This window comes from Lytechinus variegatus, chromosome 2, assembly GCF_018143015.1.
Source record: "Lytechinus variegatus isolate NC3 chromosome 2, Lvar_3.0, whole genome shotgun sequence".
Taxonomy (NCBI): Eukaryota; Metazoa; Echinodermata; class Echinoidea; order Temnopleuroida; family Toxopneustidae; genus Lytechinus; species Lytechinus variegatus.
The window spans coordinates 77869406-77941494 of NC_054741.1; the positions used below are offsets into that span (position 1 = coordinate 77869406).

Sequence of the window (72089 nt, forward strand, 5' to 3'; positions counted from 1 at the left end):
TATTGTATATTACATTTTTAAAAAATTTCATAACTTAATAAAACATAATTTGCTCGGGGCCTATATGTCTTCATTATTCCTGGTGCTCGTATTGTCTGTTTAACTAGATAAATAATAGATCAAATAATTTTCGGAATACTATACTTTTCAAGTATATTTGAGAGATGTGACGTTGTCAAATCAAGTCAATATACACCAAATATTTTTCCTCGCAATTCGAGTTATTATCGTTTCATGTAGTGTCATGTGCTTCTTTTTTTAGGACTACATAAAGTGACTGCCCTCATGTTAAGGTCTTAATATAAAACATTTCCTGTCCGTGCTTCCGTTCGCACTAGTGGATTTGTGAGATATGTCTGCTCTTCATGAATTCCTAAAATCAGTCCTTAAAATGTCCCTTTTTCTGATCTGAATATAACAAAATTTCAGCTTGCGCTTCGCGCTCGCATCATCTGGACAGTGAAATACGTATGATCTTAGTGAATTCTTACAACAAGCCTTAGAATGCCGCTCTTCAGGTCTGAATTTCCTGAACTTTCATCCCGCACTTCGCAACATTATTTGATTAGTGAGATGGGTATGTTAATCAAGATAACAAGTGCTTCATGTGTTAAGAAATAATTCTAACAAAATCAGCAAGCGCTTAATTGGCACTCGCATTAGATGACTATGGTAAAAATGTCCCTTGTTTGGGGTCAATATATACAAAAAATTCAGCTCGCGCTTTGCGCTCGCATTGTTTGTTTAGCGAAACAGGTACGTATTATGATTACAAAAAAATCCATAGAATGTCCTTTTTCAGGTTTAAATATAAAAAAAAATTCAGCTCGCGCTACGCACTCGCGTTAATTTTGATCAGTGATATTCATATCCGTTTAATGGCAATGTCCTTAAAATGTCTCGATTAGGTCAGTATATATATCTGGCGACTGAGCGCGCTTCGCGCGCTCACTTAGTGGCTCAAAAATTTTCTGGTGCCCCCCAAAATGCCATAACCCTCGGGACGCCACTGTATTAAGGTACATGGCCCTGTAGAGTTGGTTGAAATTTAACCAGCACGAGGGTAAATGTGCAACCAATTTTGGGCAATATTTTACCCAATGTGGGAAGCATGTTGTCCAGTAAGGTTAGAAAATAAGCAGCAATTAATTTACAATGGGCGAAATTTTCATCACACTGGATAAATAACAATGTCCAATATTGGTTGGACACATAATTACCCTCATGGAGCATCTTTAGGCCTACCCAATATATACTGGAGGCACAGCCCCATGCACCATAATGATAAGTACATGTGACTGAAGAAAAAAAAAGCATAATTAAAACAGACTGTAATTTATCATTTTATGGACTGAAAACACACTAAGCCAATACTTTATTTATACTGCAATAATCTGAATATTATAGATCAAAGATCGTGTGTCAGTTCCATCAATATTTCGATGCTCCTCTCCGGAAAAAAAAATCACTTTGCCACATTCCTATTCTAGGGGGTGGGGAGGATAAGTGGGTAGGTTTTGTTTTATTATTATTATGGTTGTTATTTTGTCTTTTTTGTGTAACTAACCTGTGTTTATGTGATTTGCAATCACCTAATAATCATTTGTAAATTTTGTGATTTATTTTGATTTGCAATAATAAAAACAGAAAAAAAATCAACATACATGTAATAATTTCAGAAGTTCCTCGCATCTACACAATACAACAGAAGCATCTTAATTACGATACGAAAAAAGTGGCTCTTAAAGGGGAAGTTCACCCTGACAAAAAGTTAGTCGTAAATATAGCAGAATAACATTGGTGAACACTGTAAAAAATGAAGTGCTTGTATAGTGACTGCACTACGAGTTTTGATTTTTAGTTTAAATTTGAACTAGAAAATCAGCACTCGTAGTGCAGTCACTATACAAGCACTGTAAGTGCTAAATGGGCATTTCATTTTTTACATTGAAAATCCATCAATGAGAGGACGTTATTACAACTTAAATTGATTTGTGACTCACTGTCATGTTACTTTTGTTGCGTTAACAGAGGTTATATTATTCAAATAAGGGAAAATTACAATGTTTCGGGAAAGTAAAAGCAGCAGTTGACAAGGGCAAAATGCAGAACGACTAAATAGAGGATGGTACCGGTATATTTAAAAAAAAAATTGTAGGACACCGTAAAATTGATTGCGCAATCAGTATCGTGTGCCTTGGGTGGTCGGCCAACAAAAAATTTACTAGTATTTTTTTGGATTGACGAGGATTTTATCATTATTTATCATCAATAGTGTGACGATGCAGGGTAAACAAATCCAACGGTATGTATTATACGTGAGAAAAGCTCATTAGACGTAGAGAAAATTATCTAAAGTCATTTATTAATTTCGACATGTTATTACGAAGTCCCAGACGTACTATTTCGTGTTTGTCACTTTGTGAAGGCTTCACTGTTCGCGCAGGCTCCACTCACTACCGCTACACTACGCTCCACCTACCCGAACTTCGAGACCGTGAACTCGATCTGATATTCCGAGTGACAAAGGTGGGATTTCATGGTGGGTGGGAAAGAAAATTCGGCATTATCGTGATATTGGGAACCACCGTTCACTTCATACAGCAGCGCTTTATTCAGTCACACGCACGGTTCCCCATTTCCACCTCCATTCACTTTGTACACAAATCTACGAGTGGTTCCCAAAACCACGATTTGGCCTAAAATTCATGCAACATCACTATCTTTAAAAACAGAACTAATATTCTTAGGTTACAATACACATGACATGATAGTTTCACTTCTTTTCCTACGAATCCTAGACCAAAAGCTTAAGTTCAGTCTCTGTATTTTAGTTGTTCCGCTGAACTGCATTGGCTCACTCGCCAATACATAGACTGAAGAGCTTGAAGGCCCCGTACGTACAGACAACGTATTAGCAGTAACGTTAAATCTAACATTCGGCGGAAACCCGATTTTCCGATTGTTTTTTGTGCATAAAATGTCACATTAAAAAGAAATCACATCCATATTTAAGAAAAAATGTTTCAGATTCAGAAATATCGTATCTTAGACCGCAGTTACCGCTAATTCCTTTCAAATGATGATCGAAACATCGTCATCTTCGATCCTTTCGTTGGTCAACGTAAGTTGCCATTTTAGATGATATCATCCTAACAGACATACGTATTTACCAGTCGCTATATATCACGATTTGTGCTGCTGCTTTGCGCTTGTACATGTGGATGTGCGTGCGTTCGAAACTTGTCGCTCGCATTGATTGGCCAAGATATCGAAAATTTAATCGGAAAGCCTTGATAAAAGCACAACTCGTTGACGGCTGCCATATTTTCCTCTCCAGCAGAAAATTTAAAAATAAGGAATAACCCGGGGAATAACTCATCGGTAACGTATATTTTCAATATTTTATAGATTTTACATACACTGTAGTATCAATAGAAAGATTAGAGTCTAAAGAAAATAGTGGGCCTTCTTTCAAGATAATATAATGTCATTTATAATCTAAAAGAAATAAAAATCTGGACAAAACCCGCCCTCCGAATTGTCGACCCAGATTACACATGCAGGCTCGCACTAACACACTACCATCGGTGAATGGGGATTGAGAAAAATGTCAGAAATTGTTGAATAAATCCCCAGAAACAACGGTTATTCCTGTCTATTCTTTTCCATGCTTCTATCAGTCTCCACTCAAGGGTTCATTTTCTATTCTGCCTGTGGGGAATCTACAGGTAGGACTATGGTATGCCAATGCTGTACACAGCACACACTTTAAACAATCATTAAAATATCACTTTTGTGACCAAAAATACTAGTTTCCATACAGTTGTATTCACCAGAGTGCTCGAAAATTTGAATTTTGAGCATATTTTTGTGTACGCCCTCTATTGGTGGAAAATAATATGGCAAGAAAATTGTCATTTTTTAATTTCTTTTTAATTTAGAAAATATGATTAAAAGAACTTTATTTACTGAAGAGCTAAGTTATATGATGAATAGCTGTAATGGAAATTGACAGTGCAAAAAATCAAGCATTTGTCCCTAAGAACAAGATAAAATAAACCAAACATTGCCAAACTTATTTCCCCACATGGAGTAGTAACCGAGAACAAGGCTATAGAATGAATGGGTCACATGATAATACTTTTCAACCTTTCATTTTCACTACCTTGTTCCAATTGTCTGGCTGGCAATTAGCCCAATGATTACGCTATTGTGAGCTGTCAAGGACAAGGTCAGGAAACGTGACTGGAAAACATATTTTGCTCAAGAATTTTAAAGCAGTTGAATTGTTCATTTTGGTTATATTTCAGATTTGCTTGGCAGCAAGCAGGAAGGAAATATAGCAAAGAGGTTCAATCGCTAATCTTGAATCACAAGCAATGCTCAGGTGTGTATGGTATATCTCTTATATCAAACCTAAATTCTAGTATTTTTAACTTCTTTTCTAACTATGAATATTTATTGGTTGGTTTAGAGAGCCATTTGTTTCAAGGAGTTTTTAAACATTTTTTAATACTTTTTTTTCCTCCTCTGTAATTGGTGAAAGGAGCCAATGGAGTTCAGTGTAACAACCAATATAGGAAAGACCAAAGATTTGGGTTTGTTCTACTTATATCTTTAGCATTTATTGCTTTTGTGAGTGTATATGTTTGTGTTTCAGATATTATTACAAAGTGTCTTACATGTACATACCAGTTGTTTATAGGGTAGAATAATTTCCTTGCCATCAAACTTATTTTTGTGAAAGGAAAAAAACAGAAAACTCTCCTACCTTCCCATTTCTTCCCTCCTTATATCAATTTTTTCTAAGTCCTTCTAGGACTCACCACATGTTGTACCATAAACCACAGCAATTCTGAAGATTTGAATGGAACTGGATAAGGAGTGTTACAATATTAAACAAATATCCAATAAATAATAAAAATAATGTAGTTATTATTTCCCCCTTATTTATTTACATGAAATAGAGCACAAAGTAAACAAACTAATGAATAATCTGACATATCTTGAAGAGTCAGTTCTGGTTAATCCAAACACAGTCAGTCTGCAGGTATGCCAATGAGCAAGATTTATCCTATTCCTCTCATGGCTGAATTCATATTCCTGCAAATGTCATGAATTGTGAGATTGTCTTTGTCAAAGAATTACACTTTTTTTCATTAAGTAAAACTGATAATTATGGACCATAGGAAAGAATAAATGTTACTCTATTATATTGGTCATTGTCATTTCTTTTGAATGAAATATTTTGATAAATAAGGAAATCAGGTCAAAAATCAGGTCTGAAGAGATGCCTCAAACAGAATTTTCTTCCTCTGCTTTCTCTTGCAAATAGTGCAAAACTTTTGTTTTCGGCACAAATACTATTTATACATCAGAAAGCTTAAAGTCTATACTTTCTCACAATGTCTTTTTGATATGTGACACCGTATAGATGGGTCAGTAGCCAATTTTTCCTGTCAAGACTCAAGATACAAGACAAGATTTCTGAAAATTCTGAGTAGCATAAAATCCAGAGTTCTGATTGGCTGAGTAATGTTTTCAAAAATGTAGGCAGGGTTAAATTCAAGAGATTACCACATGGTGAAGTGACCTTGCAGTGGCCCAGTGTGGAAACAGCATTTACATGGGTGTGTGGTGTCTGTGACCAATCAGAGCGCAGTATTCTTGTATTAATCTGCTGAATGTACTTGGCCTATGAAAAGCTAGCTGCTGACCTATCTATAATACCTCTTCTTATAAAACCTATATAATATTAAAGCTTAGATCTTCAGCTTTATTATAATCTAAAAATCTTTTGGGCTCAAACAGAACTTAGGTGTAAAACAACAACTTTTGTTGCATACGTGTACATGAAAATAATTATATTGTATCATCTTTCAGATCAAAATTTTCACCTAAATTACATAATCTTTTTAAAAATCTAGACACCTGATCTGAAAGAATGATTTTTATTCTTTATAAAGATACCAAAAACATGAAATTTGGTCAATATTCAGAACAGCAATGGCCAAATAAAGAGGTGTTTTTGTTCACATTAAGCTCATTAACAATGCAAAAAATCCTCTAGTCATGAATATCACTCAGATAAAAGAAATAAGTTTTTGAATACCTGCCGACTGACTGGAAATATGCTAATCCAAATATTCAAATTGGATGGCGGGGGGTTCTTAAGTTAAAATCCACAATACTGGCAATGATGAAATTGTTGTCGAAATGTGATGGATAATTGGAGACACTGTATGACTGAAATGAGTTGAAATGTCAGTGAAGACGAAGTTGATGATGATAAACAGTCGATTTCAGCAATCAATGGGCAGAAAATGTTTATTAGAACAGGTTGATGATCATCTTGATGAGAATTGAGAATTCCTTTCACTAAAACATGGAGCTAATAGCTCTATGACTAAAATAATTGCAAACAGTTCATTGATGGTGCGCAAATAATTCCACAGAAGTTGATGTTGTATTCAACATAACTTTGAACTATGCACTGACATGGAGACTGGCTTGAAACTCTAAGTTGTGATCTGATCTGATATCCTTGAAGAAACTGCCGGCATTATAAATTTCAAAATACTGTCTTAAAAAGAACATTCTGCTTCTTTCTCGAACAGTCCAATAGACCAGTTCGTAATTACTTCATGAACAATATTTTTTTTTCTTTTTCGATATTAAGGTTTCAAAAGATTTTCATCCTCTAATACTGGTCCTTCCAGCGGTGTAGCGGGGTACTGGCGATCTCTTAAGTGGGTACCTATTCCTTTCAGTGTTGGTTTTGCATACATATGTTACCAACAATATGGTCACATCAAAAAGAGAGAGAACAGACACATAAGAGGATCCCAATCCATTGAAGACTCATTGGCTAAAGAGTGGCAGGTCAGTATAAATATCACAAATTAAATCATAATGTATGTGGAGATCTAGAGACATTCTTTGAACCATCATTTTACTATTTGGTCACTTCGGAAAAGGCAAAACAGTCAGTAGACCTAATTTAACTTAACAATAATTTCCAATTGACATTAAAACTTCTTTTTTTTTTAAATATTTTTAATGAGTTCTGTGACCAGTAGATACTGTATGTAGGTCCAAAAATTGTTGTTGTGGATGATATGAAACAAAAGAATGTTTCAGTGGATGTATAACTTGTCATGTATGGAATGGTATGAAAATTTCAAGATCATGATCTTTGTTGTTTTCTGATTTTCAATCATTAAGTTGGTAATAAGTATCTGATAATGTAGTTTTGTGTGAAGAATTTTTCTATGGGAAGATATTCAGGTGTGCACTTGGCACCTGCTACTTTCTTTTTTCTTGCTTTGTTTTACTTGAAATATATGTGTATATATATATATATATATATATATATATATATATATATATATATATATACACACACAGTGCATCCCACAAAAAAAACAAGATTTAGTGATGATTTATCATAGCGTAATTATAAATGCAATAGAGAAATGACCTACCAATGTAAAGTTTAGAATCTCCTCTGTCATCTTATTTTATGTAGATTATTCCTCGTTCACGCATGAGTGAGCAAAACAATGTAAAAAAAAGATACCAAAAACGTGGCGAGGGGTATCTAAATTTCAATAAGAAAATCACATGACTGAAAAGTTCAAAATCTGCTCTTTTATTTGATACCTTAATCACAGAAAATGGTCTAGAAGTAACAAGTTTATGTTCCCTCTAAACAATGCTTGTATTTCCATAATTTCATTAAATGAACATGTTTTCACTGGTTTCCCACAGAAGCTATCGCATGGTTAACAAAAGACCTAATGCATGGCTGATCATAAACAAAACAGAGTGTCGAGTGATGTGAGTTTGAATGCTAGCCTGTAAAACCTCTTTATTTTATGAAATTATTTAAATTCAATCTTTATTTCAAATAACCAGAGCTTTGTTATTCATTGACCATTTTCTGTTTTATGAGGTATCAGATAAAAGAGCAGATATTGAACTTTTTAAAAATGTGGTTTTCTTTTTGAAATCCAGATACAGCCCGCCTATAGACTTTTTGGTATCCCTTCAAATTGTTTTTGCTCACTCATGAATGAGAAATCTAAGTAATTTCATGCAAAAAAAATGAAAGAAGAGATTCTAAGCTTTACAATGCTAGGTCAGTTGTCTATTCTATTTGCGATTAAGATATGATAAATCTCGGTTTTGTTTTTTGTAGGATTATATATATATATACATGCATGATTATTTTTGTTTGTGTGAAGCATTTCTGATAAAAAAAAATTATGGAAAGATTTATACAAAAAAAGCAGAAATATATACATGTGGTCATTCTTACAGAAAAAAAAACAGTACTAAGAGAGTGTGCAACATATTTCTTTTAGATAAAATTATTAAAAGCTATTAAACTTTACATATATATTTATTCATTAGAAATTATGATTAAAGTTCATCCAATAATTTTTTTTAAAGAAGCAAGGATATGAATTATACACAAGAATCATTCCAATCTTACAATAGTGTAGTGGGCCGTGGGTATTGAATCTTTTTTGAGCAAAAGATTCTTTGAGAAGTTGAATTTAGATTTTTTTTTCATCTGGCATCATCTCTTGGCACTGTCAATATTCCTTTTAACAAAAATGATCTTTTGAAAATTTGTCTTACAAATTTATTAACTGAATATCAGAGAGCTATATCCAAGATCATATGCTAAAAATTTTCAGCCCATTCAATTGTTGTTTTAATGATAAAAATGTCTGTATACTTTTTTAAATCTAGAACTCACTGCAGTTGGTAGTTTTACAGAAGACAGAAGTCGTCCCTTATTATATATCTGCATGCCAGGCTCTCTGATTTTCTGCCTTTAACTTTTTTTTCATTATTGCATTACATCGCTGGCTAGAACAGATGCATGTTAGAGAGAATGCTCTATATGAGATGTGAACACACTGAACAAATCAAGGTACTATCAGATGATTTGTTTTTCTGATTTAGAAACGTAAACAAGTATAAAAAAAAGACAAAAGCGGAATATTGGGACAAAATTGATTCTGAATTTGTATTTTCAAACAGAAAAATTGTTTCTTTCAATAATGTCTAGAATGTGATATGTAAATCCAAACATTTGAACAAAAGAAACAACTTTTTTTTTGTATTACAAAATTATTATTTTCATTTTTCTGTGCCTAATAAAAATTTGATTACATTTTTGCCTTCTTCTTTTCGTTTTTGTAGTTAAAATTATGAAAACTGAATACTTCTTTGCAATTGATTTTTTAGATTTTGCCTGGACAGAATAGAAAATTAACCATCTCTTCTGATTTGCCCTTTTTAATTTCATTATTGCTCTGACAAATCAGAAAATTGAATACTTCCCTACATTAATTTTTGTGCAAGCAGCTATAATCAAGGCCTGCAAAAAGGAGAAACTGCTGAAATTAAAACAACATCAATACACTTCAGCAATGTAATTTGTACATTGATATTTAAATTATCAAATTCCTCAAAAATTTCGTGACATTTTCATGCTTGTATCAAGTATACATAACTTTAAGACCAGATCATCTAATCAAATGCATGCATGTACATGTATTCCATAACACATATTTTTTTTATACATTATCCAATATACAGGTCCTAAAATATGGAATGGTCTTCCTGAATAATTTTTTTGTCAGTAACTAGCTTTAAGGATAAGATGAAATTTAATGATTTTATCCTATACAATAGATACAATTTTTTTTTCACATTTTTTGCCTTTTTTATGATATGAACTATGTACAGTTGTTGTTGCAGCCCTTTTTCCAAACCGACATGTGTTGTACTCTCCTTTGGCTCAGTATTCATGCCCACTTTCCGCTCACTTTTCGTTCTCTCGATTCATTCCCTTTAGTCCAGGATAGGCCCCATAGAAAATTGACCAAACCTTGTTTTTTTATATATACAATATTTTTTTATGGTTTCTTGTCAATTCGAGGGTGCTGATTACGAATCTGGATGATGCCACTCGCGTAACCTTGAGCATTTTCCGCAAATTGGCAAAATCCAATATGGCCGCCAAAATATGCAAATTACCCATGAAAACCAGAAAATTGTCCACATATTGGCTGTGAAATGCATGAAATTGCATGTCAGGAGTTAAATACAATCTTAAAAAATATTTTTTGACAAAATATTTATTTTCCTGATATTCAAAATGGCCGCCATAGGCCATTGTATACACTATCATGTACAATACGAATAGGGAAAACTGATTTTCACAAAAATGAGCACTAAACTGCAAAAATGCGATGTATGAACGAAGTAATATATGCAAATCATCATTACTAATGAGATATATGATTTATTATGATAAATATGAAAACATTGCTGTATTTTTATATCTAAAATAGCCGCCACTGGCCCAAAGAGTATTATGTACAATGGCAATGGCCGGGGCCAAAGAAATGACAAGAATGAGCATTAAAATGCATATTATTAAGATAAACAAGTGGAATACTGAAAAAAAACACAATTGTATATGCTATTTATGTGATAAATGCTGTATTTTGAAATTCAAAATGGCCGCCATAGCCCCTATATTCATCATGTACAATGCGAATGGAGAAACTAATTTTCACACGAGTAAGAAACATAAAATGCCATGTAATTGTGATCTATTAGTAAAAATTATCGTCTGACAACATGTTTTATAGCAAGACATATCATTTATTTTGTCATGCATGAGGTAAATACTGTATTATGAAATTCAAAATGGCCCCTATAGGCCCTATTAATATTATCTACAATGTGAATTGGGCTGGAATTGGGACATATAATCTTGTAAGAATTTGGATTTACTTGATTTTGACATCCATATAATCCTGCTGTATGAGTAAAACGTTATTTGAAAACATTTTTTTTAATCATCGCATTTCTTCCATATAGGTTATACTGTATTTTGACATTCAAAACAACCTCTACAAGCCACTAAATTATGTAACATGCGAACATGGAAACTAATTTTCACAAGAGTGAGAATCATAAAATGCATATAATTGTGATGTACGAGTAAAGATATTGTCTTAAAAATTATTTCTAACTAAATACATCACATATTGGTTGTGGACATGGTGGAGCTAATAAATGCTGTACTTTGAAATCCAAAATGGCTGCCATAGGTCCTAAAAGTATTGTGTACATTGTAACATGCATGGGGCATATAATTTTGACAGAATTTGGCTTTTCTTGACTCTAAATATTGCATGTAATTGTGAATTGTGATGTAAGGGTGAATTATTGTCTAAAACCATAATGTTGTGTAATTAAGGTGATAAATGCTGCATTTTTAAAATTGAAAATGGCCACCATAGGCACTTATCGTATAATACATGTATACAATTTGGGTGGAGACAAATAATGTTAAAAAGGGCATATGGCAGCCACTTTGAATTTTGAAATACAGTATTTATCACCTAAATTGCATAAAATATGATATATTTTGTTATAAATCATGTTTTCAGGCAATATTCCACTCATACATCACCATTTGACCAAGCAAAGCCAAATTCTGTTGAAATGATTTGTTCCCATTCATATTGTGGATAATACCGTAAGGGACTGTAGCGGCCATTTTGATTTTAAAATAACCGTATTTATCACTTAACTGGCAGAATAAATGATATATCTTAATAGAAATTATGCTTTCAGACAATATTTTACTCATCATGCTCTTAGATCAGTATTACGTGCATTTATGGTGCTCACTCCTGTGAATATAGGTTTCCCACTTTGCATTGTACATAATACTGTTAATGTCGATGGCGGCCATTTTGAAAGTCGAAATACATTATTTAACACTAACTTGAAACCTGAATGATATAATTTGTTAGAAAATACGTTTTTAAACAGTATCCAATTAATTTATCACGTATATATGCATTTTAGCGCTCACTCTTGTGATTTCTTTTCTCTCATTTCTCATTGTGCATAATACGTTTAGGGCCTTTGGCAGCCATTTTGAATATCAAAATACAACATTCACCACATACATGGCATATTAATAATATATTTCATCAATATTTATGTTTATAGTCAGTATTCCACCTGTTTAATATTCATAATAAGCATTTTAGTGATCACTCTTGTGCATTTTTGGCCCCCATTTCCATTGTACGCAATTCTGTTTGGGCCAATGGCGGCTATTTTAGATATAAAAATACAGCAATGTTCCCATATATGACATTATAAATGATATATCTCGTTAGTTATGATGATTTGCATATATTACTTCGTTCATACATCGCGATTTTTTGCAGTTTAGTGCTCATTTTTGTGAAAATTAGTTTTCCCCATTCGTATTGTACATAATAAGGTATACAATGACCTATGGCGGCCATTTTGAATATCAGGAAAATAAATATTTTGTTCGAAATTATTCTTTCAGAGATTATTTTACTCCTGCCATACAATTTCATGCATTTCACAGCCAATGTGCGGACAATTTTATGATTTTCATGGGTAATTTGCATATTTTGGCGGCCATATTGGATTTTGCCAATTTGCGGAAAATGCTCAAGGTTACACGAGTGGCATCATTCAGATTCGTAATCAGCACCCTCGAATTGACAAGAAACCGTCAAAAAATATTGTATATATAAAAAAAACAAGGTTATGCCTCTTCAATCCTGGACGACTTTGCTCTATTTTCTTAGCCCTACTTCTTTTCTTGTTTATATTTTGTATTGTATCTCTCATAAGCTTTTGCTTTTAGGGAATCACGCCTTTTTCTGTTAAAGATATATCATATATATGTACTTTTTTTATATTGAATAATGATGTTTTGTGAAAGTGGAAAAAATTAGTGTTTATTTGAATAAAAAATGCAAATAAACATGTTTTTTTGTTTTCATCCAAGTTTGTACAAAATATTTAACTATGCAATGTTTATTTGAAGAAGGTAATGTGTTCATTTGAACTTGAGCTTATGCAATGCTTTCTGTGTATTACGTACCTCATGTTTTCAATTCCTCCTCAAACGTCAAGCTCTTGTTTCAAGATGGCGATCTCCTGCATTCTGTAGTATGATTTCTTGTAATTATATGAAGAAACAAAAAAACAAAGCAATAACACTTGTTCCTTATCCATATTGTTTAATATCATTGCAGCAATTTGCATATTGTATCATACATATTTCACATCGAAATATACCTCCTGATTAATACACATTTTATTATTTGGGAGAAAATAGTATTTCATGTCATGTATAGCACATGTAGTAATGTTTCCATGAATTTTATTTTTCAAATTAAATTAACAATTTTCTAGGTGTAAAGTATTTTCTGACTCACCTGCAGTAGTTCAGAATGGGCGTTGATGTATGGAAGGTTTCATGAACGTAAAGCATTTCCCATAGACTCGTGTTAAAACGGCAAAATTCATTAAAAAACATAAAGATGAAATTAGAGGGTGCATGAAACGTTTACTACCTGATTATACTATGTTATGTTATATTTATTATGTTATATTACATATGAAATATTTTTTCCATTACTTTATGAAACAAATTTGCTCAGTGCCTATTTGTTCAACACTTCGAGTTATTTTTGTTTAATGTATATAGTAACATATGTTTATCTTTCATGACTACTTAAAGGTCAAGTCCACCTCAGAAAGATGTTGATTTGAATCAATAGAAAAAAAATCAGACAAGCACAATGCTGAAAATTTCATCGAAATCGGATGTAAAGAAAGTTATGACATTTCAAAGTTTCGCTTATTTTTAACAAAATAGTTATATGAACAAGCCAGTTACATCCAAATGAGAGAGTCGATGATGTCACTCACTCACTATTTCTTTTGTTTTTTATTGTTTGAATTATACAATGTTTCAATTTTTACGAATTTGATGATTAGGACCTCCTTGCCTGAAGCACAAAATGTTAAAATAATGGAATTCCACGTATTCAGGGAGGAATGAAACTTCATTTCACATGACAATGACGAGAAAATCATGATATTTCATATTTCATATAATAAAATAAAAAAGAAATAGTGAGCGAGTGATGTCATCAGTTCCCTCATTTGCATACCGAGATGCAGGGTTGGCGATTTTTTTGATTTTTTAAAAAAAATCAAAAAAATCGGATTTATTTGATTTAAATCAGATTTTTTTTATTTAAATCAGATTTTTTTGATTTTTTTGATTTTTTAAAAGTTCCTTCGAAAAAAAGGGTAATTATCCCCCCCCCTTACTCTTACAATGACATCAATATTGATGTTATACATTTCACCCCTAATATTGTTCTTAACCACATATTTTGTAATTAAAATCCAGTAAAAGTGGACAATTAAAAATAAATTTGAGGAATCATGTATCTGAAATTAATTCTATCATACATAGGCCTACGAAGGAATATTCCATAGGGAATTCCCAGTGAGTAGAGAAAATTCCCCTCTGGGATTTTTTCAAATATTTAAAAAATCCAAGAGAAAAAATCCCTTATCAAAACTGCCAACAAACCCTTTGCCAATTACTAGTATTCATGTATATTGTAAGAGAAATAATTCAAATCAATGATTTTTTTCAATTAGTCACAGCTTTACAATAGTCAAAGAGAGACTACAACTGTATATGTTTAGGATCTTTTTGATAAAAAGCTCTTCTCTTGCTACAGATATAGATGCAAAACTCTCAGTTTTGGAGAACAATATAGGAGATACATGTAGCTTAGTGAAAGGGTGACTATACTACATTTTGTTACTGTGATTTTTTTACATTAATCTACAATTTTCATTCCCATATTCTCTACAAAAAAAAATCTGTTTGATCCATGAAGTATGAAAAAGAATCTACTTACTTTTAACTTAAAGGATAAAAACTGCAAAACTGCTTAAATTACAACATATGTATTACAAAAAGAAGTATTTTATTTTAAATGAGACACAGCTTACAACTGCCAATGATTGTAACTGAAGTACCTGCATCTTAACATTAAAATGCAGTGTTAAATGTTTATTCTGAGTTTTGCAAATTGTTGTTATAGAGCTCTTTCCATTATTACATGCAGATACAAAACTTCCATTATTTGTAGCACTGAACATAAAATGGGCTGCAGTGACTTAAAAGGTTTATAAGAGAAAGCTTATGACTGTACTACATTATGTTAATGTGATTTTTTATAATTATGTTATTTAAAACATCAAATGTATGATAAATGTAACAATATGAAATAAGAGGCACGTTAAATATGTTGATTACATGCAGGTATCATTTTTTTTATTTTACGTGACATAAGTCGTTTGTGTAGGCGAAGGATCAAAACTGGAAAACTACCAACAAACCTTTTCTCATTGATTTTTATATATTATATATTTTTTTTACAAACTGCTCTCTGAAAAGTTGGATTATGTGAAAACTTTATGTTAAGAAAGAAATTGACTAATAATAACTGACAAAGAATGTAAAATTTCAGAAGAAAAACTCGACATAATTTACAAAAAATGAGTACCTATTGACAACATCTGTAGTTTTTCAGGAATTACCTGATTTTATTCATTTGATTTTAATTTGTTTTAAGTAGATATGAAGACTTTGTTGATCTTTTATTGATATAAAGTTAATTCAAAATTTTCAGTTGACTTGAAGAATTAAAACTGCATTGAACAAATACTTTGTCCATGATTTGTACATTTTTCAATGGAAGTGATTTAAATCAATGATTTTTTTAAAAAAATCATGGTGATTTAAATCACGATTTAAATCAACGTGATTTAAATCCGCCAACCCTGCCGAGATGTGCATATAACTGTTTTGGGTACTTGAAATGAAGCGAAACTTTAAAATGTCATGACTTTCTTATTTTACATCTGATTTTGGTGAAATTTTCAGTGTTATGTTTGTTGAATTTTTCCTCTTTTTATTCAAATCAAGTTTTTGTTGGGGTGGACTTGTCCTTTAAAAAGATTGCCCCATTTTAAGGTCTGCATATAAAACATTTCCTGTCTGTGTTTATGTTCGAATGAGTGGATTGATGATATATGTCTGCTCTTAATGAATTCCTAAAATCAGTCCTTTAAATGTCTCTTTTTTCTAATCTAAATTAAAAAAAAAAATTCAGCTCGCGTGTCTCACTCGCATCATTTAGCTAGTGAAATACGTATGGTCTTGGTAGATTCCTAAAAACAATCCTTAGAATGCCCCTCTTCAGGTCTGAATTTCCTATATTTTGAGCTTGCGCTTTGCGCTATGATAATCACGATTGCTATGACGACAAAAATGCTTCATATATCTAGATGTGATTCTAACAAAATCAGCAATCGCTTGGCACTCGCATTAGATAACTATATTTATAATGAGATATAAATACTCTTAATGGATAAAAAAAGTCTTTAGAATGTCCCTGTTTGGGGTCAATATACAGTGCGTCCCAGAAAAAACGAAACCGAGATTTAGCGATCATTTATCATAACTTAATCATAAATAAAATAGACAAATGACCTACCAATTTAAAGCTTAGAATCCCCTCTTTCATCTGATATTACTTAGATTATTTCTTATTCACGCATGAGTGAGCAAAAACAATTTGAAGAAAGGATACCAAAAACTCATTTGGCGGGGGGTATCTGGGTTTCAAAAAGAAAACCACATTTCTGAAAAGTTCAATATCTGCTCTTTAATTTGGTACCTAAATTACAGAAAATGGTCAAGAAATAACAAAGTTCTGGTCATTTGAAATAAGGCTTTAATTTCAATAATTTCATAAAATGAAGAGGTTCTCCAGGCTGGCTTTCTAACTCACTCGACACTCCGTTTTGTTGACGATCAGCCATGCATTAAATCTTTTGTTCACCATGCGAAAGCTTATGTGGGAAACCGGTGAAAACACGTTTATCTCATGAAATTATGGAAATACAAGCCTTATTTCAAATGACCAGAACTTTTTTATTTCTTGACCAAATTCAGTAATTGAGGTACCAAATTAAAGAGCAGCTATTGAACTTTTGAGAAATGAGGTTTTCCTTTTGAAACCCAGATACCCCCCGCAAAATAAGTTTTTGGTATCCTTTCTTCAAATTGTTTTTGCTCACTCATGCGTGAATAAGAAATAACCTAAGTAATATTAGATGAAAGAGGAGATTCTAAGCTTTAAATTGGTAGGTCATTTGTATATTCTATTTATGAGTAAGTTATGATAAATGATCGCTAAATCTCGGTTTCGTTTATTCTGGGACGCACTGTACATTAAAAAAAAAGTCAGCTCACGCTTCGCGCTCGCATCATTTGGTTAGTGAAATACGTATGGTCTTCGTAAATTCCTACCAATACAAGCCTTAAAATGCTTCTCTTCAGGTCTGAATTTCCTAAATTTTCAGGTCGCGCTTCGCGCTCGCAATATTTGATTAGTGAGATGTGTATGTTAATCATGATTACAATGACTACAAAAAGTGTTTCATTTGTTTAGATGTAATTCTTACAAAATCAGCAAGCGTTCTGCACTCAAATTAGATGAGTATGGTGAGATATGTATACTCTTATCTGATTCCTAAAAGTAGTCCTTAAACCTGGCCCTGTTTGTGATCAATAAATTAAAAAAAATCAGCTCGCGCTTTGCGCTGGCATTGTTAATTTAGCGAGACAGATACGTAGTGTGATTACAAAAAAAATGCTTATTATGTCCCTTTTTAGGTCTGAATATCAAATATTTTCAGTTTGCGCTTCGCGCTCGCATCATTTGATTAGTGAGATACATTACATATCCGTTTATTGGCACAGTCCTTAAAATGTCTCTATTTATGGTCAATGGGCCTATACCTGGCAATTCAGCACGCTTCGCGCGCTCACTGAGTGACTCAAAAAATGTTATGGTGTCCCTTGCCTAATGCCGAGACCCACGGTACGCCACTGCTTAGAGCATATACAACCAGTTGGCAAACAAATAGTCTAGTATAAATAAATTCAATGGAAGAGCTTGACTTGATGAGCTATACGTCCATGCACGAGAAGGCCAGCAACTTCTCAGTAAGTGAAATTGAAACTGTTACATTAACGTCAATCTCCAATTGATATATTTACCAAAACAAACAAAAGACATGGGCGAATCCAGCTTTCGCCAATAGAGAGGGGGAGGGGAGGGGGGGTATCCACATTTTCCCCGATCGGCCGCTCAAAGTTGATTTTTGTTTGTTTCTTTGAAGGGGTAGTCCTGATAGTCATTGCTAGCTTCATTCTTATAAAACAACATAAATGTAATAATCTCATTAGCCCTATTCAAATAGTGCCAGCCCATAACATTCTGGTTAATGTTTTTGATCCTGAACAAGATGCGTATGTTACTATAGATAATTACTGCGTTTTGCGAGCGCAAAGCGCGAGCAATTTTTTTTTAGTTCTGGCCTGATCTTAAAGGGACCTGTTAAAAACAGCTAGACATGAAGACGATACATATTTCAACAATTAAATCATGCGAGCGCGAAGCTCGAGCTGAACATTTTTAACATTCCGACCTAAAAAAAATTGACATTTCTAAAGCACTTTTTTGTAATCATGAAGGGGAGAATTATAACTAAACAAACTGATGCGAGAGCGAAGCGTGAGCGGAAAAGGATAATTTGAGACCTAATCACGGGACAATATTCATGTTTTCTAAGGCCCCCATCTCACTAGGATGGCGATCATGGCGACCATGGCGATCTGTCTAAATCCCGCAAAGCGTAGCAGAATCGTCCTCGAATTCTATTTTTAGCCTGCGAGGCGATTGCTCTGCAATTTCATTGCGACGGACCTGCGCTAAAGGCGATGGTAATGCGCTGATAGTACGACGCTGCCACACTCTTGCCACGATTTGAGGCAGATATGATGCGCTGCTTCTGCGATCAAAGCGACCGTACAACGAGGCTCATACGCTAATTAGGACCTCGGTACGGTGGTGCTACGAATGGAGCGATTGTGTTACGTTCATGGTGGGCTCTTGAAACGATTTCAAGCAATCGGCATATTAATCGCGGCACATGAAACATTTTTCAGTCGATTGCCAACCTCCGACCAAGATGGATGTCCAGAATTTGGTTGGACTTATACATCTTAACATTATACAACAACATTAGTTAGAAGTTGGATACAAGGACCTGATACGAGGACAGGAGAAGGAGGAGGCCAAAAAGATACTGGGTCCGATCCTGGCTGTCACTTAAGTCATAATATACAATATCTATTAAAATTTCATTCAGAAGATGTCGATGAGTCTAATATTTAATACGAGGGATGCATCCAGAATTTCATAAAAGAGCATAGAAATCTTTGATATTCTGTTTATTTTTTCCCCAAAATTTTGTCACTCAAAATTGTTAGGTAAATTCCTTTCAAATTTGCTTACAAGAAGTAGTCTACTGATGTGAAAGCACTCATAAGGGGGGGGGGGGCACAATGCCAGAATCCCCATAAAGTGTGCTTTCCCAATCAATACATCAGTGATCGAATCATTAACAGAATTTTAATATGGTCTACTGTCACTGTAGTTAAAATTCATTCGATTTTTAAAACATAGTCAATTTATATATTTTTGCGGAGGTGACCCATTTCGTCATCAAGACATGTGAGCGTCTTTTTTTCTCTCTTTCAAGCTGGCTCAGCAGTTAGATTTTCATCCTCCTCCTGTATCCCCTCCTCCTCCTCCTCTACCACCACCATAACAGCTTTGGCAGCTTCCACTTTTTGGTCTTTTTTCTGGGAGGTATATTTGAAAACGTCGAGTGGTGTCGCCTCGTAATCTGTTGAAAATGTGATAATCCGCCACCATCGGCACGGCGTTTTATAGCAGCGCGGACGGTCGCTGCTCAATCGCTGCCCAGTCATCGGCGGCGCAGCAAAAGCGCAACGCGAATGCCTGCAGCGGGCTGAGAACGTGTGCCACATGCCACCCAAAGGGAAAGCGTCGCGGGAAACGGTGTGAAGCGTGTCGAGCGCAAGGCAGTCGCCTTGTAAACGGAAGCAGCGTAGCAGAATATTATTTGGGACCTTTCGCAATCATCACGGACGCTAGTATTCGGGTTCCCTAACACAAAAGTTAATCATACACTTGATTTTTAAGATTGATTGTGCATTACAGTCAATAGAATCAAACGTAGAAAACTGCTCTACGATCAATGCTAAGCTTTGTGTAACAGGGGGGTTACAGGCCCTACAAATCTGCTTTTCGTGTGCAAAATCCCTTTCCGCGACACCCGTACCGCATACATGCATGTATATTACGACTGATGGCTGGAGATATTCAAAATGCAGGACCTAAAATAGATTTATGACATGGAGAAGAAAGTGGTTTTTCAAACAAATCGAGAACATATTGAGTGAGGAAAAACTTACTGAATGAAGGCTTAAATATAGATCATTACAGTCCATCGAATCGATATTACATTTAATGTGGATTATTGGTGGATCACTGGCAATTGATTTCATGGATAAGATCAACCTCTCCAGCCGAACATTTCGCATGCGTTGATATGTACACATCATATGCGATACCTTTGAACTCGTTTCCTTTTGTTTCTTTTGTTTACTCCTTATACACAAACGATATGCCTCTCGCACACGATGTGAGGGGCATTATGTTTTACATTCCCCAGAAATGGGATTAGATTCAAATTCCGGGGGGACCACTTCCATTGATGAGTGGATACCAGGCACGACCATGGGGTTTCGAAAAGTACCCTAAACATGCTAAACAAGGGAAGCAATTCTTTTCCAGATTATGAAAATGCATCTCTTAGCAAGTATTTGGCTTGTGAAACCTTACAAGTATTGAATATATATCTCTTATTTCAGCATTTTAAACATCGTTCTGACACCCTTATAACGTTACATAGGCCTATATACGTAACGTACCTGCCCACTCTGTCCCCTTTTACGGGTGGTCGCTACTGGTATCCACTAATCAATGGAAGTGGGCCCCCCGGGCGGCCTCTCGAGCTCTAGGAGGAGTCAAATGTGGCTTTGGAAAGTCGTCCTCAATCGGATAAATCGCTGTTACCATAGTAGCAACCAGAATTTTGCACACGAAACGCATATTGAATGTTTCCGTCGCAGATGCGAAACGAAAAAAAAATCTCATGTCACACAATTTGCATTGCAGGACTGAGTTTTACGACCATGATGACGGGCCCAAAAAGTCCCTTCCAAAGTCAACGACCGTTGTAAATAAGCGTCCGCGTCCTCAAACGAAAGGTCGGGATTGTCTAGGGAACGGGCCTGAAAACACGGGCGATCGGTGCCGCTTTTAATGCGCTTCTACTACGCTTTATGCGTTGGAGCTCCGTTACAGCTACGAATATTTCGTTTGTAATACGTTCTTGACTCGATTATGATGCGCTTTAGCACCTCCGCGATCTCGCTACGTAAGTTTGAACATGTTCAAAATTTGGTGGCGATCCTTGCCGCTTCAGAAAAGATCAAGGTACGACGGAGAATATTGAAAAGATCAAGCCACGATATACCACGCTTTGTCGATTTTTGACGATCGCGGCGGAATCGCCATCTAGTGAGATGGGGGTATTATAATATAGGAAAATGATGGGTACATCGTCATGAATATTCATTAGGTGGGCTGACGATGTCACATCCCCACTTTCCCTTTTCATTTTATGATATATGAAATAAGAAATTTTGCCATACATGTGGCTGTGAAAATGATGTGTCTTAATTATGATGAAATACGTTGCGACATAACTAATGCACGTAATCAGCTGTCAACTCAATTGTTTTAGTTGTAGTAGAAATATTTTGAATAAAATAAAATGAAAAAGAACAAGTGGAGATATTGTGACACCATCAGCCCACCTGATGAATATTCATTAAGACATGCCTAGAACTGTTTCATCGGAATAATGCATATCTTTAAAATTCAATATCTTCGTTATTTGTTGTCCGATTTCGATCAAATTTTCAGCATTTTGCTCTGTGAAGTTTATTCTATTTTATGGAGGTATATCCAGCTTGGACCATCCCTTTAACCTATAAGGTTAAGTTTTTGAAATTTCGTCATAACTTCGAAAGTATATGGACCTAGTTCATGAAACTTGTCCATAAGGTTAATCTAGTATTACTGAACATTCTGCCTGAGTTTCAAGTCACATGACTAAGGTTAAAGGTCATTTAAGGGTCAATGAACTTTGACCAAGTTGGGGGTATATGTTGAATTACCATGCATGGTTTATGGATTTATAACTCGGACATAAGAGTGCAGCTCAGTCGGTTAGAGCGGATCTTTCGGATAAGATCGTAGATCTCAACGTGAGGGGTTCGAGTCCCGCTCATGCCGAAACGCGTCTAACAAAAAAAAAGTCTGATGCTATAGCGTTTTGTGTTAACGTGCCTCACCATCAGTGAAGGTGTGAACACAGTTGGAAAACACTCCGTCCATCGGAAAGAACGCAAACGTTGGTCCCGTGTATATAGGAGAAGTACAACCTATGCACGTTAAAACCAATACACTATTTGTCAAAGAGTAGGGTGTTCACCCGGTGTATTGCACCTGCCGGTCCCGTCAAAATCCAAGTCAAGTACCCGATGCGTTTATACCCAGGAGGGTCCTGCATCTAAAAACAAATCAGTCAAAAATGTATACATCCAGATCCAGAAATATCCTGTGCGAGTTTCAGGTTACATGACCAAGGTCAAATGTCATGTATAAGGTCGATGAATTTTGACCCTGTTGGGGGTATTTATTTATTAACCATCATAACTCTAAAAGTTGTATTTTTCTAGTTAATAAAACTTGAACATAAGAGTAATCACTGAACATCTCGTGCGAGTTTCAGGTCACATGACCAATGTCAAAGGTCATTTAAGGTCAATGAACTTTGGCCATGTTGGAGGTAGTTATTAGATTTCTGTCATAACTTTCAAAGTTTATGGATATAGTTTATGAAATGTGGACATAGGGGTAATCAAGTATCACTGACAAGTCTTTGGTCACAAGTCATGATCAAGGTAAAATATCATTTAGAGTTAATAAACGCAGTATTGTATCATAATTATTATGAATGGAGTTTTTTGTGAATAATTATTTTATAGTAGTTTTGAAAGTCACATGCCATATTGAATCGCGTAATGCAGGTGAGACTCCCAGAGGCGCTCCACTTATTTGATATTCTAATCTGACACTGGATAAATAAACATGTTTAAGCACGTTCTAAATAAAGAACAAGATGCGTATCTGAATAAACATGCGTGCACATGTGTTTGATTTAGACCTAGAATCTGGGCATTCTGAAATCATTATTTTTTATCATGAAAATTAATGCGAACGCGAAGCGCGGTTTCCCCTTTTTCCTTCCCCCTTATTTTGGCTCCGCAAATGGGGGGGGGGGCTCAGGCCCTCTTCTCGGAACTGCCAATGAAAGAGAAGCATGGTGAACTCCACGGAGGCCGCTTTAGCTGTATTGTAGAGAAAGTTTCTTACAATCCGATTGGTTAAAACTTATAACGTGGACTGAACAGCCATGTAGCTGTATGGTTTCTCGCATTCTGATTGATCAAAACTATGCAACCGTACAACTACGCAACTATACAGTCAGGCCGCAGCGCCCGGACAATCGCACGTATTTATACAACTCGTATGCACGAAAGTTTTGTCTCTGCATATGTAATGAGCAATGACAGACCTGGATTCGCAATAGAATAACTCTGGAAAGAAATGACACATTTTCATGAAATCTTCGGGGTTATGGAGATAAAACTATGAAATTTCATTTGTCTATATAAAGAAAAATCTTAGGTGAATTATAGAAATACTTGAAAATCTAAGAGATTTAACGGAGCCAAAAGTGTATTGCTATATACTCGTTTACAAAACATCTTGAAAATTAAGTTCTTTATACACGATTCACCGAAATAATAGCTTCAGAGTATCAATAAACCTTCTTTCTAGCAAACAGCACCCATAATGTAATATTCTACGATCTATACCAGTCAGGTGCTAGCAAAATATGGCGAAGTCTGTTCGACGGCCATGGCTGCGTGGTACTGATTGGTTAAAACTATATACAACTTTATTTTACGAAACTGTTAATCTGTTCGACGGCCATGACTGTATGGTTTCTCGCGTTCTGATTGGTAAAAACTACACCGTGAAACTATACAGCTATGATCCACACGGCTGCATTGTTGTCCAGATGTCATTTATGACACTTTGTCCCGCAAACGTGGCAACTACTTGTTTAGTTATAAAGGTTTGTGTTTGTTTTGATTGGTCAAAACTGTAACTATGCAATCTACTCGAATAATGGCACCATCGGCTCGCCATATAGACGGCCGACGCTACAACCCGCTGTGATGGCACAACCCCCCCCCAAAAAAAAGGCCAAATGAGAAAGAAAATGCAAAAGTGTAAGATATGTTAGTTTCTTATCATTTCAAAACCTATCACAGAGTTTGATTCTCATGAAAGGGCAACTAGTTTGCTTCGGTTCGCTTCGCTCCCTCGGGACTTTAATTAAGAAACTTTTGCTGTGCCCCCTCATTTTTTTACTTGTCATGCTAAATGGTCCTCTGCCATCAATGAAAGTCCACCCCAGAAAATGTCGATTTGAATTGATATATAGAGAAAAACTAAACTTGCATAACGCTGAAAATTTCATCCGATAATCGGACGTAGATATAGGAAGAAAGTCATGACATTTTAAAGTTTTGCTTATTTTTTCACAAAACAGTGATATTATGCACAAAAATGAGACAGTCGGTGATGTCACTCACTATTTCTTTCTTTTTTTATTGTTGGAATTATACAATATTTCGCTTTTTACAGATTTGAGAATATACCTTGGTCACATTTGCACTACGGGGGCCGTATATACGGCGAGTCGAAAACAGCCGTTTTATTGATTTTAATTCAAACCAATAAAGTAGTTGGTACAAAAAATGTTAAAACGGCTGTTTTCGACTCACCGTACGGCCGCCGTAGAGCAAATGTGACCAAGGTATTAGGACCAACTTGTCTGAACAATACAGTATTGAACAATGCTTGTTCCACATTTTTAGGGAGGATTGTTGTTTCACTTGACAATGAGGAGAAAATAGAATATATTTCATATTACAAAATACAAAAGAAATAGTAAGTGGATGACGTCATCAGTCTCCTCATTTACATACCTACCAGAATTTGCATATAAATGTTTTTGTTGAAATTTTAAGATGTCTTTACTTTCTTATTTTACATCCGATTTTGACGAAATTTTTAGTATTACTTTTTTTGGATATTTCTTTTTTTATTCAAATCAACTTTTTTATGGGGGTGGATTTGTCCGTTAAAAATCCTGTTCACATTACCAGCGGGGAAACTTTGGCTCTTTGCCCCCCTCCCTGTTACGCCCCTGGGAACAAGACACCCCCCCCCCCTTCATCTCCGAAAAGTGGGGGTATATCGGGTCCCCCAAGGTTTTACACGTAGTCCGGTATCGAACGATTCTCCAGTCTTTAGTCTGCATCGTGAAACATTTATCCCGACATGTCATTAGCCAAACATATTGGATTAATGCAGAATTGCAGCTACCTAACAGTTACTTCTGACATTAAATCTATATACCCAAATTGGTAATGCCCGTATTTCAAATTGATAAGTTCATCTTTTATTTAAACTCATGAAACTTAATTTATGTACCAATTTTGGTATATAGATCTATTTAAATGTCGGGAGTAAAGTTAGGTATATCCCATTATTCCATAGAGATGCATGCGTTATTAGTGATACGATTACATGTCTATGATACATCATTGCAAGGTCCCTCGGAGAGGACCTGATCCGTTGGTCCCCTGGTTGCTTGCCCACAGCCCACAGGCATTCGTGCTTTCTTAGCAGTCAGGTAAAAAAAACCCTCGGTATAACCATGGAACCTACCACGCCAACCACGGTATAACATAGCATAATGTGCATCCAAATATGTCGGTTTGGATGTCAGACTAATATATCGACCTCCATATAGCGAGGCCATGATGAGCCGGCAGCCATTTGATATGAGCTCATGAGGTGATTTCTGAAGAGGTCAAACGGTTGCGAGTGCTAGCCTTTTCCCTGGTATTTTTTTTTGTGTGTGAAATAAGCTAGCGACTGGTTGAAAGTATTTTTGACAGCCCTTAACTTTGCTTTTTATATCGATTCTCAGACTTTATATTTTTGAACTATCGACGTAAAAGACAAGTGACTTAATGGTGTACGTTGTTTAAATTGTTCATTTATTGATTGGTGAATGTTAGTGACATCTTGAAAAAGAACACGTCGAGTAACCCTAGAAATGGCGCATGCGCCCTTATTCAAGTCTTCCCGTACGGGAATTGAGAGGGGAAGCAACGTTCTACGTCGATCCGTCTTTAAATTTCATATTTTCCTTTTCCTTGGTATTTTTATGAACACGAATGGCACCTAAAGGAAAAGGATTTGTCATGGAATACATATGGTCTATTCTTTTTATCATCAATTTGTGATTTTCCACGAAAATTGCATGAAAAGTTACCTCTTCAGTGTCAGTCTCCGTCTCAACAACCACACGACAGCTGCACAGGGAGTCGACCCGGCTCCTCGTGTATAAAAAGTAGGCGCGGTCACTGTGCTTTGTGTGGAAGTGGACCCTGACTTGGAAATTGAATTGAACTGAGGCGAAGACGAGGAAAAGACTTTTTCAAGATGGAAGTTCTTGTTCTTCTCGGACATATTCCGGCATTCCTGAGCATATTCCTGACTGTACAGACTTGGTATTTCATCTATGTAAATTTTCTACCTTTCGTTGGACAGTTACCATACCTAAAACGTGTGAATCCATACAAAGCTTGTCTGCGAATCGGATACATTTTGTTGCCATGGTGTGAATTTTTGGACGTTAAGATTCGAGTCCCGGAGTCGGCAGAAGATGAAGATATTGATTTGGGAGACAATGAGGAATCACAAAAATCTTCAAGTTTCGATAAGGCCAAGGATAATTTAATAGACAGTGACTTTGATTATGCAGAGGAGCAATTTACGGCTTACAGGAATTTCTTTGTGAGTGATTTTGTCGTCTCATCATGAAGAAGGCATAAAATCTTTCCTAAATCTAAGAGAATTTGATATATAAATTCTAGAATCTACAATATGCCCTTGGTGAAATGAAGGTTTCATGAAAATGTGGCAAAGAGTAACGGTATTTGCTCAATGGAGTTAGGATTTTTTATTAAAGTTTTGATGTCCATGTTGTGTGATGTACTAATATCCAACAATCGTCATTTTCTCGAAGAATTGAAAGTGAATTTATTTGTTCATGTATGTAGGCTATCAGATGCATCTTATGTATCAGATGCATCATCCATTTCATACCTCGTAAGAAAAATATTTCATTGGAATTTAGATCTACATGTAGATCTCTACATTTGCGAAATTAAGTTTAAAAAATCATAGCTACCGTACTTGTATCTTAATCTTTGATGGTTTTTCATCAAACCACCACCAATTCCCCTTTAGGCTTCTTATATTGTAAGTTTTTTTTATTCAAGTAGATTATAGAGATACTGAATAAACTTCTTTTCTGGAAATTTCTAACGTGAAAGTTAGCCAACATTGTTCAGCAGAACAGCTGATGGTAAGGGTCTTTAAGCTAATTCAATATGCACCACTCATTGCCCATAAATGTCAGTGCCAAAATGTACACTGGATGTATGGAGCTGTGACTGCAGTGTGATGAAGAATTCCTGTTCAAATTTCTGCATACATTGTACATACTGTAATCACAAAATGCAGAGAAAAACCCACAACTCTTAAAGTTGAAGTTTTGGAGTTTAATTTTCTTACAATAATCTGTCAGCATTGTTAGAGATTGATGCACAGGAAATGTACAATTTTTTGCATGATAACTTGAGTGCGTAATTTTAGAACCCCTTCCAATTCTGGCGGTGAAATTAGTAGTAGTTTGGAAAAAGCCCAACAGAATTTTCACTTTAGTGAGTATATAGTATTGTGATATCTTTCTTGGTAATCTATAAAATATTTACCACAAATTAGAGTACAACAAATCAGTTCCAAGTATTCAAAATTGTAATTTTTATCCTTTGTAAAAGCTTTATTGTAAATTCCCCTAAACCAACAGAAACTGAAGCTTTTTGTCTGTGCCTCGAATTTTACTTTAAAAATATACAGTGTATCTTGTCAATCATCTACATTGTATGTGTAGTCTTCTCTTTTCTCCATCATACTTGAGCATTAGTCTTGAGAGTTACTTTAATTTTTGTTTGTCATTTTGTTAATACCCACAATCACAGTAAAATTTTAAATTATGTCAGCTGAAAATTCACTTGACCCAGGTTAGTGAAGTGCAATACACTCTGCAATGGGCGATTCCAAATATTTTACATCAGTGCAGCACCAAAATAAAAAAGATTTGCCTTGAGATGGGACAGTCTTAATTGGAGTATTCTGCCTGCTCGATCTATGTAAGGCAATCAAAATTGTGCACCAACACCAAACATACTAATTTTTATTGTCACATTTCGTTAGACTAAATTTATTTTTCAATATAACTGTTGATTTGTTGTAGACAATTCAATGAAAATTATTTTCTTTTTTAAACTCCTCTACATCTCTAGGTCAATTTGTACCGCATCGTACCATTCCGATCATTATCCAGGTTATGGGGTCAAGTAAATAGTGTAGAGGTACCGCTCTTTCTTCGCGCTCCCATGTACGGTCTCTATGCACGACTTTTCAACTGTAACCTAGGTGAGGCTCTTGTAGAAGATTTCAAGCAGTACAAGAATCTCCAAGAGTTTTTTATGCGAGAACTCAAGCCTGATGTAAGGCCAGTAGATGCACATCACACACTGGTGAGTACAGTAACTTTTAAAAGCATGAGAAGCAGACAGGAGTGCATCTACATGTACACATGTTCATGCATGTTTTTTTTTTATCCTAAGTGTTAAATGATTCTGATATTCTGATCAGATTTTTTTTATATCCTCCATTCCCTGTAAATTAGTGGCCGGGCTTACTATGTTTACATTTGCTGAATGTCTTGTAGTAGGGTCTGTGTTCTTTGTCTATGAAGCTTACTTGTCCCACTTGCATAGTAAGAGCTGGCCCCACTCAACTTTACTTGCTCAACTCGCTTTCACATGTTATATGCAAGGAGCCCAACTTGAAACTGATACTATATCTCAAGTGATGAATCAATCATTTTGTGAAGATACCGGTATTTAGGAAACCAAAAATAACCATGATTCTTGTCACCACCTGAATCGAACTTTAGGTCTCATCAAATATTTTTTTTAATTAGGCCTACAGAAAATTATTATAAAAAAGTATTGAAAAAATTATATTCCAATAAGGAACATTGATACTACTTGAGCTCTACATAAATTTAATTTTCGCCACCAATATCATACAACTGATGTATTATAAAAAGTAATCTAAATAGATGTGTGTATTCTGGGACCTGAGCATGTGTAATTTACAGTAAGTCTTTCCAACGTAAAGGTCTAAATGTACATTAGCCAATGTTTACCCCCTTGTAATGTTTTATATGTGGGTGGAATGACACATTGGATTAATAAAAGTCTCATATGATGGCCCTCTAAAAAAATAGAATTAAAATATCCCTCTTCAAGAAATGCATTTTTTAAAATTGACATGATAAATGATTTGTGATCACCGGGTAGTTTGATATCATCCTATTATAATTGATGACATTGTGCACTGTAAAGTTTGTGCAAGTGTCACATTTGTGTGTGTTTGTCAACTCACTGAGAAAGCCTTCTTCCCTTTTTGAAATCATCCTTGCATGTAGCTTAAATGTGAATCGGTACTTGTTTATTTTGCATATTTCTAACACGGCTTTATGAACCACCACAAATTTATAACTTCCATGTAAAAAAAAATCATGTAATAAATTTGATTCAATCTCAATTTGAGTTTTGTAATTGCAAACTCATCCCTGGTGTGACTTCATAAAGTATAATGTAAATATGGACTTTGATGTTGACTTGAAAGTTGAAACCCTCTTTTAAATATTATTTACATAATTATATAAAAATTAACCTACAGGTGACATTCACATTCATTGCTTGAACAATGCACCCCAAGTTTCATCATGCCTTGTTTGAGTGAGGTCATGGGTTGTTTTTTTTACCTCCTTCAATTATGAATGAATACTCCTTGACACAGAATCATGTAGGATCTGGTGAAGAATGTTTGAAGGACTAATTTATTTTCGCCTTGCAAGTGTACATATACCACTGTTTATTTGAACTCTTTGTTTTGAGCCACAACCACCCCAGACCTAGCAGCTAATCAGAAGCAACGATAACAGATCATTGTTTAATAAGATTAGGTTTTCAAAAGAAAATTTATGCCTTTTCCCCTGTTTAACAATAATAGTATGGGAATACCTGAACATGAAAACAAATCTGCATCTACAAGGAGAAATACAAATATTTCTTGACTAAATACAAGACTAAATCATGCATGAAAGATTACTTTCTGTAGAATGTGTGTTGACTTGTATCACAGTCAACTCAATTCGGGGGATGCCATTTATTCATACAATTTGCTTCATTGTTCATTTGTAGTTGGGATTTCAATACTTTAATTGACCCCTCATCTCCAATACAAACTGACAGGCATACATGTATGAATACAATATTACATGTACATACATGTAGATACTCTGCTTGTATGGCAAATCCTTGATGAGCATATGCGTATTCCACCTGGATATATATTCATCCAGCCACTTGGATTTTTTTTGCACTTCAGGTTTTTTTTTCATATAAGTTAGGATTCTTATGACACAGACTAAGAAATCATCACTGGTTCTGTATATAGCCAGTCTTGAGTTTACATACATTTCTATTTTTTTGCAGGCTTGTTAAATTTATGCATTTCCATTACACATGTTAGAATGTTCTGCCTCTTGCAGTATTTCTATGTTTTGCACCACTGGAAAACGATGATAACTGAACAATATTGATTGATTTTTGTCTCACCTGCGAAGCAAAGTGAGACTATAGGCGCCGCTTTTCCGACGGCGGCGGCGGCGTCAACATCAAATCTTAACCTGAGGTTAAGTTTTTGAAATGACGTCATAACTTAGAAAGTATATGGACCTAGTTCATGAAACTTGGCCATAAGGTTGATCAAGTATTACTGAACATCCTATTAGAGTTTCATGTCACATGACCAAGGTCAAAGGTCATTTAGGGTCAATGAACTTAGACCATGTTGGAGGATTCAACATCGAAATCTTAACCTGAGGTTAAGTTTTTGAAATGTCATCATAACTTAGAAAATATATATACCTAGTTCATGAAACTTGGACATAAGGTTAATCAAGTATCACTGAACATCCTGCATGAGTTTCACGTCACATGACCAAGGTCAAAGGTCATTTAGGGTCAATGAACTTTGGCCGAATTGGGGATATCTGTTGAATTCCCATCATAACTTTGAAAGTTTATGGATCTGATTCATGAAACTTAGACATAATAGTAATCAAGCATCACTGAAAGTTTTGAGCAAGTTTCAGGTCTCATGATTAAGGTCAAAGGTCATTTAGGGTCAATGAACTTTGGCCGAATCGGGGGTATCTGTTGAATTACCATCATAACTTTAAAAGTTTATTGGTCTAGTTCATTAAACTTGGACATTAGAGTAATCAAGTATCACTGAACATCCTGTGTGCGTTTCAGGTCACATGACTAGGGACAGTGATTTTCCGTTTAAAAAAATTGCCTTTTCCGTTTCAGAAAATCTCAAATTCCGTTTCAGCACGTCAGGAAACGGAAATTCCGTTTCCCCATTGACTTTGTACACACGGAAAAGTGACAATTCCGTTTCCAAATTGAATAGCAAAATGAACGTACACTCGCACTGGTCAAACTTTATATCTGCTACTGTACCAACAACACAATAGAATCCATTCTAATCGGATATATGCGGGTGTAAATAATATTTTTACAAAGACATTTAGCATGCATACATCCTCACCTCTCACATCATTAGCATTATTTTACGGTGAAATGATTTTTCATCGATAATTTGGGGGGTTTTCTGACATCGTTATCATCAGTCAACGCATCAGTCAACGGCTTTTGCCAATCCGCCATCTTGGATTTTAAGACCACGATATCGTGCTGTTACATCTTCAAACGTAGAGGGCAGCAACACACGACCGTGCATAGTTGGAACAATATGTGTACAGTACAGTGCAGTGAAGCCCAACCCGGATGGCGCGGCTAGCTGGCCGGGTACGGGCGTGGGATACTGTACAATCGAGTGTGCTGATGTCGGGTGCAGTCATTATTTGTGAATTGTCATGATTGTAGCGAAGTGAGATCGTGTTTTCTGGGGTTTTGTGACCATTTAATGTACTCATTTTGTTGTGATTTTGGAGTAATTTCTTTTGCTATTCTGTGTATTTTGAGGGAAAATGCATTTTCCGTGATTTTCCGTTTGAAATGCCACTTTCCGTTTCAAAAAGCATTTTCCGTGAATTCCGTCCGTTTTCCGCGATCGCGGAAAATCACTGTCCCTACATGACCAAGGTCAAAGGTCAATTAACTTTGGCTGAATTGGGTGTATCTGTTGAATTACCATCATAAATTTGAAAGTTTATGGACCTGATTCATGAAACTTGTACAAATGGACATAGGTCATGTAATATCCTCCAAGGTTTTATGTCTTTACCATGGTATTAAAAGTCAGAAAATTAGGTACAAGGACAGTCTGTGGTCATCCAGTATGTCGAAAATCTGAGATGACTTCCAAAAATCAGAGTCTAAAATGACTACTGTTACTTTAAAAAAAGGACATAGTTTATTTAAATCCACCAAGGAGATATGATTTCGGTGTCCACACTAAAGTTTCATGTTTAAAATTATGCGTTTAGACTGGTCACATTGATATGCAGTTGTCCAGTTTGCATAAAAAATCTAAGATGGTTTTCAAAAAAGACATCTAAAACGACTCATATCTCTCAATGGTCAGAGTTGTACATAATCTATCTATAAGAAATAATGTTGGTGTCTAAATTTGGTATAAAGGGTCAAATAATATATTTGGACAAGTAACAAGGATGGTAAATATTTCATTTTTGTCTCACCTGCATAACAGAGTGAGACTAAAGGCGCCGCTATTCCGACGGCAGCGGCGACGGCGTCAACATCAAATCTTAACCTAAGGTTAAATTTTTGAAATGACATCATAACTTAGAAAATATATGGACCTAGTTCATTAAACTTGGACATAAGGTTAATCAAGTATCACCAAACATCCTGCACGAGTTTCACGTCACATGACCAAGGTCAAAGGTCATTTAGGGTCAATGAACTTTGGCCGATTTGGGGGCATCTGTTGAATTACAATCAAAACTTTAAAAGTTTTTGGATCTGATACATGAAAAGTGGACATAATAGTGATCAAGTATCACTGAACATCCTGTGCAAGTTTCAGGTCACATGATCAAGGTCAAAGGTCATTTAGGATCATTGAACTTTGGCCAAATTGGGGGTATTTGTTGAATTACCATCATAACTTTGAAAGTATGTTTGTCTAGTTCATAAAACTTGGACATAAGAGTAATCAAGTATCACTGAACATCCTGTGCGCATTTTAGGTCACATGACCAAGGTCAAAGAACCTTGGCCATAATGGGGGTATCTGTTGAATTACCATCATAACTTTGAAAGTTTATGGATCTGACTTTTGAAACTTGGACATAAGAGTAATCCAGTATCACTGAATATCCTGTGCAAGTTTCAGGTCACATGTTCAAGGTCAAAGGTCATGTGAGGTCAATGAACTTTGGACACGTTGGGGGTATTTGTTGAATTACCATCCTATCTCTAAGTGTATTGGTCTAGTTCATAAAACGTGGAAATAATAGTGACCAAGTATCACTGAACATCTTGTGCGAGTTATAGTAGTTTTCAAAGTCGGCACTGCTTCTATATAGAATCGCGTGATGCAGTTGAGACCGCCAAAGGCATTCCATTTGTTTCAAAACTCATGGTGGATTCTAAGCTTTCATCAAAATGGGTATGTTTACCAACTCATGAAACAACTTATCCCCATGCATATAAGTGCAGGCACCAAGATTATTTCTCACAGGTGGATATTGTATGAACTATGAGCAGGGCCGTCGCCAGGGGGGGGGGGTGCGGAGGGTGCGAACCCCCCTTCAGAACCTCCCCCCCCAAAAAAAAGAAAAAGACACACAGACACCGAAACTGCATTGAGGAACAATAGGCATGTTGACCAGTATGTACTTTCTATATCCATTCGGGCCGGCGGGCTATATAACTGCATGAAATTGAGTTAATACGTTGTTTTTGTGTTTTTGTTTTTTTTTCATAAAAAGCACCCCCCCCCCCCTAGAAAAAAGCTGGTGACGGCCCTGATGAGCATCAACACCAGTGTGTTGGCTCAGTTGGTAGAGCGCCTATTTCACAACTGGGAGGTCGGGGGTTCAAGCTACCCTGTTTGGCGTTCAACGATTAAAGGGATAGTGGCTGCCGGGCCCATGATCAATTGGGCAAAGCAAATTTTCTGAGTATTTCATTTCATGTCTATTTTGAACAATAAATTATGGATTTTAATTTTTTCATCTAGAACCCATTTTTGAAGCCAACTTTTAGAAGGAAAGTACATGTAGATAACTGCATTCATGGTAACCAGTCCCAAAGTATTTTCAACCCTTAAAACCCTAGCGTAGACACGAATATAATACACTCAAGGTGTATTTGTAATGTTCTTTATTCATTTTTAAGTAACAACAGTCATTTAATACCCCTATTTAAAAGCCATCTTCTTTTTTTGGACATACCTGACACCTTACTGTCCTTTCATCTTAACGCAATGCACGAATTGACCCTTAAAATTCTAGTGTAGACGGCAAAATCATACCTCCGAGGTGTAATTCTAATAAACTATTTATACTTTTAAGTAAAAACAGTCAATTTACACCACTTTTTTTTTTAAAGTCGTCTTGGATTTTAACATACAGACAACTGACTGGTCTTGTAACTAACCCTGGTGTATTACTTGACCCTTTAAACCATAGTTTAGACACCAAACTCATATTCCCCAGACAGATATTGAACAAACTATGTCCTTTTCTTAAAAAAAAAGGTAACATCAGACATTTTGCACTCCATTTTTAGAAGCCATCTTGGAATTTTGAACATACTAGACCAATGAGTGTCATTGTAACTTGTCCTATATAATTTGACCCTTGAAACCATAGTTTAGACACCAAAATCATACATCACCGGTGGATATAAAATGAGCTATGTCACATTTAAGTATCAGCAGCCACTTTAGAATCAATTTTTAGAAGCCATATTGGATTTTTGGTCATACCAGACCAGATTATGTTCTTATAACTTGTCCTAATGTATTATTTTGAACCTTGAAATCAGACACTAAAATCGCATCTCCCAGGCCGATATGAATGTCTGCTTTAAGTAACAACAGTCAATTTAGAATAATTTTTTTAAGCCAATTTAGATTTTTTGACAACCCAGGCCACAAAATGTACTTGTAACTTGCCCTAATGTATTAATTGACCCTTGAAACCAGTGGTTTAGACAAAATCACATATCCCAGGCCAAAATGAAATGAGCTATGTCCGCTTTAAATATCAGCAGCCTTTTTTGTAGGATCGGTTTTTGGAAGCCATCTTCTATTTTTGGACATACCAGACCACTGACTGTCCTTGTAACTTATCCTATTACTTTATTTGACCATTGAAACCAGTGGTTTAGACATCACAGTCACAACTCCCAGGGCAAAATGAAATGAGCTATGTCTGCTTTCAGTAATAGTAGCAGTTTCAGAATTAATTTTTGGAATCCATCTCAGATTTTTGCACATTACAGACCACTGACTTTCCTTGTATCTTGTCCCAATGTATTATTTGACCCATCTAACCATGTTATAGACACAGAAAAATCATATTTCTAGATATTGAGCAAACTGTCGTTTTTGTCTCACCTGCATAGCAGAGTGAGACTGTAGGCGCCGCTTTTCGGAAAAGCGGCGGCGGCGGCATCTATATCAAATCTTAACCTGAGGTTAAGTTTTTGAAATGGCATCATAACTTAGAAAGTATATGGACCTAGTTCATGAAACTTGGCCATAAGGTTGATCAAGTATTACTGAACATCCTATTAGAATTTCATGTCACATGACCAAGGTCAAAGGTCATTTAGGGTCAATGAACTTAGACCATGTGGAGGAATCAACATCAAAATCTTAACCTGAGGTTAAGTTTTTGAAATGTCATCATAACTTAGGAAATATATGGACCTAGATCATTAAACTTGGACATAAGGTTAATCAAGTATCGCCAAACATCCTGCATGAGTTTCACGTCACATGACCAAGGTCAAAGGTCATTTAAGGTCAATGAACTTTGGCCGAGTTGGGGGCATCTGTTGAATTACAATCAAAACTTTAAAAGTTTTTGGATCTGATACATGAAACGTGGACATAATAGTAATTAAGTATCACTCAACATCCTGTGCAAGTTTCAGGTTACATGATCAAGGTCAAATGTCATTTAGGGTCAATAAACTTTGGCCGAATTAGGGGTATTTGTTGAATTACCATCATAACTTTGAAAGTATGTTGGTCTAGTTCATAAAACTTGGACATAAGAGTAATCAAGTATCACTGAACATCCTGTGCGCATTTTAGGTCACATTAACAAGGTCAAAGGTCAATGAACTTTGGCCATAATGGGGGTATCTGTTGAATTACCATCATAACTTTGCAAGTTTATTGATCTGACTTTTGAAACTTGGACATAAGAGTAATCAAGTATCACTGAATATCCTGTGCAAGTTTCAGGTCACATGATCAAGGTCAAAGGTCATGTTAGGTCAGTGAATTTTGGCAACCTTGGGGTATTTGTTGAATTACCATCCTATCTCTGTAAGTGTATTGGTCTAGTTCATAAAATGTGGAAATAAGAGTAACCAAGTATCACTGAACTTCTTGTGCGAGTTAAGTAGTTTTCAAAGTCAGCACTGCTGCTATGTTGAATCGCGTGATGCAGGTGAGACGGCTAGAGGCATTCCACTTGTTCTAGAAAGTGACTGGTCAAAATTCAAAAACAAAATTGCACCAGCTGATTTATTTACATTTGGCAGAGCATCTCAGATTGTGTTTTCTGTATTGTAATTTTGAGAGGATACAAACAGCTTTGGATACTTTGAATGATTTCTGCCAGCATTTACAGGTAATTGTAAGACAGCGGACACTAGAGAAATCTGAAAACAACTGACAACAGGTACCCACTTCCTAAAAAATGTTTTGTCACATGCGAACAGTAGTTTGGAAAATTTCCCCTTGATTTTTGAAGACCACTTATTTGTATGTTTTTTACATTACCCCATTCAGGTGAGCCCTTGTGATGGTAGGGTCCTCCACTTTGGTAAAGTAGAGAAGAGCAAGCTAGAGCAAGTCAAAGGAGTCACCTACTCTCTCAAAGAATTCTTAGGACCAAGGTCTACAATCCCAGCAGATGCTGTAGATGGCAAGTATGAGGTATAAATGAAAGCATTTCTTTCTTTGATGATCAATACCATGATTGACTAGCATAACATGTACAATTTGCAAAGTGCAGGTGATGTATTTAGTAAGGTTAGATTGAAAGTATGTCCAGGGTGATTTTGTCTTGATGAAGATATTGACTAGTCTTTTGCAAGAACATTTTAAAAAGCAAGTGTCTTGTCATAAAATTCAATTTAGATGCAATATTGCATTTTTATTAGAAAGTGAAAATATCTAAATAACAAAGAACCACATAGCAAAGCACACAGTCTATACAAGCAAAGATGCATACAAATAGAAATAAATACCAGGAAATTACAAGTTCATGTTGTAGTTTTAGTTTTCTAGTATTTGTATAAAATACCCATTAGTTCCTCTTTCTTGTTATGGAACCCATATGCCAGAGTGATAGTGAATCGTTGTTTTCTTCCTCTACTTTATTAGGTATCTGATGAGGACTATCACTCTTCTCTATGTCAGAAAGAGGGCACTAGTCTTTATCATTGTGTGATATACCTAGCACCAGGTGACTATCATAGGTTCCATTCACCAACCAACTGGACTGCACATCATAGAAGACACTTTCCAGGTATATTACTATCGAGAAGACTTCTATGATTCTCCCTATCCTAAGTGGCACTATGTTAGAATTATTTTCAGTAATATCACACGATAAGTCAAGTTCAAGTGATATATCTTTTACACTGCACTCGCTGTATATATATGTCCGCGCATGAAATACATGTACAATCAAGTAGTAGTGGAATTGTACCGGAATTCTTAAAGCTTGAACTCACCATCTTTTTTTGGTATTTGGTTTTTATTATTACCCCTAAAGTTAATGATTTGTACACATATTTCTGGAGTAAATTGTACTGTCAGGAGTAATAATAATAATATAATATAGGGTATTTACATTGCGCACATATCCACCCTGTTATAGGTGCTCAAGGCGCTCCTATATTACCCGGCTAAGCTAGGCGTTCATAGTGCACACAGCTTTTTAAGGAATTACTTCCTACCGGTACCCATTTACCTCACCTGGGTTGAGTGCAGCACATTGTGGATCAGTTTCTTGTTGAAGGAAATTACGCCATGGCTGGGATTCGAACCCACGACCCACTGTTTCAAAGTCCGAAGACTTATCCACTGGGCCACAACGCTCCACGAAACTGATGTAACGTTATGTCTTTTTGCAGGTGAACTGTTGTCCGTTAATCCTGGTATAGCTAGATGGGTGAGAGGTCTATTCAACTACAATGAGAGGGTTTGTATCACTGGAGAGTGGCAATATGGCTTTTTCTCCCTGACTGCCGTTGGCGCCACCAATGTAGGATCGATTGCATTTTACTGTGATCAGGTATGACTTCATTTAAATCGAGGCTCTGAATTCCTACTTTTATGATTGTTTTAGTATGAACCAGGTTGGTGCTTCAAAAAGCTGTTCAATGACTTTAAATGCGACTAAGAACCTGTTCCAGTCATGCATACAGTCTTGCATTTACTTCATGAAACACCCACCAGACATTCCATAGTTTATCAGATTCTTGGTCATTGTTACTCCCAAGAGCTATAGTTAAAAGTTTTATAGGTTTGAAATGAGTGTTTTGAAAAATCATGTTAATGCAAACTTTAATATCTGTCAAAATTTGATTATGGTTTGTCTGATGTTCACTCCCATGATATCAAACTGGGGAAAAAATGGGTTCTGGCTTAACAGAACAAGTCACCAGTCTTGCATCATGTCTAACTTACAAATAATTTTATGAAATACTGATGAAGTTGATATGTTCAGTCGATCACTTCACTTTTTGTGAAAAACGGAGTGTTAGATGATATATACCAATTTAATACACATTCTTTTTCTGAATTACAATAGGTTGAGAAATCACATATATAACTTCAGAATATGTCTCATCCAAACTTCTAAATATTGTATGCTGTGTAACATACTACTTTTTTCCCATCCTCAGGAGTTGTGCACGAACCTCACAGGGAAGTACAAACCTGGGATCTACTTTGACAAGAGTTTGAAGTCGTGTCATAAAGAGAGCATTGATCACGACGGTGTGGTGATGACCAAAGGAACTGGCATAGGTACCTTCAACCTAGGTTCAACCATTGTGCTTGTCTTTGAGGCACCCAAAGACTTTGAGTTTGTATTCAATAGCGGAGATAAGATCAGGTTAGGAGAGAGACTAGGATCACTCTGAGGGCAATCTAACCTTTCTTCAAGGAAAGGTCTAAACAAAACAGTGCTTTTACACTCCACCATCACAGCAGATTCTACACTTGACCTGATAAATACTGAATTCTGTAATCCCCATATGTTTTGTATAGGGACTTACTGGTTCCAGTATGCAACAGGCTAAATTCATCAGCTTGAATCTTTAGAAGAAAAGTTCACAAAGGAACTGCTGCCAAATGGGTTAGCTAGTAGATTTCTATTTCTTTATATGTATATAGGAGATGCTATTTGAAGGATTGGTGAAAGCAGATCAATGCAAGGAAATGTAAAGATTATTTTTTATCAGAAATGGAATTTACTGGGCAATTCCATAAAATAAACTTTTTGTACATCCGACCCCCATTTTTCTCAAGTTATACTCTACGTCATAAACTGACCAAGTCATGATCATTTGAGAGTATTACAGACTGTCAAAAGAACCAGAAATAGAGACAGAAAATTTCATGACGGTCCCACAAACATGGGGTCGGACGTACACATTTTATTAAATTGCTCTACTGTGTGTGTAAGTGATTCAATGTGATATTTCTTATTCATGAAATAGTTAAAGAGAAATGCTTAATAAATGTTTGTTCTGTCTGTATTCCTTTTGTTTTATCTGGGCTTCTAAGGTATTCCAAACTGCAGTATTATCCTAGTCGGGACCAAAATCCTTTTTTTTTGTTAATGCTTGGCAAAAAGACATGATAAAAAGCCCTACCAAGTACTCTACATCACACAAATGATCTCAAATTCTAAACATGATATGGGCATTTTGAATGCGTGAGCATCATATTTTGAATGGAGATAATCACCGAAATCCTTTGTCAGTAGACTGGAAATGAACAATTAGCTTTGCATATCCTTGATGAGAGTGATAGTCTGCCAGTTATTAATGTCAGTTGATAAAGTCCTGAACTGGGCGTTGTGGCATGTGTAATCCAAGCTATGTGGGGAAGTTACAAATTGATGCAGATGTTTGAGATTCAAGCCCTTGTCATGTCTATCAGATGGTGATATAAATAATCATATCTGATTTGGATCCGTCTGAAGAAAAAAAACCAGCTATTCCTCATAATATATTTGTAATTTGGAATGACCATTTTCCTTGCCAAACATGGTTGTACATGTAATTGTAAAGAAAAATTACCAGCACCTCTTTAAATAAAGAAAGATTAATAAAAGAGGTAGCAATGCTGTGAAAGCCATGTCATTTGGTTCCTGACTAGTTTACATTATTGAAAACATAGAATACGTCATTATGATAAGCCCTCTCTGCTTGGTCATATTAATTCCAGTGAACTTACCATCTACGCTGATTCTTCTTTATGTAATGCCCATTGTTCCTCTTTCCAGCAGTATCTAAACAGTTAATTTCTCATATATTTTGTTGTTTGACCTTAAAAATTGTACATGATATGCACTTTATCAAATGTCTGATCTGCATCTTTTGGAATTCCTTAAGTTTCTTTTCAGCATAATTACATTCATCATATAGACTACAATGTGGCTACGAGGAAGATCTTGCAGAGATCCTTTACAGGAATCCAGTTATGAAGTCATTTCAGCCCCATTGTCTTCTCTATCAAGAATAGCGATGAAAAAAAAAGTTCTGGGATTTTTTTTTCTCTAAGTAGACCAGGGGTTCTCATTTAGTTTTGTTGAAGATAAGTGCCATATTTGGAAGTCTTTACTCCGCTACTATCCATCAAGTAGAGAGAGCAAAGCATTTCATTGTATAGTGGCTTCAGAAGCCCACCCAAAATTTGTCAATATGATGCCTGTTAATTGTCCCAAAATTGCCACTTTTAACACAAGTAATAATGATACAAAGTTATGTATGCATAAATATGAAATATATTTATTTTTGTTTATTTTTCATAGCGGTATTCATGTGTCACTTTGCAAGGCATGATTAGGCCATCAATGGTCCAGTAATCGTGAAGTGAAAATTTCTGAATTAGACCATATGGTTAAGAAACCAAGACGTAGTGGCAATTATTCCGCAAGGTATTTGACCACCCTAGCTGGTATTGAAATAATTAATTCTTAGCTTAATGTGGGTGAGACAACCTGGCAAACTGGTATTACACCAAATTATATAAGACTAGATTAACTATAATTTCCTTGCGTTATTGATAAAGGGTAACTTTGATGTACAGACACAAAATAGATCAAATAGTTAGCATTAGTCTACCTATCTGTTTGACTTCATGTGATCAAATCAACTCTTCATTTGTATGTACATTCAATGGTAAAAGATTGTATATGGCAAATATCTAAAGAATATGGCAAGTAAAATCATTGATCGTGAAGAGGTGAAAGTATTATTTATTCACATTGAAAAAAGGATGCTTGTTCTCTTGCATTTAAAAGGGTCTGTAGAGAGCTGAATATATTATATATTTAATAATTCATGTGTCAGATGCAAAAGCATCACCATTCTAATAAGTTTGACTGTTAATTGAATGTGCATGTTCTTCTGCTCTATATTATATCATCAAACAATTGAGATTGACCAAGTCATATATTGAATATTATAACAAACAAACTGAATTGACATAAAATTTACTGCAACAATTTGCAATGCAAAACAAACAATTATAAAAAAATAAATGATATGGACTGGTTAATTGTTTGTAAAATTGTATTGGTATTCAGCTTGTATTTTATTGAAATATATAGAGGACCGTTTCATAAAGTTATGCTGAACTTTCAGAACAACTTTATGATACAGCCCTTGGAATGCATTATTGTGACATTGGGTTGGTTCTTGGTAATCCTAGTAAATCTTTCCTGTTTAATTTACGAAATCAAAATTAGTCCTATCAATCTATGGATATTTATAAGTAAGGCTCTCATTGAGATGTTCTCTAGAAAGTTTGTTTCTGTGGTCTTCGATATGTTTGGCTTTTTTATTGGAATGTACGTTAATAAATTTCTAGAAATAAGAACTAAATTACATGTATAGAAAAAGGTGAACAGTCTCTGTACTACTTTTGCCAGTACTGGGGCCTGTTGCAGAAAGAGATGCAATCAAATGCAACTTAAAATATCTTGCACAACTTGATTTTCAGCCAATGAAGCACCCGTATTCAGGACTTGCATTTTGACTTGCGTTTAAATGCAACTCTTTCTGCAACAGGCCCCTGATTTAGTACATGATCCTTGTATTCAGCAAGAGATCAATGTCCAGTAGTGAATATCTTGGGGTTCTTACACAAAGAGTCAAGTGCAATTTAGTCATGCAAAGCACCAATGTGGTGATAAATTGATAGTTCACTGTGCCCAACTGTGAATTTTAATACGACTTGATTTTTTATGATTACCTTCTAGCCCTATAGATCGTTGTAGACTAGACAGAATAATTCAGGCGTTAATTGATCAAGGAAATGATCCTAGTACCACATCCTGCAAATTTCTATAGCAATCATGGTATAGTCACTATAATTACGCTTTGTTGTGGTCTAGTGGTTGATTATTGTCTTTCAATCCGAGGGCCTTGGGTTCTATTCTAAGCCATGGCATGTTTTCTGTCTGCAAGAAATTTAACCACATTGTGCTGTATAAGCCAGTTCGTAGTTCCTTTCTGCGCATGATCAAAAGATTCTACGCATGATCAGAGGAAGGTCATTTGCACTAAAGTGACATGGTGGTTTAAAAACTAATGAGAGAAGCACCAACTTTGATGTCTTGATTATTCATATATTTTGAATAGTGGTATTCATTTACGTCCACAAAAACAATGCATCCACAAACGACTGGTATTTCACAGTTTGCTAAGGATATTGTGCAGCATGCTATGATATGCATTCAAAGCAGGAATGCAACAAATACCTTTATAAAGTGTACTGTTCATTGGTTTGCTTTTCTAGTCACCTGGTCTATTCAATTTCTTCATCCGGCTATGTAAGGCAATCTTACGTAATATCTTGCTTTGAAATCTGTCTATCATAATGAAAGAAAATGAAAGGTCATTTGACCAAAATTGTCCCTGAAGTAACTATGAACTGGTCTATTCAACCCAGTTGAGGTGAATGGGTACCTGGTAGGAAATTTATAACTTGAAATGCAGAGCAGGTAACAGCTGCTTTGCCAAAGGGCCAAAGCCAGGGTAATGCTGGATTAGTGATAGTGCTTAAAGAATTCTGATCAAGTAAGTGTTAAGCACAATATAAGCAAGTGTTATTATTTTCTATTTGGCGTTGAGGGGTATATTCATCATGTTAAACATCTGTAGATGTTGGTAGAGGTTGTATACTCTGCAATGCTTAACCTATGCTTAATGCAAGCCAAATTTATCACCAACCCTGAATGTTTCACACATTTGTTTGCTGAACGCTGCATGAAATTGGCAATTGTGATTTTCTGTCCCTTCATTTCCTTTCTAGTTTTTGGATGAATTATTCCAATTGTTGTGTAAAGCCCAGTCCCTGGTCATAATGAACTCTGATTTGCCACACAATGGAGATGTATATGAACTAAATCTAATAAAGGAAAATGAAATGAAATCAATAAATATTCTTTTTTTTTCCGTATGATGTGAGTCTATTTCTGTACCAAATGTCTGTTTACCCTTATAGAGCAGACCCATCTCACTGTCTGGGGTGCACAGTCTTCCCAAACATGAAGTAGATATGAGTAATTACGGATTATCAAACTTGCCTCACTTAATAAATTTTTCACCTCATTGATTCTGATAGGCAAAACACGTAGATTAGGCATGCAATTATGGGAGCTGATCAATTTTTCTTACAAAGACGAAGGGAAATTTCAGTTTCAGAGACGTGATCAGAAAGAAGCATTACATTTTAGAATTTCTATTAGATCTAGAGCTAAATCATGCTGATACCAAACCTAAAATTATAATGTCATACATTTACATGTATTTCTAAGATCACAAAAGTGTCTGAGATCAGTTCACTAATTTATACTGTACATGTTGGGTGAATTCTCATTAAATAAGAGGATGGCAGATGAGTTGCAGTTTCAGATTGGGTGGACTCTATTAATTTTGAAAGCAAAGAATGCTTGAACAGGTCTATCTTCCACATACAATGAGAGTTATTCTTCAAAAATGCTTACTGGTGATATGCCACAGCTTTGACAAGCAAATTGATAATATGACAACCAGGGGTGTGAGTGGTCACAAATAACAAGATCTGAACAAAGCTGAAGAGTATTGAAAAAGTCTGAAATAGAAAGAGCTCCCATACTTTTTGTACAGAGGAAAGCCAAAATAAGCTGAAATTCAGCTGAAAAAAAATAAAAATCTCACCCCTCTGATGACAACATGACCGAAAATCATAAGAGAGAATTCTGAATGGTGAAAATGATAAAGAGATCTATTCGCCATGACATCTAAAAACATTTTTTTACTCAACATTGTCCTCTGAGAAGTTGTCAGTCCTGACAACTTTTCTTGTTTAGATTGGCCGAGAATTGCAGAGAAAAAATGACACAAATCTTTACCCTAGACATATTTATAGATCTTCCTATCATATGATGTAACTAAGATTTGGCGAAGATTACACTGAACTGTATATTATCCATACATACATACAGTACACATCACTGGCATCACGTTGGCTGCAGCGTCAATTAGTTTCTTGGTCAATGTTTACAAAGTGACAAGAGATGGCGCTAAATCTATTTCACGCATGGATCGGAAGAACTTGACACGCCTCTGCTCTTTGTCGCACCAAACCCAAACTAAAATCATGAAGAATCATGAGAATATTTACATTTTGGACATATATTTTACTTTCACTCGTTTTGAATTAAAGTCACCTTGTTCCACATTTTCTTGATATAAAAAATGTATTAATACCCATGACTCTGTTTATGATTTTAGGCTGATGATGAGGTGTGAACCTGGAAACATATTCTGTTAAATAAAATGTTATGTTCTCTTAAGTTTATTTGTCTTCAATTTTGTTTCTTTTTCCCACATCCCCTTTATCTCTTTTTGATCAAGATGATCAATATTTTATCAGTGATTTTTCTGTCATCCTGATATCTAGGCCTGTGTAATGAGGTTATGGTGATGTTGATTTATTAATCATTTATAAATGCAAACTCTAATGTTTTTTTTTTATTTATGATTCTATCCTGCCAGCAATGTATAATACGATAGTCAGAAGGAAAAATCAACTTCAACATGATGGTTGCATTATTTCAAATGAAAACAAGGGGGGGGGGGTACACCCGGAAAAAAGACAGTACCTTGGTTGTCGATTTGTACTCGTGGTTGGTAATTATCAGTACCTGTTATATTGGAGAGCTGACAAAGCAACTAACAGGCAAAATTAGAATTTCAAGTCGCTATTGATAAAACAATCAGGCCAAAATCTGTCCCCAAATAATTTAACTTTAAACATTTGAATTTTTGACATCATACAGGCACGCGTGAACACTTCAAGTTGAGAGGGGAATTTTTTTTTCACACACAGTTTCCCCAATTGGCCGCTTTAAAGTGAAATGTGGCCGGGGGGGGGGGGGCAAACCAGTGATGTTTTGAATACATCAGTCTTAGACTTATAATTCGTACAAGCAAGATGGGGTATCTCATAATGCCTAAATAAATAATGTGAGCTCAAATTCTAAATGTCTTTCACCTAAAAATTATTAGCAGTTTTTTTGTGCTCTTGAACAAGCTGCAAATACATTTAATGCGAGCGCAAAGCGCGAGTTGAATATTTGTAATGTTAAAAGTGAATTTTAAAGGACTGTTCGCAGTTATCCATGAAGAGGATATATATTTTCCCAATAAAATAATGCGAGCTTTTTTGGGGGTCATGAACAGGGTGCGTATTTCCTGTAATATGGGGTGGGGGCAAAACTTGTTTTGCCCCCTCCCTCTCGTTTGTCTTTTGTCTTCCGTCACATATCCCGAACACATACAAGTAAAGTGATTGGGTATTATTCAGGGATGTTCAAAAATAAGTCCCTCCTAAAGTTCAGGTTCATCCCAGAAAAACGATGATTTGAATCAATAGAGAAAAATCAAACAAGGGTAATGCTAAAAAAAAAAATTCAACAAAATCGGACGTAAAATAAAAGAGTTATGGCATTGAAAAGTTTCTCTTATTTTTCACGAAACAGTTATATACGCACAACTCGGTTTAATGCAAATGAGAGCAGTGGCGGCACCAGGATTTTTAAACGGGGGGGGGGAGGAATAAAATAAACTTTTAGGGATTTGTTTTGTACCCGTTTCACAAATTCGAGCGAGAAGCGCGAGTTAAAATTTGTAATATAGGCCCAACTGACTTGAAAACGGAATTGTTAAAGATTGTTTGCAGTGACTCGTGAAGATGATATCTCATCAAATAAAATAATACGAGCGAGAAGCGTGACCTGAACATGTTTAATATCGTGAGATGACAATTGGACGTTATAAGCATCTTTTTAAAAACCATGAACAAGATTTTTTTTTTCATTTTCAGCACTGCAGGATGCATATGTCGCAAAAGCAAATAATGAAAAACTCGAATCATGAGAAAAATAATTTGTGCGTATTGACTTGAACACTTGATTTTTAAGCACCATGTTATCCTATTGAACAGACATTTATCTATCTCAATCAAAATTTATTTCAAGCGCAGAGCGCCGAGAGAAGTTTTGAATTATGTATATTGACCTAAATGATTTATGTGAGTGACTGATATTGTATAGGGAGCTAAGTTTTCAAAATTTCTGGAGGGGGGGATCCTGACTGGGAGGGGGGTGCCTGGTGCCGCCACTGAATGAAAGAGAGAGAGAGAGTCACTTATGTTCATCACTCATTATTTCTTTTGTTTTTTTATTGTTTGAATTACAATTATTTCAGTTTATACCAATTTGACAATAAAAGGTTGATTTTGATAAAAAGAGAAAAATCCAACAAGCATCAAACTAAAATTTTTATCAGAATCGGATGTCAAATAAGAAAGTTATGACATTTTTAAATTTTACTTATTTCACAAAACAGTTATTATGCACATCCTGGTCGGTATGCAAATGAGAAGACCGATGACGTCATCCACTCATTATTTCTTTTGTATTTTATTATATGAAATATTATATGAATTTTTTTTTCTCTTCATCGTCATGTGAAACAACGATTAATTCCTCCCTGAACATGTGGAATTAGCATTTTGCAATACGACATGGTTCAGTCATGTTGGTCCGTATTGTCAAGTATGTAAACAAAAAATGGAAATATTGTATAATTCAAAACAATAAGAAAAAATAGTGAGTGAAGGACATCGTCGACTGTCTCATTTGCATGTCACTGAATTGTGCAAATCACTGTTTTGTGAAAAAATAAGCGAAAATTTAATATGTCATAACTTTATTTCACATCCGATTTTGATTAAATTTTCACAGATATGCTAGTTTGATTTTTCTCCATTCATTCAAATGAATATTTTTCTGTGGTGGACTTGACCTGAACCATTGAACGATGAAATGATAAATGATGGTAATTTCCTTAGGTCAGAAAGGAATAAAACTTTATTTCACAGGACAATAAAGAGAAAATTATAATATTTGATACTTGATAATATACAAAATACAGTAGTGAATGGGTGACGTCACCAGTCCCATCATTTGCATATCCGCTAAAATAAATAAACCTAATGAATATTTATGACGATTGTTTTCACAAAATATTGCTAAACTTTAAAATTCAATAACTTTGTTATCCGATTTTGATGAAATTTTCAGCATTTTGCTTAGTGAATTCTACTCTTTATTAAACTACTCTTTATTAAACTACAAATACTTTCAGCCCGGACCATCCCTTCAAGCAAAACTTAAAAATGTCATAACTTTTTTATTTTACATCCTATTTGGATGAAATTGTCAGTGTTCTGCTTGTTGATTTTTTATTTATTCATTTGTATTTATTCATATCAACTTTTGTTAGGGTGGTTAAACAAACATCCATAATTTGTCAAGGATAAGGAATTTCAAAAATCTGATTTCAGTCACATGCGTGTATATTTGAAAATATTATCAATTATTATTTTGTTTGGTGTCGCCTGTGTCTGGGAGGCGAAAAGAGAACCGAATCACTGTTACCCGCAGGTCTGGGGGGGGGGGGGGGTGCAGGTGGACCATTACACTAGGGTTTCCCCTTATTCTTATATGAATAGTGCAATGGGTTATAAACGTGCAAAGATGATGACTATCCTTCAAACGAGGCCTCCATTTAACGTCCTATCTGAAGGATGAAATGTTTTCCGGTGAAACAGCTTGCATATGGAACAGGCGAGGGACACTTCTACATACAATGCAGGCTTCAGTCCTCTGCCCGGGGAAGACTCGAACCCACGACCTAGTTGGTTTGACAGGCAGACGCTTTACCGACTGAGCTAACACACTGAGCCAATCTGAGTGAAAAATGTTATGCAATGCTTCAGTTATTTGTATTTATTTGTATTTATTTATTTACCGAAATTCACAATAAAAACATAAGTGTACAAAGGAACATATAAAAGCAAGATATATATGTAAAAAAATAGCAAGTAAGAATAGATATATACAAACAAACAACAATATCAAACAGACATGTGAAATCGGAAGGACACCCGGTTCAGCTCTGCCCATAGACAGTACTGTTCTTCCACGGGGTCCAAGGATTAAAACACAAGAAATTAAGGAAATTCTACCAAATAATCTCTTAGAACAAAAGGGGGAAATGGGGACCATGGGGAGGGGGGGGGGGGTTCCAGTATCAAATTCAAAATACTTCATAGATCAGGGAGGAAGGCATTGAGCCTTATCAAAGTCAGAGCCAAAACTGTCACTTCTTAACAGTCACAAGCCGAATATCACGACTTCGATCCCATTTTACCGGAACGATTTCCAGATTTTCAACATGAGGCACAGTGGCGTAACTACGGGGGGGCATGGGGGGCACGTGCCCCCCAATCGGCTGGCCAAAAAAAAAAAAAAAAAAAAACGGGGAAAAGGAGAAAAAGAGGGAAAAAGGAAGAGAAACGTAGTGGGGGAAAGAGGAAATTGTTGTTTATCATAGTGTTATATTATGTTATATATCATAAGAAGCATTTTTCACAACTTTATGAAACATTATTTGCTTAATTGTGTCTTCATTGTTCCTGGTGCTCGCATAGACTTTTTAACGAGACATATACAACTGCTGTACTAAAGCCTCCCGTTTTCAAATCAATATACAACAAAATAATATATTTCCTCGCAATTAGAGTTATCATTGTTTTAAGTAGTGATATATTCTTCTTTTTCATGACTACTGAAAGTTATTGCCCTATTTTAAGGTCTTAATATAAAACATTTCCTGTCCGTGCTAACGTTCGCATTAGTGGATTGGTGAGATTTCTGCTCTTCAGCATGAACTCCTAAAATCAGTCCTTAAAATGTCAATTTTTCTGATCTAAATATCAAAAAATTTTAGCTCGCGCTTCGCGTTCGCATCATTTGGTTAGTGAAATACGTGGGGTCTTAGTGAATTCCTACAAACAAGCCTTGGAATGCCCCTCTTCATGTCTGAATTTCCTAGATTTTCAGCTCGCGCTTCGCGCTCGCAGTATTTCATTAGTGAGATGCGTATGATAATCATGATTACAATGACTTAAAAAAGTGCTCCATGTGTTTAGATGTAATTCTTACAAAATCAGCAAGCGCTTGGCACTCGCATTAGATGACTATCTGACTTAATGGAGTAACTATAGTCCTTAAAATATCCATGTTTTGGGGTCAATATATACAAAAATTTCAGCTCGCGCTTCGCGCTCGCATCATTTGGTTAGTCAAATACGTAGGGTCTTAGAAAATTCATACAAACAACCCTTAGAATGCCCCTCTTCAGGTCTATATTTCCTAAATGTTCAGCTCGAGCTTTTGCGCTTGCAGTATTTGATTAGTAAGATACGTATGATCTTACTAATCATGATAAGTAAGATGTAATCATGATTACATGACTACAAAAGGTGCTTCATGACTATGTTTAGATGTAATTCTAACAAAATCAGCAAAGGATGGTACTAGCATTAGATGACTATGGTGAGACATTTATACTCTTAATGGATTCTAAAATATAATCCTTAAAATTTCCTTGTTTAGGGTCAGTATATACAAAAGTTTTAGCTCGCGCTTCGCGCTCGCATTGTTTGTTTAACGAGACAGCTAAGTATCATGATTACAAAACAATTTGCTTATAATGTCAATTTTTAGCCCTCAATATCAAAAATTTTTAGCTCGCGCTTCGCGCTCGCATTATTTAATCAGTGAGATACATATTCGTTTGATGGCACTGCATGTCCTTAAAATATCTCCATTAGGTCAGTATACCTGACAACTGAGCGCGCTTCGCGCGCTCCCTAAGTGACCCGAAATTTTTGCTGGTGCCCCCCCAATGCCGTGACCCACGGTACGCCACTGATGAGGCATATTCATAAGGCTTGTAAAAGGTGCTTCCTAACATACGAACCAACTTTTTTTAGCTTGATGCCAAACTTGTAAAATTTTTTTTTATTTTTTACACAATTCTATTGGTAAAATTGAACGAATATGAGAAAATTTGGTTTTGGGAGTGTATCTTGAAAAAAATATAATAATGAAGTGTTTCAGTGAACACTTGATACCAAACACCTCCATTTCCAAAGTTCATGACTCTAAAAGTGATCTTAATTTTGCCTTACTAAACCGTTTTTCGTTGTGTGAGGAATTAACATGTTTCAATTATTGTTTGGCGTTTGATGAAACAGTCATGCTTCAATGAACATGTGACATGTAAGAAGCTCTTTTTGTTTTGTCTTTTCACTAAAATCCAATGGCTTACTTTTGATATACGTCACATAACGTTATGCGTATGGTGCAAGTGATTTAAAATTTATTAAAATCAAGAAGTTTATGCTTCTGTGAACACAATATGTTTGAAAATTATGCTAATGACAAGAAAGTTAAAGGCCTTGGCATTTTGGCATGCGTTTTCGTATAAATTCAAAACCATGGTATATTACTGAACGAATGATGTGATTGCAAGGCAAAGTGATTGAATGTTTTTTTTAATATACTGACCTCAAAATTGAAATTTTCTTCCCTATATTCTACCTCTCTTCAATCCCGTCCACTTCTTTCTTAAATTCAATGTCCATCTCTCTCTCCAATCATTGTCTTTCCTTCTCTCCTCTCACCATTCTTCTCTCTCTCTTCTTTCTTTCATAAATTCAATATCCATCATTTCTCTCCAATCATTGTCTTTCCTTCTCTCTCTCTCACCATTCTTCTCTCTCTCTTCTTTCTTTCATAAATTCAATATCCATCATTTCTCTCCAATCATTGTCTTTCCTTCTCTCCATCTCACCATTCTTCTCTCTCTCTTCTTTCTTTCATAAATTCAATATCCATCATTTCTCTCCAATCATTGTCTTTCCTTCTCCCTCTCTCACCATTCTTCTCTCTCTCTTCTTTCTTTCATAAATTCAATATCCATCATTTCTCTCCAATCATTGTCTTTCCTTCTCTCTCTCTCACCATTCTTCTCTCTCTTCTTTCTTTCATAAATTCAATATCCATCATTTCTCTCCAATCATTGTCTTTCCTTCTCCCTCTCTCACCATTCTTCTCTCTCTCTTCTTTCTTTCATAAATTCAATATCCATCATTTCTCTCCAATCATTGTCTTTCCTTCTCTCCATCTCACCATTCTTCTCTCTCTCTTCTTTCTTTCATAAATTCAATATCCATCATTTCTCTCCAATCATTGTCTTTCCTTCTCTCTCTCTCACCATTCTCTCTCTCTTCTTTCTTTCATAAATTCAATATCCATCATTTCTATCCAATCATTGTCTTTCCTTCTCTCCATCTCACCATTCTTCTCTCTCTCTTCTTTCTTTCATAAATTCAATATCCATCATTTCTCTCCAATCATTGTCTTTCCTTCTCCCTCTCTCACCATTCTTCTCTCTCTCTTCTTTCTTTCATAAATTCAATATCCATCATTTCTATCCAATCATTGTCTTTCCTTCTCCCTCTCTCACCATTCTTCTCTCTCTCTTCTTTCTTTCATAAATTCAATATCCATCATTTCTCTCCAATCATTGTCTTTCCTTCTCTCTCTCTCACCATTCTTCTCTCTCTCTTCTTTCTTTCATAAATTCAATATCCATCATTTCTCTCCAATCATTGTCTTTCCTTCTCTCCATCTCACCATTCTTCTCTCTCTCTTCTTTCTTTCATAAATTCAATATCCATCATTTCTATCCAATCATTGTCTTTCCTTCTCCCTCTCTCACCATTCTTCTCTCTCTCTTCTTTCTTTCATAAATTCAATATCCATCATTTCTCTCCAATCATTGTCTTTCCTTCTCTCTCTCTCACCATTCTTCTCTCTCTCTTCTTTCTTTCATAAATTCAATATCCATCATTTCTCTCCAATCATTGTCTTTCCTTCTCCCTCTCTCACCATTCTTCTCTCTCTCTTCTTTCTTTCATAAATTCAATATCCATCATTTCTATCCAATCATTGTCTTTCCTTCTCTCTCTCTTCTTTCTTTCATAAATTCAATATCCATCATTTCTCTCCAATCATTGTCTTTCCTTCTCTCTCTCTCACCATTCTTCTCTCTCTCTTCTTTCTTTCATAAATTCAATATCCCTCATTTCTATCCAATCATTGTTTTTCCTTCACTTCTCTCTCTCATCATTCTTCTACCTCTTTCTCTCTCAAATTCAATATTCAACCTTTTTCTCCATTCAATGATTGGCTTTGCTTCTCTATTTTCCTCATTTTTTTTTATAAACCCTTCACATTGTTACTCTTCTCTCCTTTTTTCATTCCTGTTCCCTCCAGTCAAACTATATACAATTGGAAATACAAAATAATGTGTATTAAGATGTTCTAACTTTTCTCAGTCATAATTTAATACTGTAGCAAATAACAAGTACTTATTTAAGGTTCTACCATTTTTTTTTTGAGTTGACACAAAATTCATTTTTAAAATCTGTATATCAATCCAGCATTGTATCACAATTTATGAACAAGATTTCCTTTCGGAAAAAAATATTTACAGTTCATTTCATTATTTGACTTTGTAAATTCTTCACATACACAATCCACCACCAAAACAAATCTCAATCATTAAATGGTGGAAAAATAAGACAATAACAAAAAGAAATTATTAACATCATTACAGAGCCATTGTGTAAATTTCAACTATTTATATATTCATATCTGTGACTCACATGGCATATTGCTGTGTTGGCCTACAATAAATTTTTATGGTGAATTTGACATAATATCAAATTATTTTCAAGATTGTTGGTTTAACTGATTCACCTTTGATATCTACACATTATTCTGATCAAATATTACCTGATTAAGAGATAAATCAAATGGTTTGGTTTAGCTATTTACAGGGAGGCTATTGAGGCATTGTATTATCACTTACAGCCAATAACTTCCATGCAAACATTTCATGAATTTGATCTTATTTATTTAGAAATAAAGACATTTTGAATTTCATGTTGAAATTGTCATCATCATCTATATTCCTTTAAAAACATGAAAACTATCTACAAAAGTCACTTCGTTTCCTTCACACAATCCCCCACATTGCACTTTCAATAGGGATAAACATTATCAATAAATTGAATATGAACTTTCCTTTTCCTTATACAGATATTAACCTGAATATTTATGAACAAGTGCTTTATTAAAAGATGTAGGTGAAAGGTTGTCTTACTACTACCCACAGATCATAGGTAAACTTGAATCATCATTTTCAAGCTTGAAAATAAAATGAAAGAATGAATTGAAAGGAAAACAGAGAACAAACATGAAAATGAAGAAAGAAAGCCCTATGACGTCAAAACAAGTAAGATGTGAAATAGCAGAATTCATAAATTCATCTCTCCTCCTATTTCAAGAAGAGATCATAAGTAAATTATAAGAAATATGTGACTAGTTGAACAGGTTGCATCATGATCAATTAATGACATCAAGAGAATAATGTGAAAATATAACTTCAATCAAGATGAGACATGTAAATTTCAATTTTCTTGAATACCCTAAACTAACAAATGCATTAGATAGGTGATATAGATTTTTAGTGTATATTTACCATGAGGCCTGTATCACAATGTATAGTGAATGGACATTGGATTGTATGATTAATTGCACATAGCGATGAATGCAATAAAAGCATAGGAAATCATCCCTATCATGAAACACTAAAACTTGCTTTCCAGGTAGAGATATTATAGCTGTTGTTATAAGAACTGATCGTTGGATATCATTTTCAAACATCTCCTCAAATCATTAATGATTTAATATACTTTCAATAGCTAATACAATAATAATAACATTCTGCTATTATTGAGCCTATCACATCAGAAATAATTATCCCAGTAACTGGATACTGGCTTGCCTGTATAAGGTGTATCATATTTTTTTTCAGATATTGAGATCAATCTTTTTAACCATACCTAATATGATCACATCCTTTAATCATTGTTTTACTCAAATATCAACAAGGACATTAAAACTTGCTATTTGAAGATTGGCATTTAATTTTTTTTCAAACAACCTTTATGATACTGATTTTAAGTATACAAATTAGTTTCTTGGGAAGAAGTCTACCTTTAATTTCAATGAACGTGATTAAGTACAAGTTAAATATTAAAAACTGCACATGACTCACAATATCCTCCTTCACAATTTAAGTCAATAATGAAGCATTATATTACAGTTTATAATAGTGGCTGTTATACCCCCATTACTGATTCCATTTGATCTCCCATCAAACAGTAAATAATCCTAATTTAAGGTCAGTGAAAACAGGCACTTCTTCCTGTTCATTTTATTTATTTTTTCAAATTAAGCTAGCCATAAACCCAATTGTGATTCCATTTTAAAAATTGTATTACTATTGCTTTCATTCATTCATTTATTCATTATAGTTTTTGGGGGAATGAGGTATGATAATGGATTGCTATTTTTTTTTAGTCGGTTGCTATAAATAACTTAATTGAATTTAAATCCCCTTATTATGATCCAATACTATTCTTGGTGGATGTATAGATACAGTTTTAAGGTTCAATTAAATGTCAACAGAAAGCTGAAAGAATGTTGGAGATATTCACTGGAAGAGTGCCCTCTTTGGCTGAAAACCACTAAGTTCTTTCTTTGTTACTCAAATCCTTGGTGCACTAGACATCATTGGTAATATAAAAGAATGCCTGCATGAAAACACAATGAATTTGCTTGTTTTGATATTGCAAGTCTCTGTGAAACGAGTCACAGTCCATACTCAATTTCCGGGCTGATCCATAAAACATCTTTAACTCTGAAATAATAACCCACATCAGGAATAGTCAGCTTGATTATCTTCCAAATTGAACTTGACAGGGTTAATAACACACCTATTAAAAACAGATGAAGAATTTCTATATAAATCAGACCTGAAACTATGGTTGAGTTATGATTATCTGATAAGAATCAATAACACTGCTCATATAATTGGAATAAATTACTCTTTTGGGGTGACAGGCAAGCCCTGAGGGAGGGCTAAAGGGGGTCTGGAATAGGGGTGAATCATCATCCTCAAGAGGGGTATCTCTTCTTTCTTTCTCTTCAACTAAAACTAGGTCTTATTGACAACAGGATATTTGATGAGCACACCGGCCAGCCGGCGTAGGAAATCAAGCTCATCTTCTCTAAACTTTTTATCTCCTTTTCCTATTTTTCTTGCCCCCCTCATCCTTATCATGATTCTTATCTCCTCCACCCTCATTTTATCTGAAAATACAGACAATGTGAGGGAAGAGTAACAGTTTAAAGAAAATAGGTTGGTGACATATGAAGGATGTTCAGCATGATTGGTAATACAGATGATACTCATTTAAAGGGCATGAAGTCAGAGAATGGTTACACAATGAAATATGTGTCACCCATCCATACATACAATACACATTAAAAACATTTTTATATTAACAATTTCATGACAAGTACACAGCACTGATCATTGAGTTTTAAGAATTGATTCTTGTGTATTAATTTACATTATTTATGTTTCCATTACATGTAATCCAATTTCAAATTGATGCGAGAAGTATTCCCTTTATTTCCCCTCAGATTTCAGTATTGCCTAAAAAATCTTAGTTTTTGAAATCTTAAACTTAAAAATAAATTTTGTGGACCTGATAGGATCAGAAAATTGAAATATATGTACAGAGCTAAGAGCAACCAATGATTTCTAAAAAGTTAGTTTTAAGTAATTCAATAATACCAATCCATATTTATCTAACGTGAAAGTATTCCACCAAGTTGTTTATTAGATACTCTTAAAAAATACTAAAAGTTCAAGTCCACCAAGAAAGATTGTGGTTTTAATAAAAAGAGAACAAAATCTAACACTGACAACTTCAGCAAATTGAATGTGATCCTCCCTCCTCCAAAAAGTTATTAAATTTAGAAAGTTTTGCTTAATTTCATATAATAAAGATGTGTAATATATTTATGATTTAAAAGGTAAGATAACAATGTCAGAACTCATTATTTCTTTTGTATTTTTATTTTATGAAATATGATATATTTTCATTTCTGTAGGTTTGATAAGAAGTTCATGATTGAATCATGACAACATTTCATTAAAAACGAAATAGAGTGTGATGTCATTAGTTCTCTCCTTTGCATACCACCTATCTTTAGCCAAAAACCCCCCTTGTTTTGTGAAAATGAGCAAAACTTTAAATGCTCTTACTCTCTCACTTCCCTGACAAATCAAATCAATCTATTACCGGGGTAGAATTATCCTTTAAAATGTAATTCAATGTCTTATTTTGCTAACATGAAACTTCATTTCTAGAGGCAAATATAGAACTTATTTTATTTTCGACAATCAATCTTCTTTTTTTGATAGTTTAGTCATCACAGTCACATTTCAACTTCTTTTCTGACTCACATTATATGAGTTTACATTTAAGTTTGAAGTTAAGAGTTTAGATTGGAGTCATACCAAAAGAAACAGGAAAATAAGATTTATTTCAATAAAGATTTCAGTTTTGCTTCATATCAGGTTTGAAATACAGATCATGTGATAACAATCAAAGTTTCAACCCTTGGTGTAGGTGTTAATTAAAAATGCTTACTGGTGTCATTAAATGTTGCATAATCCCTTATTCTAAACACAAATTTACACCAGAGAAATTCATTATCAAACAGTGAACAGATAACAAAATGACAGTTGGATTTTACAGAATTGTACAACCAAATATTGGGAAAGAATTGAAGACTATTTCAATTGAAAATCAAATGTCAATCTTTCTCTTTGGAATGTTAATTTACATGATCTCTCTTTACATTAAGAAAAAAAAGTATTTGGCACATAGAAAACAATTTCACACAAACAAGAGAATAATTTTTCTTACAATTATTTCAATCATCTATTAAAAAAAATAATAGGGGACTATCTATAAAAGGATGATGATTTATATTATTTTAGAAGTTACTCTTCATCACCATTATATTTAGCCAAATTCAACAGATTTAAAAACACATCTATGTTAGGGGTACATTGCACAAGGAATTGATTTAATTAACTCACCAGTAATGACAGCTAATGGAAAGCAGACAAAAATATAGAAAATGGGAAATATTTTGTCAAATTCATTTAACTTTCAAAATAAAATCCATGGCCATGTAGTAGTACCAAATGGTTGAACTTTAAAACTGTGCTATGCACAATAAAATTTAAAGCTAACACTGCAACTAATTTTGCAAGTGAATGGCAAGTCTGAAATATTACCCGGGACACAGGGTTATATCATATTATATGATCTTCTGGGAGAATGGCAACATAATAGCACCCTCTACATTAAGATAGGAGTCATAGACTTTTGACAATCAGAGTACAAATAGCAACTTTACAGTAAAAAAGAACATTTCCAAGGAAAACATGAAGGGAAGGGGGGCAATATGACAGCTGTGACAGAGAGAAAGAGAGAAGATGAAATGTTGGGAGGCTACATGGTAACCGTATCCTATCTTGAATGAGCATCTTTATCCGGAGTTGTTTTGCCTTTAGATGGATTAGAGTCTGCAGGTGAACTATTCCTGGTGGCTGATAAATGAGGAGATGCTGAATGACTGTGAGGTCCAAGGAGACCAAGCCCCAAGGAAGGACCATTACTTGTTGCAGCCGAGGAAACCAAGGGTGGAGGAGGGGCAGATAGGGTCGACGGAGGTGAACTGTTCTTGTGCAAAGAGTTTGAGAAGATAGAACTAGTCCTTGAGTATGGGGGTATTGCCCCAATAGAGGGTCTGTTCAGAGGGTTGAGTGGGTCCTGGGAGGTCCCATGAATGATTCCTCTCCGTTCCGCATCCTCACGTAGGGCTAGTGCACGGTCGCGTTCCTCGAGGTATCTGTGCATGCGCTCCTGTTCTAGGTGCCTAATGGTGGATTCCATGGCAAGAGGATTATCTCGCGAGAAGTCGTGGTGTTCCCGATCCCGGAGCCTATCTGGATGATCGATGATAGGCCCCATTGGTTGGTGAAGAGCAGATCGCATCAGGCGATCTCTCTCATATTCACGCTCAAGTCTAATCTGCTGCTCACGATGTATCGCCTCCAGGTTACCCCTAAAAGGATCCCACGGTCCTGGGATGCCTGGGTTAGGATGCCTCTCCATATGGTGAAGCGGTGAAAAGGGCATACCTGGCAAGCGACGGTCTAGCAATGACATCATAGGATTCATAGCGTTCATGGAATTGAGGACGGATGCCTGATGCAACGCCATGACTTCCGGAGGGAATCTTTCCGGAAGCCTTTCAGGTAGCCTCTCGGGTATCCTCTCTGGTAATATTTCCGGTATCCTTTCTGGAATCCGTTCTGGTAAACGCTGCTCCGGCAATCTCTCTGAGGGTTTTTCCTTTTCTGGCTCCCGTCTTTCCTCTTTGGTGGTCAGCGCATTGGGGTGTAACACATTGTTGAATGCGCTATCAAATCGTCCATCATGACCTCGAGATGTTGAATGTCTTACTCCATCATTAACATGGCGACTGGGAGGGGTCACACGTTTCATATCACTAGAGCGGCTCTCTGAACTACGCTCCTCTTTTCTCCTTTCATGATCACGATCATTGTCCAGTAAGCGAACATGATTAAGTGTTCTTGATTCACTTTCTGCTGGTCTGCTCTCCCTCTCACGATCATTGGACCATCCTTCTAAAGGTCCATGATTTGATGACCTCTCTCCATCCTTCCGTTCCCTGAGAAATTTAAAAACAGAAACAAATAAAGACTTGTTTAAAAACTGATTATTAACACTTTTCAAAATCAAAGAAAAAAAAATTATAGGTTTTCTTATCAATCTATATTAATCACTATAATTTTCATTCCAGACAATATTGTACCATCTTGAGATATTTGAAGTTGAAACAATTTGTGATATTAGAGTATGAACTAGAAAATACTCCATGAAACTAATAAATAATTAAACAGTCTCTAAATTCAATTCTTTGCATTATACTCTGCAAAGCATGTGTAATTCATTTTTTTTTCACTGTGATGCATGCCTGTTGAATAAACCATTAAAATGAATGAATGAAAACTGTAAAATGAATTTAGTACCTTATTTTCTATGAAAGAATCCAAAGTTATAAAAATAAGGGAAGGGTCTTATAGGTCATTGAGATAAAAATCTGTAGGTAACCTGAATGATAACCAGGCCATAGACAGTGAAAACATGATAGAGAGATGGCTAGAATGACTAACCGCCCACAAACTAAAGTGGAGAAGAGGAGAAAAATGTGTGGCTCGTATCAATTACTGCTGACAAATTGAACATTTGGGAGATGGGCATCCTTCCTGTACATCATGGAAAGATTAACGTCCAAGACACAGGATGAATCAGCAAAGGATGGACCACTACAACTTTACTTTAAATCTTCTACAACCTGGTAAACTAAGAAAACAGGTCATAGTCAACTAATAATGGGATGAACTTAGAATCTTTCCCAGCAAAGTCTGTAAAGCAACACTTCACTCAAAATTAATTTGAAGAAATTTCAGAAAGTATGGAATAAGTTGGTCTTTAATAGATGAAGAAGCAATGTGGAAGAGAAGAACTCCTTTTAGAAGTTACATCCCATAAAGCTGCCCTATTTCCGGTGCTCAATGAAAAGTCAGAACCTACTAATGGGAGACATCATCTGTGCAAAAGGAGATTTCCTTAACAGCAATTCATCTTTTCCCCTTTTGTTCAACCACAAAATAATTGATGGCAGCTGAGGTTTTTCCCCAGTTAATTTTTCCTTCAGAGTTCCTTTTCAATTTCTGAGTCACCAAACTCATTTTTTTCTTCACTTCAACCTCCAAACCCTGACTACCACACCCCTAATGTCAACAAGCACCAATCAGTTTCATCAAAAGTTATACATTAAACCTCTTGCCCAATCAAAGGAAAGGAATTACCAACAACAAATGGGTAGATAGTTGCTTACCAAAGTTTTCACTTCAAGTAATTCAATCCTCTAGCTACTCAAAGATGTCACTGCCAATGACTAAATTATCATAATCATCTTACTTCATACTATACATCAAACTCAATCTTAATATGGGCATGACCATGGTCTATGCCAAGCTGTTATATGACACTAGTTCTTGAACGTTGTCCAGTAAGTGGACATGACAACTTAAATCCTTGCCATCTTCCCTGAGGGCTATCAACAGTCACAGCTCATGACACGCTTCAGGATCCCATGTTTCAATCACTCTGTATCCTATTACTCTTGAGGATAACTGAGTTATGAACGAGGGCTTGATATGCAATAGGAATTGACGATTAAAAATGAACGACGGCAAAACGGTACCAAGGCTATGACTTGCATATTACAATGCATTAACCATCTATGTCTTCTGAGTTCTTGGTATCTGTTACAAACAAGTTATTAAAGGACCAGTCCACAAGAACTCACAGTAGCTAAACTGTACAAGCAAAGTTTAAGATTATCCTGAACTCTTGTTTTTAAGATAATTACAAGTGTTTTTAAATCCTGAAATATAGATATTTCCATAGCATTAGGTAGATCCATTCCTAGTTTCATGCACAGTATTTGGGGATATCAGTGACGTTGCTGTGTAGGTGTTCCAGCTTTTCATGGCACCTTACACTAGCAATAGCATGAGCTCAGTGTTGTTTAACATACATGCGAAAAAAGCCCATGAAGCGGGTAAAATGTTCACAGTTCACATACATGAACCATTAAGAACACTTTGATGACGTTCAGGGAGAGGACTTAATTTCCGAACAAATATGTGATACTTCTTGAGGGAAATGCATCATCCAGAGAAGTAATTTGGGAACAATTGATGAAATCCATAAAGCTAACAATAGTAGACAGATATAGAGATAAGCTTGACAATATCACTAGGATGCTTATTATTTCTTAGTCCAATCTTTTGTTATCAAGTTCACATCATGACAATTACCTCTGGATAATATGACTATCATCTGGGTGGTATCTAGGAGTATGTGTTATTCTATTTAATTGTCTCCTATTTGGGATGATCTTGTCTTTATGCAGCACTTGGTAGTATTACTTAGAGATATACATCTCTCGTGCAAACCGCAATTGGACAAGATCAGATAGCCCTAAGACTTCCAAATTGGCCTTCTTTGGTTTTCCTCAAAGGGGAGATATTCAAAAAGAGAGACTCTCTGAAAAATAACCTCCTGGTGAACTTTAGAAGTTTTTGTTCAATGGATGGACAGGAATACTGTGGTCTTGGTATGAACACAATGTGATGGCAGACTTTAATTTGGTTACTATATCATCTATACAGACAATCAGTAAGCTGAGGGATACATAACAAATGTTGAGCTTTAAATAGTGACGATTTAGATTTTTGTTTTCTTTTATGATTGATCTCTGTAAATACTATCTACAAACTCTGTCTTTCACGTCTTCTTCCAATGTTAAATACGAATGAGGAAAGAAAGAGGAGAATAAGCCCACATAAATGGCAAATTAAAGCATGGGGCCTTAGAAAGTTTAAGATGAATTTGTGCTGTCATGATGGTGACAATGACACACACTCCTTGGTTTTGTTTTCCTGTTCTTAAATCATTACAAGATGAATTCCCCTGATACCCTTATATATGAGACTGCAGTAGAAGTTCTTTAATCATGACCATATCTGCAAGGGAAGGAGGAGGTGGGTGATCGCTATTGTTGTTTTCTGAACCCATCACCTGTTTTGAATGGCCTGTTTCGTCTCATTTCCCCTACGCCCATCTCAACCCCTTTTCCTCCTCCCATTTCTCTGCACCCCATCTAGGAAAACTCCTTGGGCTTTGCGCCTTGGCACAACTGGACCTAATTTAGTTATCAGCCGGCATTGTCACGATAGGTGCTCGGCTCGACGCCTGCCATTGTCGGGAAGCATGTCTCGATCCCTGATTCTTCTTCTCATCTATTCTTGTCACCGGACGAACAATGTCTTTGAACTGTCAGCTTTAATCATGTGTTTTAATAAAGAGAAGTCTGACATTTCATGTGACCCCAGGGGGGACTTTCATGCTCTTTTGTTTCTGGAAGGAGATACATATTCTGAAGGATCTATCATGACTTATGCTGGTGCAGATGCTTTGGTATCACTAGAAGGTACGGACATCCCTTATAGGAGTATAGGAGCACCTTGAGCACCTAACAAGGTGGATATGTGCAATATAAATATCCTATATTATTATTATTATTATTATCCCTGACAATAACTGGCTCTCAAAATGGTCAAGAGCTCAGCGACATTCTCCCATCATCTTTCAACCCCTGAAGACCTCTACCACTATGATTTATTTGACTACCAGTTAAAGCTCTTTGTAGTCCCTGGAAACTCTCAAAAGAATTTAGTTAATACCATCTCAGATAACTATCCACTTTGACAATATAATCATTAACCTTTACTGTAGCTAAGCATGTTCATAACATGTACTACTCCATGGCTGAAAAGGGGAAGTCAATCTTTATTCCTCCATATTTTTACTCTCTCCTGTATTATTCTGCAATAGCTCCTATCTCTTTGTTTGATCCTTGGCAAGCATACAAACAGGGATTTTAACTCAAAACCCCAAACTCCTCCCATAATTTGATTATCTTTCTGCCTACAGTAAACAAAGATAATGACCTTGAATCAATTATTTAGTTAACCTTCATCATCCTTTTACATTAAACCAGACAGACAATGTCTTCAAATCCTGATAATACAGCTTTTCCTGTTCCTGTTAACTGAACTCATCCCCTTAACTATGGATTTCTGGATAAGGCATAAGCTGGTCATAAACTTTCTGTTTCAAATCAGATGCAAATTACAGGGCCTTCCCATGCTCCTCCCTGTCATCCTCTCCTCTATTACAAGACAAAGAAACCAACAAAACTTCTTCTGATAATAATTATTACATTCATCAATCATGGAAATGAGATGTATGTGATGTTTGTACACTATCCTGAAAAGTTGGCACCAGTGGTCAAATTTTGATTGATACAACATTCCTTCTCTAAACTTGATAATCATGCAAACCCATTCTTGGCAAAGCCTTCCAACTAATCTAATACAATGTCACAATATCCTGACCCTCTAGTATCCTCCCCTCTCCGTTGTTGTCAAAGAAACAATAGGAAGCCCAAGACACCTGTTTAAATTTGCCGGTAATTTGCTAACGATGGATTTGGCCTGGGGACATAATCTAATTGCACGCCACTATTAGCTGACTAATCGCTTGGTACCACTACCCACGCCATACCTTGTTATAAATGACAAAAACAAATCCATGTCTTGATGACAAATTTGTGACTTCCGTTGCATCAAGGAAAAGTGTACCTTGATGCCTATCACATTTAACATTTGATCAAAACTTACATGATTTTGACAAGGACAGAATTCTTGTGAATTATCTTTCCTGCATCATCTGCTCAAAATACTTCTTTTACAATGACAAAATTAGCAATCTTCTTTCCTTGACTTTTGAGTTAAATATGTTTGCCCAAATTCATGAGATCCTTTATTGAGGAACTGTTTGCAGTTTGACACCGGGGCCCCGTAACACAAAGGTTAGCAATTGATCGCTAATTTAAAAGAACAATTTTGATTGGTTCATAGTCAGTATACTTAGCAAAATGCGCATGCAACGATGATCTTGATTGGTCATTTCATTTAGCGATTACCCGCTAACCTTTGTGTTACGGCGCCCTGGTGGGTATTTCATAAAGCTGTTCGTAAGTTAAGAGCGACTCTAAGAATGACTGGTGATCCTTTCTTATGTGCTAAATAATCACCAACATATGAAACGGGCCCCAATTGATGTGTTTGTGAATGTGACATCCATTATATGATTTCAACATGAGTTTGTACAAAATCCAATTAAATGACCACCAAAGTCTTTAAAAAAGTGGCAAACCAGCAAATAGCTGTATGGAGAAAGTGAAGTGAGCAATCAAACATTAGATTGTCAATATCTGTAAAAGAAAAACAATATACCAACCTTTCTCTTTCTTTGTCTTTTTCCCTTTCCCGCTCTCTTTCCAGTTTTTCGCGTTCGCGTTCACGTTCCCTCTCCCGCTCTCGTTCCCTCTCCTCGTCCTTGAGTCTTTCTCGTTCCCGTTCTCTCTCCCTGTCAAGGCTGAAATGGAACCCTTCTTTTGCCCTCTCTGCTTCTGGTTTAGCCCAGGAACCCGGTGGCATTCCTGGGAACCCTGGTGGAGTTCTGTGAAGTCTACCCCATTGACCTTGATGTGGGCTGCTCAGACCCGGTAAACCAATCGACTCACGGCCGTTGAACATACTGGAATTCAAACTGCCACCTGATAATGACAATTTGGGAGTGAAAAGCAAATGAGATATGTCATTAATACTTCCATCATCATAATCAATAGCAATTATATGTATACATTTGAGGGAAATTCATGTTTTTTTTATTTAATTGAACTTATGGTTCAAGCATGGAGCCGTATTTTACTGTATTCACATATTTTACTGTAGTCAGGTTCAATTTGAAATAAATAGCGTATACATCCACTTAATATAAAATTGAAAAAAAACCTGTAGTTGTATCCATTTAGAAAAAGGTTCAAATACAGAAAGAGATAAAATTGAAATAAACAACGGGGAGAAAATTATGACAACAGGTCAGAGAGCGAAAGAGAGTAAGGGGGGGGGGGGGAGCAGATAAGAGATACACAATGATTGATAAAGACATATTGAAAAAAGGGAACTTTTAAAATACCTTTCATACCTGGTCCTGTTAAAGGAAAGCCCAGGTTACCTGGCCCATAACTAGCTGGTCTGGGCATTGGAGGTAGACCAAATGTAGGTCCAGCCCCTGTCAAGAAGCTGGGATGATGTGGACCACTTTGGAGGTTTAATGGACCCCCTGGTGCACCTGTTCAATGGTAAGAGAGGTGTAGAAAACCAATACATGATGTCTTTAGAGATTAATGGCCCATGATATTAGTTGCTACAAATTGATCCTTCATTGAAATATCTACACAAGCATATCTAATGATGTTTTTTGTCCCCAAATTGGAAAAATAACGAGTTCACATCAGACTACGATACTATACATACTTAAATAGAGTTGAAGAGTTAAGAGCAAGGAAGTAAAACAATTATTGTAAACTTTCTAATTGTTTCATCTCATTAAGAATAATATATCAACAATGTTTATAATATCATCCCAAACCCCAAACACATGGGGGGGGGGAGGGGAAGGGACAGCATACTTAAAAGCTTTGGAAAAACATTTATAGAATGTGATACAGCCGGATTCTTATGTTGATGACATCAACAAAATTTACAGTATAGGACTACACCAACAAATTTTACATTTTTTCAAACAATTAACGTCCAAGGTCCACAGGAGAATGATCTAAAAAGATCGCATCAGATAGGTATTGGGCACCTATACTACATCCTGACTAGCTGAAGTACCATTTTATATGATTACATAACCTGCTGGTTAAAAAAATTTCTTTGAAATACTTTGCATCAAGAATGCAAACAATTTGGGTGTGATTATACAGAATATTAGCCATTTCTATGACGAAGGAGTGATGAAGTTTGGAGCCAGGACTGGAGGAAAGAACCTACCATGAGGAAAGAGATTAGACTGGAGGTGAAGATCAGGAGGCCTTGGAGGAGAAAATATATGAGGTCCACCGGGTTTACCAAGGAAGGCATCTTGCTTCAAGCTATCCTTCTGAGCATCTACCTTGGCCTAATCATAGATAAAAGGGTCAGGAAGAGAATATAAACATAATCAATGAATTGTATATATGCATAAGTTTCAGTTCTAATAGATCATGATTACATTTATTCATATGTTTGGACAATAATTTCCATAAATATGTACATCTGGCCCGCTTAACTAGCAATCTGGTGAAATATATTGCTTGCATTCTTCAAGTTGCTTTTATACTACATGTTCTTGATCTAAATCTTTGTTTTAGAAAGCGAATAAAAAACAAAAACTCCAAAACAAAGCCTGCAAAAATTAAATCACTTTTGCAAATTTCACCCTTAGTCAAATGTTGCATATTATTCAACAAAAAAATAAGAAAGAAAAACACACATGAGTAAGCAAGTTTATACCTTTTGTTGGTGATGATATATTAACCATGCAACATTTACATGGGCTGCGCACCATTCTCCACGCTTCTGAAACAAAACAGGGAGTAAAAAAAGAGAGAAGCTTGAGTAAAAATATATAAAAGACAAAATAGGGGTTATACAGTATCACAGCTTTTAACAAGAGCTTAAATTCTTTAAAGAAATAAATAAGACTATTTTCATTTTTTTATATCATTGCTTTTTTCTAAGATGAGCTGGGTGACAATGGAATAAAACTATGAAACTCGGATAGTAAGCTGTGTTCTGGAACTATGACAGCAAAACAAAATGACAGTTTACAGATAAAGCAAGAATATGTTACTTTATGAACAATGACTACTTTCAACGAATGAAATGATAGATTACTAATAATATGAGGGTGCGTCCTATCACAAACACAAGGCACAAACACAGATGATACAATACAAAATTATAATGAGCATTGCAATTATATTGGTAGATGAAAACCCTCTAATTATAAATGGGTAGTCATGAGGCATGTAACAACATGGAAAACATTTAACATGCAACCTAATCATTTGTACTTTCTCCTTAATAACATCTATATGGACTTGCTTAACGTAGATAATCACTATTTTCTATCAAGAATAATGTGATAAATCCTTTTGCACGGTTATATTTAAAGCTTTTAACAATAAAGGGTTAATTTCACCAGGTACACACATAAGTTTATGTCATTTCTAGTTCAATGGGCAATGTCTGGAGTTTGCATCTATTCCATTCCCTTAACACTGTAGAGACATCATTGTACCATGCTTGTTCATTAGAAGCTGGGAATTACAACTTTCCATTTTAATTTGATCAAATTGATTCAGGAAGAGGAAAGGTGGTTTCCCCTGGAGGGATTCTGTGTTTAAATTTTCATACTAGTAATTCAGCCTTGAATTATCTCTCTCTATAGTCTACTTAAAGCATAAATCATTTTCAGAGAGAATGGATTTACCGTAATGGCTTCTATTATGGTAGAAGAGGAAAGGGGTTTTATAAATGGAATGGCCTTATGGTAATTAAGTCCAATTATCGACATTCAATGGAGGATATAATTAGTCAGTTTTAATGAATGTGAAGTCCTTTTCACCAAGACTCTTTCACAGATCTAACTATGAAGTGTGAATTTACTCTAAAGATTACTAAGAAATTGGCATGATTGTCAAGCTGCTTGGTACCTTCCCTGGAGATATTGGAAAAACCTCAAAATGGTGTTGTTTTTAATTGAAGTGAAAAAGCAAACAATGTTGATTGCTGTTTCAATCTCTTTTGGGGGAGGCACGAGTGTTTGGACGAAAACTGATTCCAGTACCATTTGATGATTAATTGTTAGTTTAAGGTCCCACTGTCCATCATGTAGGAGTCCAACCCATTAAAGAGTTTCCCTCAGGAACATAAGGGCTGCAAGCAAGCGGTATAGTCAGGGAGGTCATATCACCAGGAGGAGCGCAACAGAGCACTGAGGAGTGCTCTTAAACATTCATAGGAAACAAGAACAGAATTAATAAATAAGATTCTCATTCCAAAAAAGGTAATATATTTTTTTTGTCTGCAATGCTAGCAGTGTCGGAAGATCTGACTCATAAGGAAAGGTTAAATATGGGGGGGGGGGGTGTTTGGTGGAAAATATGTTCCATACTGATGCTCTATGGACTGACAATACACATCTATCTTCCTTCTTTATTTCTACAAAGTTAAATAACATTTGGTCATTTTATCCTTTAACAGGACATAGGGGAACTATCCATATTTTTTTCAAAATATGACAACATATATAACTGCTTGACTATATTCATGCACTTAGGTTTTAGTGACAGTGGTCAAAGAGAGATAGGAACATGACTGAACAGACTGAACGTCTACTGTAAAGGTCATCTGAAATCTAGACAAGTGATTGATTCTGGGGCTACACCATCTTCAGTCTCGGTCCAAATACACATTTCTCAGATACCCTTCCCAAATGCATCTATCAATGCAACAAAGTAGAACCAATGCACATGGCGATTACAGATGGCACCCTAAAGTGCGCCAATTGATGAATGTGCACTTTCTGAAGAGGACGGTTTCCCCTGTCTATTCTTTCTCTATGACCAATAGGATGGTGGATAATGCGGTAAGGGATCGTTGGATTGGATTGAATCGACAGCTACCTAAATTTTTGATTTCCCAAACAAACAAATCACTGAGAATGGATGAAGACTGGATGTGTCGTGAGACAGACCGTTGCTGGACTTGACTAATAACAAGATGAATGGAAGGTTTTTTTAATATTAAGAAATAACGTCAAACTTTGCGGACAGTAAGGAGTCGGTTAATGAATGCATGGGAAGTTTTCATGAAAGGGGGTGAAAATAACTTTGAAATTTTCTCACAAAACAGCACTAACACAAAATGTATATCAAGAAAGTAAATTAGCTGCATTACGCAATTAAAAAAAAACACAAACACACACAAAATTTTTCTAATTAACAAATTCATTGAGCTCATAAATATAGGATACAAACAAAGATACATAATAATGAGCCCAAAATACATCTGCTTGTAATATGCTTTTGAATGACTAATTTACAAAAAAAAAAGAATTACTAATTCAAGATTCAAAATTACAGCACGAGAGGAAAAAATGTTGTTTTTACATAACCATTGCTATCTTCCCAAAAAGAATTCTCATTAACACAATGCACAATAGGTGTTAAGCATGCACATACCATGACCAAGAATTCTTCATATTGTTAATTTCAGCTGCCTAATTGGGATTTGTTTCAAATTTATTATATATGCAGCAGACCATATTTGCTATTATGCATGCTTTATATCGAAGTTGGTTCATGAAAAAAAATATATATCCTCTTAAACTGAAAAACATATAACAGCTACAAGCTATGGTAATCTAAGCAAGTAATATTAACGGGGAGCTCTTTACTTCATATTTTAATGCCAATTATATTCCCTCCCTTTCCTCTCTCATTGGCATAAATGTTTTTTGAATTAGATAATTTCTAGAACATAAACTCTTTGCAAGCGACATGCAAAGTACACAGACCCATGCTTTGAAACAAAAAATAATTTTATCTCCAGCTGCATGACTGGAATCTGTAAATTCAGTCTTTGTCTTTTCATGCCTCATCGCCAAAAAATTGCAGTACTGCAAAGGGTGAGCTGGTAGATGATTGCACACTCATCTACTACTGATTCAACTACTACAACCAAATTTAAAAAGGATTTGTAAGATGGTGGGTATCTATTTTGTATCGTCTTCATAATCTTGTAACATACATATGAATAATATATTGTCAATTGCTTTGAACTTCTTGCCCTATTACATAAAAGTTACTATAACAGTAACTTTACCGTCCAATGACCACTTCCATGAAATCCATGATTTTGATTGGCTGTTGAGCAACGTCACTATGGCAGTTACCATTGGATGGTGAAGTTATTGTGATAGGGACTGCAAAAGGACCCTGGTCGTAGATGGTTTGGAAGTGAATGTGTAATGTGATGGGGGCTAATATGATAGACCATCCGATCATTAATTGTTAATGTTCATGCTAATATAAATGAAGATAAGTGGGGCACCTTCATGAGTGGTTTGCTGACACGATTATCCAACCTGGGGAGCTGCAAACCACCCTCTGGCCAACTCTACATGGAGAAAGACAAAGAGAATGATAGATGAAATAAGAGAAGAGAGAAAGGGGGAGAGAGGAGGGGGGGGGGCAAGAGAGGAAGGGAAGAGGAAGAAAGAGTGAGAAAAGAGAAGGTTATGAAGAGAAAATGTAAATAATTATGTAAACATATAGATTTTACACATGAAAAAACAGTAATAATTAAAATAATAAATAAACATAAAAAAATATGATTGAAATTTTATAGAATTGTTGATTGTTCAAATTATGCTGGCAAGAAATTTGTAAAATTAACCTTTAATAAGGAACCTGTTAGGTTATATACTTTATTTCTGCTTGTAATACAGATTATTTTTTTTTCAAATTTACAAATGATTATTTTGACACATCACAACTCGAGCACATGACTAATGAATTAAAACATCTACTTTTTCAAGCAATCTACACCATAATTAGATGTTATTAAAGATTAAACCATACACCGCCATTAGCTGGAATAATTTTTTGATAGCCAAATAATCATTCTTAGTATCCTGACACAAACATTTTTACCAAAATGGTTTAGATATTAATATCCTTGTCAAATGGTTTAGCAATGCATTGAGAAGCACTGTAAAATGAAGCTAGAGTCAGAGAATTATTTCCAACTTGATAATAAATCACCTCTTTGTTTTATATCTGAACATGGTACAACTGCGTAAGGCTTATTTCACACTCTTCACACTATGCAATGAAATTGTATTTGTTTCTTTTGGCTATTTTTTTCAGAATAGATTTTTCGAGATTGAATATCAGTGATTGAAAAATGGACAAGAAAGCTTAGCTTCAAATAAAAATGGACAAAAAATAGACCCCTGAACACATTGTGACATAAAACTATATGTATGGGACTATATGTATGGGACTATATACTTTAAATGTTGAGTTCATGGGAACATGAGATTATGCCTTTTGCATGATGAATTTCAAAACATATATTGTTATATCCATTAAAGTCTTAGAGTGTGCTGGCATTAGGAAAAACAACGTTTTATGTTTTACACAAAGGCAATGAATAAAACCATGAAGGGGGG

At 35.4% G+C, this 72089-nt stretch overlaps 2 protein-coding genes across 5 annotated transcripts in view; one reads left to right on the forward strand and one right to left on the reverse strand.

The window, feature by feature from the left end:
- Window positions 1–2170: 2170 nt before the first annotated feature.
- Window positions 2171–40113, forward strand: LOC121409143 (phosphatidylserine decarboxylase proenzyme, mitochondrial-like). 2 transcript variants are annotated; one of them, XM_041600978.1, is made up of 8 exons: window positions 2171–2305; window positions 4314–4390; window positions 6683–6885; window positions 28562–28798; window positions 37371–37517; window positions 37968–38112; window positions 38723–38883; window positions 39497–40113. In XM_041600978.1, exons 1-8 carry the CDS (start codon window positions 2283–2285, stop codon window positions 39734–39736), a joined length of 1233 nt encoding a protein of 410 aa, XP_041456912.1. In that variant the 5' UTR covers window positions 2171–2282; the 3' UTR covers window positions 39737–40113. The 2 variants fall into 2 exon arrangements, with proteins under 2 accessions (XP_041456912.1, XP_041456911.1); XM_041600977.1 differs by lacking the exons at window positions 2171–2305; window positions 4314–4390; window positions 6683–6885 and adding an exon at window positions 26181–26987.
- A 13504-nt stretch (window positions 40114–53617) lies between these two features.
- LOC121409144 (autism susceptibility gene 2 protein-like) overlaps window positions 53618–72089 on the reverse strand; it is a 21862-nt gene continuing 3390 nt past the window's right edge. The window contains exons 3-8 of one of the 3 annotated variants that reach the window (XM_041600981.1): window positions 70967–71032; window positions 67361–67426; window positions 66860–66986; window positions 66006–66152; window positions 65256–65574; window positions 53618–59985 (exon numbers count right to left, since the gene is read on the reverse strand). In XM_041600981.1, the coding sequence (XP_041456915.1) occupies window positions 58758–59985; window positions 65256–65574; window positions 66006–66152; window positions 66860–66986; window positions 67361–67426; window positions 70967–71032 (1953 nt within the window). In that variant the 3' untranslated portion in view covers window positions 53618–58757. Of the gene's footprint in view, window positions 59986–65255; window positions 65575–65996; window positions 66153–66859; window positions 66987–67360; window positions 67427–70966; window positions 71033–72089 lie in introns of all 3 variants that reach the window. The other 2 variants (XM_041600979.1, XM_041600982.1) reach the window with 2 other exon arrangements.

Coding starts and splice junctions, on each gene's coding strand:
- LOC121409143 (XM_041600977.1), top strand. CDS start 26,634: ATGGAAGTTCTTGTTCTTCTCGGACATATTCCGGCATTCCTGAGCATA. Junction 28,799..37,370: donor TAGATGCACATCACACACTG/GTGAGTACAGTA, acceptor TACCCCATTCAG/GTGAGCCCTTGTGATGGTAG. Junction 38,113..38,722: donor TCATAGAAGACACTTTCCAG/GTATATTACTAT, acceptor GTCTTTTTGCAG/GTGAACTGTTGTCCGTTAAT.